This window comes from Telmatherina bonti (genome assembly GCF_933228915.1).
Source record: "Telmatherina bonti genome assembly, chromosome: 14".
Classification (NCBI taxonomy): Eukaryota; Metazoa; Chordata; class Actinopteri; order Atheriniformes; family Telmatherinidae; genus Telmatherina; species Telmatherina bonti.
Genome location: NC_136612.1, coordinates 18,233,218 through 18,305,306, shown reverse-complemented (window position 1 = coordinate 18,305,306; position 72,089 = coordinate 18,233,218). Strand labels below are relative to the sequence as shown.

General features: G+C 37.4%; 2 protein-coding genes across 3 annotated transcripts in view; both read right to left on the bottom strand.

Moving 5' to 3' along the window:
• Positions 1-19,616: 19,616 nt before the first annotated feature.
• On the bottom strand, positions 19,617-30,435 carry sec14l1 (SEC14-like lipid binding 1). Of its 2 annotated transcripts, XM_079253636.1 has the most exons (16): positions 30,280-30,435; positions 29,886-29,967; positions 27,453-27,602; positions 27,020-27,151; positions 26,398-26,526; positions 26,031-26,250; positions 25,638-25,747; positions 24,739-24,928; positions 23,792-23,880; positions 23,635-23,705; positions 23,125-23,296; positions 22,370-22,504; positions 21,199-21,333; positions 20,733-20,984; positions 20,399-20,577; positions 19,618-20,239 (listed from the first exon to the last, which is right to left on the bottom strand). In XM_079253636.1, exons 2-16 carry the CDS (start codon positions 29,946-29,948, stop codon positions 20,134-20,136), a joined length of 2,133 nt encoding a protein of 710 aa, XP_079109762.1. In that variant the 5' UTR covers positions 29,949-29,967; positions 30,280-30,435; the 3' UTR covers positions 19,618-20,133. The 2 variants fall into 2 exon arrangements, with proteins under 2 accessions (XP_079109763.1, XP_079109762.1); XM_079253637.1 differs by lacking the exon at positions 27,020-27,151 and having other exon boundaries at positions 19,617-20,239.
• A 31,032-nt stretch (positions 30,436-61,467) lies between these two features.
• mgat5b (alpha-1,6-mannosylglycoprotein 6-beta-N-acetylglucosaminyltransferase B) overlaps positions 61,468-72,089 on the bottom strand; it is a gene marked incomplete at both ends in the record, with an annotated part of 69,998 nt that continues 59,376 nt past the window's right edge. The window contains 3 exons of the mRNA XM_079252612.1: positions 61,468-61,666; positions 62,371-62,633; positions 70,259-70,333. Coding sequence (XP_079108738.1) covers positions 61,468-61,666; positions 62,371-62,633; positions 70,259-70,333 — 537 coding nt within the window. The remainder of the gene's footprint in view (positions 61,667-62,370; positions 62,634-70,258; positions 70,334-72,089) is intronic.

The window sequence follows — 72,089 nt, the reverse complement described above, 5'->3', positions numbered from 1 at the left end:
ATAAAGCTGAATTGAACTGAATTTTGTTTTTGTGTTGTTGGGGATCAGTGGAGAATGCGCTGCCCTTGCCGAGCTGGTTTTGGCCAGACACACACACACTCTGTCGTTGGGCAGCCATTACCTTCACATCTTGGTAATTATGATTCTTTAAGATTTTGGTTTGCATCTTTTACAACATGGCACACACTGTCACACAACCTTTTCACATTTCCCGACTGACATTTAATATGTCCACACCCCTTTAGGTAACTTCTTTTAATAAAGTGAATTGGTCATACATCTTTTCTAGTGTGTGACTCCTCTTTTGTTAGCTCTGTGAGCCATGTTGGTGACACCCAAAAAAAAAAAAAAAAAAAAAAAAAAAGAGTGGAGTAAAAACAAACAGGTCATACATGGTAAGAACACTGTATGGAAATAACTTCTACTGCTGTGCAACTTGTTCAGCTTGTTATACCATATCTAAAGTCCAACCTGGGAATGTAATTATCTTCCCTCAGTGAGTAGGCTATTCAATCACAAACCGATCAAGGAGACATGTTGTGCAAATCTTGCTTCTCTTTGTGATCTCTGTCTTCTCTTTTCTCAAATAGAAACCCATTTCGACCATAGCTTGCTGTTAACGAGAGCATGCAGTTGGTTTAAGCTCAGCTTTGATGTCTGTCATGAAAACAAAATGCAAACACAACTGAACCTTTGCTTCCTCTTAGCTTATTCACAACTGAATTGTTTTGTAGCTGATTCTTTTTTTTTATTTTTGTGGACAAGGACATTACTGACATGTCTGTGTTGTCCTTCTCCATAGGTATGTCATGTTCATTTATATCTAGTTGCAATGACATCAATGAAGAGGACTGTGAGGGACCAAGCTGGCGAAGGAAGAGGAACACAGGTGGCTTCAAAAGAAAAGGGTTTTATTTGCCCAAACAATATAAATGAATTAGGCCTTTAAAAGAGGTCAACTAAGCAAAACCTAAATCAAAGTCTGAAAATAACTAAACTAACAGATTAGGGAACATAATCGACATAACACAAAAACATACTGACCTGACAAACAACAAACAAAGGAGAACTTAAATACTGGCTGATCAGACCGGTTACAAAACATATGGGGTAACACATTAAACATACCAACAAACTAGACAAAGAAACAGAACCTAACTGTTAGCTTAATTATTCTTAACAAAACTACTAACAAAAGGTAAACCCAAACTACTCAAAAATGGGAAAGAAAATGAACAAACATTTGAAGAAACTAAACTAAACTTTTAATCTCCCCCTCTGAAGATGAGGTCTTCCCAAAGGCCAGTGGCACTTCCTGCTCACTGGCTTCCCACCTGTGCACACTGCTGCCCCCCAATGCCCAAGCTAATCCCTTCAGCACCAGTAAAAAGAAACAAGATTAACCAAAATGCAAACAATTGAAAATACAGTGGCTCCTTAATGTGCACGCTAACAAAAAGAAACCAAAGCATTTAAACTAAGTTTAAATATAAAGAAAACTAACAATGTGGTGCTTTTACCGCCTTTATATGTGTGGCCATTGGTCTGGCCATCACAAGGACCTAGAGGTTAGTGGTAAGAAAGGAACCCCCCACATATTGGGATTTTTTCTAATAAACTTTACTTATTGATGACAATATTTTACATTTTACAGGTATAATGAGCTGTTCTAAGTTTTAAGATGTTGAATATAAATGATGACACAATGACAGTCATTTGGGAAAGAGGGAAGGATGATCAATGGAGTGCGGCTCATTGGAATGAACAAATCAGTTGGTAAGGTAGTGTAAAGATCATGCAACCTTCTAACTGGTGGACAGCCACTTCACCTTCTGAGTCACAGCTACCAGCTTCCTTGGCATGTGTTGGAGGCTGGTTTCATACCTAAAGCTGCATTTGTATGTGTGGATTTGTCAAAAACAATTCACCTAGTGTAGCTTGAAGTTTAGGAAGCTGTACTCCTGTGTATAGACATGTTCAGGCAAAAATAAAGCCAGGTGACATAAGTACTAAGACTTCACTGAAATAATAGAATTAACTCTTCAATTTAAAATATGCAGCAAGACTAATACAGAAAACAAAACCCTGAATACACACTAAAGAAATAATAAAACTCTTCGGTTATTGATCCATCAACTAAAAGATTTTCCTTTTGCCTCTGTTTTTAGTTTAATAAAAAATATAAAGATTCCTTCTTTGCTGTTGCTTTGTCTGTTCAGCTTGACATGCAAACAATGTTTTTATGTGCAACTTTAACGGGTGTGTGGGTGTGTATTCATGGTTAAAGATGGGAGTGAAAATGAGATGTCTGCATGGCTTCCTGTATCTAGTGAAAAGAATTTCACACTCTACTTATGCACATACACACAGTTGTAATCGATAAACTACACAAAGTTTAGTGCATTTGTGGCAAAGTGTCTTCTGGTATGAGTGCACTTTTTTTTTTTTTTTTTAAATTTACCCTGCATGTTATAAAAATATACTAAAAAATATCCAGTGCATACCAGTATAATGCAGAAGTTATCGCTGATCTAAGTGCTTGTGTACATGTCCATGAGCATCTCCTCTATAAAAATTTGCACTTTCCTTTTTTTTTTTTTTTTTATTTCAATGCAGTCATTTTTTCCCTCCAAAAAATAGTTTCAGCTAGATTTAAAACCATATAAATATGCCAACAAGCTCTAGAGATCCCGTCTCTAACCACACAACCAAAAACAATAAAACCATTTTTTGTAATATGAGCCTCACAATAGTCAACACAAGAAGGCCAAACTCTTCACATTTAGATAAATGGTGCTACAATGCCAGACAACATACAGATAAAACTGTGTTGATAAACACTTCATTGGGCTCTTCATCAATTCCAGCCATCTAATATTGTTTAACTTTAAACTGCACTCTCTCTCTCTCTCTCTGGATAACAAATAGCTGCTGAGTTTTCCCAAATTAATCTAACCGGCAGATGAAAGGGAGTTGCTACATAATGAATCACGCTGCCACCCACAAAGCAGACTCACACAAACATGTACACGTGGCCAGAAAAGTTTGGACACGCACACACACACTTAAGCACACATAAAAAGAGCAATGGGGTGGCCTTGGGGAGATGGCCAGTATGGCTGTTGTGGCTCTTGTTCAATAGATGACTCAGTCCTTGTGAAAGTGTGGACACGTGTATTTTAGCTTCCCCAACAACCAAATTGATTGTGCTATTCTACCTTTGAATGAGAATGTTTATCACTGTTATACAAACGCCTCGAGTGAAGCAGTATGGAGCATTGTCATACGGTCTCATGTGGGTCCCGTTGAATAGCCATCCTCTTGTCTTATTGTCAGCTGTCGCTTTAACAAATAATAGTCCTCATCAGGTGTTGCTTACAAAAATTAAATGCAGGGCGTAATTTGAGAGGCGCAATTTAAATGACTATGAATGGCTCTGTGTTTTTGGGGGAACATTGATGAATAAAAAAGCATTCATACAATAGTAAGTAATCTAAGAATTGTTCCTGTGGTGGAAAAAGTATGGCTCTGTATCACTGCTGTCTACTGTCAGTGTGTTGCTGTTGACCCAAAAGGTTCAATTATTTGACTGACGTATCAGTAAACGCTGATGTACCAAAGTCTGTGGACTTATATTTACAGATGCTTGTGCAGTGTAGATGTTTAAAGTAGTCATATGCATCAGACTAAATGTGCTGCCTTCAGGTGTTTTTTAATAATAATTTAGTGTTTCATAACAAGGATTGTAGATATAAAGATTTACAGTAGTCTCGTCAGGGGAAGTCAGCTCATGCTAATACAAACCTAGTGACTAACTTATATGACAAAAGAGATTGTGGAAAATTTACATTTACATTCACCTCTTGGGCAGGGAAAGAGCCCAAGCTGGTGTGCAAGGCTGAGTGGCCTGGTTAGATATCGTTGGACTTCCCTTGTCCTCATGCTTGGGCTAGTTCTGACCTTGACATTAAAACCTTTTATTTATAATACTGACATTACACACGTAAAGCTAGCATAATTAATTGTTTGATTTGTATGATTTATTTAAATAAATAAGGTATATAATCATAGTTCATCTACTCAGCTGTGCTGATGATTCCTTATAAAAGCAGCAGCTGATGTCACAGACGCCATTCACCGTACTCTCGCCGCTACACTGAGTACTTGCACTGGTATCTGGGACCACAAGGACTCATTCAGGTTGTAGGAGATGCTGTCGTGCTGTGCATATGGGTGTGACAACAAGAAAAGAGACCCAGATCTTTCTTTTTATCGATTACCAAAGGAAGAAAGTCATCAGTGATGGCTTTCAATGATCAAGAGGGCTAATTGGACGCCAACTGCTAGTAGCTGTCTGTTCAGTTTATATCTCAAATCAGGTGAATTTCAGTGCAATTTAGGAGAGCAAGCTTTTTTTTTTTAGCTATGTCTGACAGGGTTTTATGTCTTGTGCAAATTTATCAGAAAATTAAGTGATTAGAGTGAAACATGTGTAACAAATGTGTTTGACTAGCAAGTGATATGAAGATCATGCTACATAGATAGCAGTTGTTAGCTTAGCTCATTGAAATCGGTCTACCGCAACAAAAGTTTCTTGTTCTTGAAATGCCATATGTTCGGGTCAATGACCCACCCAGCCATGAAAAGGTGATAAGCACTGGTGCTTTTAAAAGTTTTAAGAGTTGCTCCTGTGTATGAAGATGGGCTATGTCTCAGGTACATGTAAATATTGCAGAAGAAAAATTCAGGTAGCTTGTCATGTTTGCTACATGATGTTAGCTGGTGGAAGTCTTCTGCTATCTTCTAACGCTTTGTGAATCACACCCAAAACCAGCTTTTCTTTCTTTTTTTTTTTTTTTTTTTGTTCCATCTTTTAAGTTCTTGGGGATTTAAACGAGAACGATCCATGAGCCTTACATTACATCAGCCTTACATTAGCACGTGTTCCAGTCAGAGGCTCAGTGTTCGGTGCGCACAATGGTTGCAGGAAAGTAGAATGCACAGAATGCGTCATGACGTTGTGCTTCTAAAGCACATAAAATATTCTACATTCATTCTAAGATGAACATTTAAGGTTTTCCAAAAACTTTTTTCCTTTTACTTCATGGTTGTGCTGTTTTACAGGTAGAAATGAACACTGAAATTCACCTGAAATTCCAGCTGTCACTTCATCTAGAGTCCATTGAGACTGAGAAACATTGTTCTTTTATCACAAAAGGCTCTGATGCAATTTTCCTCTCAAGGCTCCCTGAATGCAAGGTTGTGCTTGATAGTTTTTATCTGTAAATCACAGAGCCTCAGTTCTTTTTACATACAAGACAGTTAGAAATAAGTGCTTTGCTTTCTGGTTTATGGTGGGAGACATCAGAAATGCACAAATGGGGGGGGGGGGGGGGGGGGAATCAAACTGACAACATTGCATCTTATTCTCTCTTTTGATCAAGAACAAACATCAGCTTCCTTTCAGTCCTTTACAAATAGTGGAGCAGAACTTGTGAAGAACGTAACAAACATGCGCAACACACATGGACGCCCATTCAGCAGATTACTTATGCATAGATCCATCACAGCTACAGACTCAGGATCTTATGAGCATAATGTAATATCATGTCCTCCACAGAAGAAAGTAAAAAATGTTCTCCAAGGCTAGTCAAAAAAAAAACCTCGACCAAAATAAATACTCATGCATTATAGTTTATGTTGTGGCATTTTATCATCCTGACCTGTTGCCAAGCCCCGCCTCCTTGGCTTGACCTGCACTTCCTGGTGTTGCACACCTTTCCCCCCTCTCTACTGGACAGTAGCACACCTATCCCTTATCACTGATACAAATAAAAGCACAATCCCTCTACCACACCAGTCATCAAATGTGGAAGTCTTTGGCTTCCAGAATCTTGCCTTTAACCAGGCTTCTTTATAAAATAAATACATTTATTAGGAACAAATTAATCTTTGAGCTTTTCCAACTGGAGTCTCACGTGGACATGATGGAGGTGTGGACCCAAATGCAGGACTAGAGGCAGGAATGCTAAATCCAAACGTATATTTAAAAAACCTGACACAGGAAGCAAACAAAAATACAAGCATGAGCCATGAGAACAGAAACCAAGGAGTATAAATACAGGGGAACCAAACAAGACACACGTGTAGTAAATGAACTAAAGGAGACCATGGTAAACTTAAGAAACAAGACACAAAAATGAATTAAACAGAGAATGCTACAAAATAAGACAGGAAACCAAAACTGAGAAAAAACACATGACACGTCACATCATGACATGGAGTTCTTACTTAAAATAGAGCACCCATCTTTAATCTGAAAACAGTAAAAATGCTTGCTTATAGACTAATGCAATAATATCTATAAGGCTTCTTGATAAATTCCCAAGAGATTCTGTTGTTGCACAGGTTTTAATGAGGTGTCTGATATTTTAGCTTCTTTATGTGTAACTGGCTGTTGGACTAGAAAAACCATGATCATTATAATGCCATACCTTGAAAAGATAGATGACTGTCTAACCAGCTTATTACTTAACATTTCAATAAGACTAAGCTGGAAGAATATATTTGAATCTATTTCATACTTTTCTTGTCATCTACACAAACCTCAGCATTGCTAACCCTACCATTGGGACTAAACAACCTGCCTCAGTGCCATTACCATATGTGAGATCAAGGCGGCAAGTCAGAAGCTACAGGAGAGCAGGATCTGTGGGGTTCGACAGAAACCCTCCCCTCTCCCTTATCTTGGCTTTAAATCTTTATCCATTCCTCAAAATCTGTCATTCTCTACCGCATGCCTGCACTGCAGCTTCTTTTAATAACCATGCTCTTTATCTCTGTCTCGTATTTCTCCCTACTGTCCCTGTGCTGCAAACATGACTCACCTCTAATGATACCTGCAGTGTAAAAAAAAAAAAAAAAGGAAAATACATGTCACTGTATTGTAGCTGGACCAATTACTTGAGTCAGTAGGCAGATGCAAACAGGGTTCTCCTATTATGAAGTTGGCTAAAGCTATTTTCTTCTCTTGCTTAGAGGCATTATTGATTAGTAAAACAGCACGCTGGTAGAGAGGCGCAGTATATCTTGCGAAAAAACAAGGCGCGTTAGTCAATAAAAACCACATCAAGAACCTTTCCTGTGTTTACCTCACTCTATTTGCAAAACATTTTAGCCATGGATTAAGTGGGTAATTGGGCGAAATTAACTAGACATATACCTAAACTTAAATAACTCTCAAACCAAACATATAATGGTGAAAAGGAAACAAGCTTCAGTTCATGGCAACCTGATAAAAACATGAAAACAAAGAAGAAAAAGGACATGACAGGTCTGACTGACAGTTGTGTCATGGAAAATCCTATTTCCAGTACAGCTGGCGAAAGCTGAAGTCTGCACGGCCAATCAGTGTTACACCAACAGCCTCAACCTTTGTTTCCTCTGTAGCAACTCTGATGTTCAGCAACAACCCAGTGGCTCAGAAGGCAGTGCTGCCCTCCGCCGTCTGTCCCATCCCTGCCCTGCTGACCCTCATTATAACAGTACCCGGGACCCCCACTGTGCGTAATTGAACCTGGTCTTGCTAATTTGTGCAGAAGGAGTGAAAACCCATTAATCACCTTTACTCTGTTTCTGTCTCCAAAAGTTCAGCCCACAGTCTCACAGGCACAGCTCAGTCTTCAAACCGCAGAGAAAGTTTGACAAGAAAGGAAAAAAAGGGCAGTGGTGTCATCCTGTTGTGTAGTGCAAATAAAACACTTTCACTTTCCTTCTGCAAGTTAGATGTACTTGAAACTTAAATGTGCAGTAGAAGAAAGCATGGCAGTGGGAAAATGGGGATTTTCAAAGAAACACGTTAAAAAATTCATTGTATCTCTTGACTTTATCAAGCCCAAAAAAAAAGAATCATTTTTAAAATACTTTCTATTGTATTTACACACAACAGGCTACAAATATAGCTAATAATTACCAGTAATCATCTGTGTTGTCAGTGAAATATCAGTTTACAGTCTTACAATGAGGAGAGGATTCTGATCCAAAGAAATTGGAAAAAAAAAAGCATCCAGGTCCAGGCACTCAAAGTGGTTAGAAATAAACGTCCATTTAAAAAAATGGACAACAATCATTAAAATAAATAGTCTTACAAGTGTTACATCAAAATCTGTATTTCTTTTGCCTCTTTAAAATTATTGATTAAACATAATTCTAGAAATACAAGTGAATTTTCTTGCTAACAAGTCAACATATTGACCACCAGAGAGAGCTTTATTCCAAGAACACAAATGCAGGTTGAATTATAAATTAAAGTCAAATGAAATGAGAGACATTTATTTCACTGCTGTGTAATAAAGGGAATTAATTGTTTAAAGATGTAATCCCTCATACTAAAAATGATCGCATTCATACTTTTTTTTTTTTTAGCAATATGTTTATGTCTTTGTGTCCCTTTGAAGCAAGTGAGTGGCACTATATACATGTGCTAACATTAAACAGGAGTAGCCATATGTATAGCAGAAGCTTCTGCTCCATGTAACAGCAAACAGTTGAAATGTTTTTTTTCTTTTTATGCCTCAGCATTATATGTGACTTCTGGTTGCTGAACGAGGAAGCAAAACCCTGTGATACAAACGAAAACCAAACCAAGTAATAATAAAGGATCACTGCCTGAGTCGTGTTACTGTACAGTCAAACAGCAAAACCACACAGGCTCCTGAAAAGCCATTCAAAAGGTAATGATGTTTTTTGTGGTTAAGTCCCAGAGCGCGTGAGAATGAAAGTCTGCTCATATCCACAACTCACCACGGCTGAAACATACTAATGAATTTCTACTGCTGCACAAGCAACAAGTGTTGAATTGAGAGAAGATCCAAGCAGTGAAAGACCTGACTAATAATTTCCAAATGTGTCATTGAAGTGGGAGAGGTGAAAAAGAGGTAGTGCAGCTTAAATGATCAGAGGATGTAAAGACCGTGGCAGCAGGCTTGAAGACATCACTTTTTGGTGCAGTTGGGTAGAACTGTCAAATGATGTTACTTTGCAATAAAAAGGCAAAAAAAAACAAAAACAAAAAAAAAACCTGTTAAATGTCTGGATTTTTTTTTTTTTTTTTTAAAGAAATTGCAATTCACCACTATGAAGTTCTTCTCTGTGACTTTAATCAGATTGAAATGGAAATCCTTGTCTTGGCTCGGGGTTCAAGGCGTCCGTCAGATTCTTTTCACCTTCCCCCTGCTGCATAATCCCGGCTCAGCCTGAAACCTTTGATCTGCAGGCAGAAAGGTAATCCAAATTCAGATGTAAGAAAATGTTTGATCAGGACACGCTGGCTTCTGATTGTGGCTGACACAACGATCTATCTGATCACATGCAAGCAAAGGATGGAACAAAGGCGTATCAGAGCATGACACTGGATGATAGCAGTCGCTTTACAAGCTATCATTGAAGCTGTGGGCTACTCAGGAGTTCTATAGTACCTGAGCTCTTTATTAAACACAAGCTTTGTTTCACCAACATGTCATCAAAGTTTACAATTAGGTCCATAAAGTGAACAGGAAGTTTATCTCTACAGCAAAATTTCTACTCCCTAGATTATTCTTTGCTTGCTTACATTACAAAATGAAGCATTATTTAAATTAACTACTTAAATTTGGCTACACGTTCAGTTTACGCTGTTTTTTTTTAAATTCTTTTTTAAAGCTTTTATTAAGCTGCTCAGAACTGTTTTGTAGTGGATAAAAAAAACAGGTCACAGTTCAAATCAAATTACTATAAAATATACCAAAAAATCTTCATCGTTGAAGATTCATAAGATGACAGCTACTGAAAGTTTTAGCGCATATTTTCAGGAAAAAAATATTAGGTGACAGTTTTTCCCAATAAATTTCTCCAGATTGATAATAATGCTACAATAAGATGCATACTAAATTCACAGATCTTTTTTTGTTGTTGTTTTGCATGCTGCTTAGGGTTAGAAATATGTGATATGCAGAATTTAAAGTACTTAACCTCTCTTCATAGACTTCTGATCATCAGCAACATTTACATAAACACATTTGCATCCTAAAAGTCATAACACACTTCCTCTTATGCATAAAAAATGATACGAGGCCTAGAACTTATGCCATTTCCATTTCATATTAACTTCCAAGTACAGCTCATACTGTGCATACTCAATGAGACAAAAGCAACAACAGATGCAAAACTCTGCAGGATTCCTCGTTTAATCATATGACATATGTCCACAACAGTGCCTCCTTCGCATATGGTTACCTACACCCCAGCACAGATTCACACACATCATCACACACATCTTATATACATATATATATATATATATATATATATATATATATATATATATATATATATATATATATATATATATATATATATATACATACATACGTGTGTGGGTGTGTGTGTGTGTTTTCAGCAGGACCTGTACAGTATACTCTCACTGCACTTAAACCATTTTATTCATGTTCTCATTGCTTGTTCATGCCTGCATTGTCATGGCAACTGCACAAGTGGCAGCTTAAAGATACTTTTTTTTTTTAAAAACAACTTCCAAGTCTATCAAGTGGATGAGGCCATGAGGCATGCTAAATCTCAGAGCTACCATGATTGGTTGTTGAAAACAATGAGGATATGAGGTTTTTTTTTTTTTGGGTGTGAGACCAAGTTCTGAGTTTAGAGAAAAGTATATTTGTGTGGAAATAAGAAATATTCTTTTCAAATCAAAGAAAGAGAGCATACTTACAAGAGAGAGGATATGGGGAGGGTGGGGGTGTAGTTTTATAGCAAGAAACCATTAAGTTTCTAGCTATAAAACTAATGCCCACAATTACTGGCGAAAAAAGGATATATGAATTACAATGGCTTGGTGAAAGGCCTGCAATTTGAGTGATTCTAGTTCATCTGGATGAAGGGAATTTCTAAAATATTTGTCTAAATGCATCTAAAGAAGTCAGACATGAACAAAAAGGAAAACAACAAATAAAAAAAAAGCAGTTTAATTTTAAGATTAAATAAGGCTTGAGATGAAAGTCAACGTGCAACCTATAAGTCAGCCAACCCCCATAGCTTTTTATCTTTTCACTACCGATACATTAAGACTATTACCACTAACTAGTACTTATTTAACTGATGCTGAATCTATTCTGTTGTCTGATTGTCTATTTTGTTTTGAAGTGTTAATAATCTGCGGAGCAAAAGACTCAGCTAAATTTCAGCACAGTCTGTGTGTGTGTGATGCCAGAGCAAGTGCCACAAATTGGCTCTCACATACAGGCTTTCATCTACACACAATCGTGTGTCTTCACTCAACAAGTATGTAATAGGCTTAGCAGATCACAGCTGAAAGATCCTTGGTCTGCAGTGTAAGCCAGTCTTGAATGCAATTACTACCACAATGCCTTCACAGAAAAACAAAAAGAAAAAAAAAAGACGGACAGACAGCGGGCAAAGAGGGTAGTGATCACAAAGACTGTCCCTGCCAAAACAGTGTGACACTGAACACTTTGTAACTGCACTGTAGGGAAATTGCTCATTTCCATATCTACATCAAAACTTGTAAGAAAAAATAATAATTATAAAAATAAAACATGATACAAAGTCATAAAGCCATAACAGATGATGAGTTGTATGCACTGTACATGTTTTACAGGAATATATATGTTCTTTTGGTCAGTGGTTTGGCTAAAGGTTGATGATAAGTTCATTTAGAGTAGAAAGCAGCAGGATTGACAGTTTAGCAGGATTCAGATCCCCTGAATGACTTTTAGGACAAACTAACTGCTTTGTAGTCAGCAGTTTTACTCTGCGAGGACAAGACATAGTCTGTATGAGCTCCAGTGAGTGTGAAATAGGTAGTGTAGTTTATACAGCTGCATGGATACTAAGCAGAGAAAGTCAAGCTGTATCACAAGCACAACAGTTGACAGATCACAATAACTTTAAAACAATACTTAGGGCATCATTTTACTTCATTTGAATTTTCATTGTTTTGTACATGCAGCTAAAATCACAACCATGAATTTAAATGAATTGGACAGCAGGTTATAAAATCAGGACTAAAAGAACAAAGTAGAGGTCGAAACTTTATGCTAATGTGCTAGCATGTGCTCAATGACAACATCATTGAACAACATTTGGGAATTGTTTTTAGCAGACTTGATAAACATTAAGAAACATTTTCAGTGGTGACAGAAACACTGTAAATTAACACTTTGCTAGCTTAGCATTAAAATCAAAAAGAAGTAACTGACTGATTTCACAAGATTTAAAGAGCAATTCAGTAATTAGAAAATATAAAGTAGTTTTTTTTTTTTGTTTAAATTGAACATTTACAATATGAGTTGAATTCTGAACTTTAAAGGTGCTGGTTAGCTAATTTTGTTGGTGTTAAGCTAGCTGCTTGCTACAGCTACACGTTTGAAAGAAAAGTCAGAGTAAATTAAGAAAAAAAGAAACTCATGCAAAGATAGTAAATGTTGTTTTAAATATAATCAATATTTTTGGTTGGACATTCAAGAGCTTTGCAGAATGGCATATATACACTTGGAAGACATCTTTCATGTGTCGTGCAACAGAGCTGATATTTTAATAATGTGAGCTAGAAGAAGTTTTACACACATAATGTGTGTCAGTTTTATCCAAAAGATCGCCAGTCACAGTCTTGATGAAAATGAGGTTTCTCCTGAGAACAGACATGTACCATTATTGTGAGATTACTTTAACAACACATAATGCAGGCAATTTAAAAAAGCTTTGCTACACACACTGAGTGTTGCAGTGCCATTAAAGCATCGAGGGATTACTTACGAACATTGTTCACATATCTACCTAATGATGTTTGAGACAGAAAGCACTGTGCTAGTTTGGTTTTGTTTAATCTGCTTTTGTTCTCCATTTGCTGCTTCTGTCAGGATTGCTGGGAAACTATAGGAGCAAAATGCCTTTCTAGACACGCTTAGGGGAGACATTTTAAATAGATGGCATCTAATTTCAAACAGGTCCTGTAGTTTAAAAAACCACCACACACACACACACACACACACACATATATATATATATATAGATAGATAGATAGATAGATAGATAGATAGATAGATAGATAGATAGATAGATAGATAGATAGATAGATAGATAGATAGATAGATAGATAGATAGATAGATAGATAGGTAGATAGATAGATAGACAGATATTTTGCAAACTATGTATCTTTCCAAACACATACATGTCTAAAGTACAGACAGCACTGCCTTTTTAACTTAAAAATTATGTGACAACCTACTTTCATCTTGAAAAACAAATCAATCATGCATCACCTAATTAAGATAGAGAAATAAACCAGTGCAATTTAAGTGAACATCAGTGTAAATTTTGACCAACAAATATGTAAAGAAGATGTAAATTCTCACGTTAAATTCAGCACTAACGTTATACATTATTTACATCAACAAAAAGTCATCTTACAGCATGTAGCAGTGGGTAACAAACTGAGCATCTCTATTTGAGCTTACATTGCTATTGACTATTAAAGGGAAAACATTTCTTTTTAAAGTAAATTATTTCCATAAATCTCCATGTAGATTTGCTGCATTCTTTTCCCCCATGAGCTAGGTAGTTATTTGAAGAAAAATACAGTTCATCTTTTCACCTTTATACCCAGAATTTATGCTTTCAGTCATCAAGACAACCGTTTGAAGCCTAATTATCAGATAAAAATATCATTAAACTCTTTCTGGAACTTCTTTGATGCAGCCAAAAACCAAGATAGTTGAAATATAATTTTATAAAATGAGGATACAAGCACTGGATTAAAAATACAAACATCAAAATACAAGAAAAGAGTAAAGAAATTACCACGGTGAAAATGTGTTTGTACAAGTTGTGCAAGTCAACCAAACAGCCTGATCTCACTTGAGCACGGTGACTCTGCTACAAAGGTTGACTGGATGAAAAGGGACTGGGAGACAAGATGGCCGCCAGTCCCATGAGATGCACAAGAAGCTCAAGGAAAATCTACATCCTATTCTCCTTAATCCTCCCTTCGTGCTTTACCTTTACTCCTCCAACTATTTTTTTTATATTCCTGCTTTTACTCTCACGGTTGGTCTTTTCTTTATTCAGTGCCTGCTCATATCACTGTAGCATACAGGGGATTCCTGTCAGTCCCTCAGCTCACAACAAGGCAAACCTGCATTCACAGAGAAAGGCTCTGCACATCAAAGGAGTGAAGATACCTCATATGCTACTCTTCACTTGGCAGACTTGTCAAGTTAAAGTATTGACTTCTTCCCATATACTAGCCATGAGGGACTGGATTCTTAGGGTCAAGGACAAACTGACATGGGAAACACTTGATTCCTGTCACTTCTGCAATAAGATACTTGTTAAAAATAAAGTATGTTTTCAGCTGCTCATCCATAAGTTACAATACCTGGAATTTTTCACAACACAGGAATCAATGGGGAAAATTAAAGTATAATACTATTAATAATTGCGCACTTCCATATGTTCCTGATGGTGGATTCATAAACTGGCAAGGCCCTGAAAATGTGAAGCCAAGTTAAGAGCGTGATATTATCATGTTTACTTATGCACAAGTGTTGCTATGAAAATAGAGATGGAAGAAAATTTCAACTAGTAGCAACAAAATAATACAGAAAACTACATATACAAGCTAGGATAATCAGTAATGACTAACATGTTAGTTGTTCTGCTAACACAAACTAAGTATGTTATTGCAGACTCTAACAGCTTGGGTGAAAACTTATTTCTTGCATACCAAAATATGTCTTCAGCTTTGTTTGCTCAGCATTCTGAATAAATTTCCATTTAGTGCAACAAAAGTAATCAGAATTTTGTTCATTGTATCTTCAATGGAAGCTATAAGTATTTTGCAAGATGTGCATTTTTCAAGTTTCTGATTTATCCCTAAAATAATGTTCATTTGAGGTTATTTTCAAATGACATTTCTGCAGGAGGATATAACCTAATACCTTCCCAAATACAGGGATTAGTAAATCATTTATGGGTCAATTTACTAAAGAGCAATGCTGTAGCAGGTACATGCAGACTGTGGCTATGCATTTAGTTGCTGAAATGTGCTGTTTCTTTTGTACGGTGTATTGGATACAATGATTAGTTACTCTGTTCCTCAATCCAGAAGATGCATCATCAGATATTAATCTGATTATGAATGGGATTTTTATATTCTAAACCTAATTATATATGATATAAAAAATCTATGATAGTTTTCTGAAAAGTTCCATTGTTTTTGCTTATAATGATCTCTGAATCATTGTGTGGAGTTTGGCAACAAGCTTTTGGATCCTTTTTATTTTAATCAGTCGGGATGGAGCAGGGACGTATTCAGAGTCTGCACGCCACTGGCCTTAATGCAGACAGGAAAGGGATGGCACATGCACACATACACATAAATATTATTTGCAAGGATGACCTAGCCAGGAAGCAATAGCAATAGCTAGTTTACTATTTAAGAAATTATAAATTGTTTATTTGAACCGAAATGTTCATGTATAACAGCAAATACTCAACATATTCCTTTCTATGTTTTTAATCACTATTACACACTTTTTTTTTAGCATTGTTTGTCATGGGGCTTGTTATATCTTTTTACCAAAATCTAAACAGTTTACACAGCCCTGCAGTGGATCGGTGACATGTCCAGGGTGTACCCCACCTCTCGCCCAAAGAATTCTAGGGTGGGCTCCAGCTTCCCCGCGACCTTTAATCTTACTAAGCGATATGGTTAATGAACGCATGAATAAATAGTTTAGACTGAAGTGATATAAGTTTATAAGCTGACGCTACATTTTATTCAAAAGCAAGGTGTTGATGTAGGACAGAATGCAAAAGTACCTCACACACTGCACTAAGTTGTGCTTGGACATCAGAGATTTCCCCTGGTAAAGGTCAGTTTATATAAAACATTCGCAAGAATTTGATTGTTCTATTAAAGTGTCACCCCAGGGTGCCACTCAGATGTAGAAGTAGCCCATGCTTCCCTTCAGGCACTATTTTTGCTTGTTGGTGCCTCTTGATTAGAGTTGTTGACCCAGAACAGGCGCATCTATCATGAAATCATGTAACCTTTAGATTGCACATAGGTAGACCATATGTAAGATAATTGTGGTGGTGGTTAGGGTTAGGTGGTTAGGGGGGGTATAAACCAGCTTCCAATATATATTTCATCAGATAAATTTGGACCATTTTTGTATTTGTTTTTCAAGAGCAACTGAACAGGTTAATCCCCCCCCCCCCTTGTTTTCATGTTTCCATAAATAAAAGGAATCTGAAGATAAAGTGGTTCCCCAGGAAACAAATCAATATGATGTTTTGTGCCAGTTTTAAGAACTTTAGTGAGACTGTGCTGAATATATAGAAATAAATCCAATTGGTTTGTGCAGCCCGCCTTCAAAACGGCTTTTCCAACAGCGATATGTTTCTGCGTGACTGCTGGCTTTCATCTTGTATTGATGTACACAGAGCTTATCTCAAGATTGACTGATTTAACTTTTTTCAAGCAATCAATTTTGTGATATTACCAAACAGAATGCAATTTGGCAAAGCTTGGTGTTCTGCCAAAACAAACAAGTGAATTAATGAGTGTGTTCCTGCTGTAGCATTTAAGCAGGGCAGGCCCGTAGTGACCTGCACAGTTCAGTGCCCATTTAGAGTGTGAGAGCAATGGAAATGTCAACTAAGGAAGTCAGTGAGCCAAGAAAATACCAGAGAAATAAAACCGGGTCTGACGTTCGGAAACCGATGAAAACACCACATGACTTAAGCAGAAATATTGAACACGAGGACAAAACACAGAAATTATCTTAAATTGAAGGCTGATTGATGGTGTCTCCTGTTGGAGGGAAGCAACCTAAAATAAATAAATAAAAAGAAAGAAAATCAATGTTGGAAGATACAAGAAATACTATGAAGCATCATAGATAAATAGATGTGACTGCATCCATTTGCTTGTGGACATATTAATCAGGCCCTGTAGTACATCAGGTTAGAAAATGAATCCCAGCCAGGCTGATATGGAATTAACTACACAGGCAGGACCTCAAATCATAGGAAGAGGGAAAAAAAGAAAAAAGAAAACATCAACAACAAAACAGCCATTCTGAATGCACACTTTAATAATTATGTCAGATCCAGATAGTCTCCCCCCTCCTAGTGTTACAAACCCTCAAAAATTTATTTAGCTCACTAATCCAGCGCTCTCCTTTTCAATTAGCATGAAGGTCAAGATCGTCAGAAAGAAGAAAATGAAACACAGCTTAAGTTTTAATGAGGTTGCACATGATGCGGAGAAGCTCTACAACCTCGTGTCCGAGAGGATTTTCTTCTCCATTATCAAATTCAGTTGGAAAAATCCAGTTTGCGCTGCAACATTTGATGGGTGGAGAGAAAGATAAGTAGTTTACAAGTGATTTTGAGCTTGAACTTAGTGTAGACCCTTTGTGCTTTACAATCTAAAGCACAAAGGGTCGGGAGCTTATAACACTTTAACACCCACTTTAACTCCCATTAAAGTATTAGCTCCTTCAGCTTTTGCAGATAGATTTAAAGAAGCATGGTGTATAATTGAGTCGGCCTCTCTACCATGAAATTTATTTATTATTTCTCTCCTTATGAGATGCAAATACTGTAATACATGTTGCCTGAACCCATGCTGGAGTCTGTTATTCCTGAGTAAAGATAATTTACTATCACAATCATAATCCCACAAAAAGGCAGTTGTGTTTCTATCTGAGCCTCTTCTGGCAGCATCGGTGAAGCTGTCTCCCTCCTTGCTGCTTTAACCGACGACTTCAGAGATTCAGCCTTCTGGGCTGCAGCTGTTATTCCATACTGATGTTAATTTGCTCCCCATCACACTCACTCAGCTATTGTGGTGGGAAGTTAGTTCAGTTCACAGCGTACGAGGAATGTTTAAGTAAGACGCTGCAGGTTGGATGTCCAGGTTGCTGCCTTCACAGACAAATTCCAGATAATCTCGTTTTTATCGTATCTGATGCAGCGGCGTGCAACAGCGATGGGATGTTGAAATGCAGGAACTCTTCTGAGGAATTTCCACATGAGCGACTGCTCTTGACTGCAATGCAAGCTGAGAGTGAAGACGCGTTGTTTTCTCTTGCACTGGAAGAGGCTGACTGCATTCTTGAACGGGCTGCAGCCAAATAAAAGTTTTCTTTAATTATTGGATTAAAGATTGAACACATCTTTAGCAAAATATGCCCCTGATGGGTTGTTTAACAGCTACAGAAAAAAAAGAAGTGTATGCCAAACAACTATTTGATTAGAGGAAAATCCATGACAAACATTTATTTGACCAATTATTTGTGGGAATGCTGTTTAGTTATCACAGTTCCTCTTTCATTGGACTTTTCACATAGTACCTCCAGGATTAAAACCTTCGTTTTGATTGATTAGTATCAAAAAGACTGACCTGATCCTCTTGTGGATGGCATTTAATAACTTCTCTACTTGCCTCATGCCCATCTTCAGGTCAAAGTTTCAGTTTAATTCTATGTTTTCTGCAGAAAAATGGCAATTCTTTGCTGAGTCTCCTCTGTGTTTAGTGGCAAGTGTTTCACCAAATGACCATGATGATCCTCTTACAATACAGCATCCTCATGGTATCACTGCAGTCACGGAGTGTGTTAGGATGCAGAGATTAGTATCTCACTTAAGGTATCAGTGTGCTAATGTGCAGCTTCACAGAGCTGCTGGAGTGCCTCTCATAAAAGTACAGTCAGAATATATTGATTATTTAACAGAGTGCTCGAGGGTAATTACTGTAGACCGAGCTTGTATCTTTTCACGTTTGTGTCAGTTAAACTAAAGGTAGCTTGAAGAGAAGATATATCATTTGTAAACCGAATTCTAAATTGCAGACACTTAAGTTTAAGCTTTGAATAAGGTAAGTTTAGTCAACAAATTATCCATATGTGAAGAAGGGTGCAATTATTTATATGAGCTACAAAGGTTTCAGTTCATTAGCTACTGGCAAATCGATGCACTTCCTCTCACTAACAACCGTGGCACGTCGGCAACAAGTCAGGATCCTCTTCAATCAGCCCCCCAGAAAACTCAATCCACCTGATCTTAAAAAGCACTCGGAAGCAGCAACATGACACAGGCTTGCAAACAAAGAAAGAAAAGAGGGGGAAACAAAACACAGGAATATTCAATTAAGCTTTAGCTGGAAGCATCTGATAAGTTTATGGAAATTAAAGTTTTATGTAAATCAGTTGTCTGCCTGGTCCTGCGCTAGATCACAAGGGACTGCGCTATGTTGCATTCAAATTAGTTGCCTCGGAAAACTCAGCAGCTTTATTCAACAAGCAGAAGTACTTCATTATTACATCAAATCTGGAGTGTGTTGTAAATCTGAAAGAGACTTTATTCCTCACCCTTCACCTATTTTTAAACAAATTTAAAATAAACCTAACTCCATGATTATGTCCCTTCCCAGCTGAAATAGAGCAGATATCACAGTCACTGCTCCAAACATCTAGTACAAAGTTGCACGCAAGAGGCATGAATTATTAACACTGCAATAAATTCTTTATTTCAACAATTCTCTCTCTGATTTCCTTAAAGACCAAATGAGGGTGTGTGTGTGTGTGTGTGTGTGCTAAACCAGGAGCTGAGCACACTGCAGAGCAAAACAGCTGTAGTCGCATAGTACACTGACATCTAGTGGACAGTTATGGTAGCGCAGGTCCAATCTGCATTATGTAAATGCTTTTCTTCTCTTAATTTTGAACTATTAATTTCATTTAAACCTGCTGTTTGTGACGCGTTCTCAGTTTCTGTGCCGTCATATTTCACGGACAAGAGTCTAACAATAAAATAAATTAGTAATCACAGTCTTCTACTACCCTTTCATGGAAACATCATTCTCCAAAAACTCACTTGAGTGATACCAACACCTCTCTCGCTTTCAGATGACATGTTTAATTCTGCTTCTTTTTTCTTGCTGTTACATTAATGAGTTCCAGATCAATGTCTTTGTGGGTAATAAGGCACAAGCACAGCTACATGTCAAGAGTCTTGATTGCTGCTGCCTTTGGACACCTGCTGGGCTGATGCTACCTTGAAACAGTAGAGCTGGCATGTGATTGGTTAGAGAGAGTTGTACTAGCACTGAGCTGCGAGAAGCCACTCTGACAAGATTCAAGACTGGTCATGGATCCCCTGGAAACAGAAGGAAATGCAGAAAAATGTTTTGTTTTTTTTTTCGTTTTTTTTACACATAAAGAACAGAAGTAAAAACATTCACATTGTACATTTTATAGGCAAAACTACAACAGTGGTGGAAGTTTGATATAAACTTAGCGGAATGAACAAACTAACCTGAAGTCATGCGACGCCAGCACCTCAGTGTAGTACATTATCTTGCACTTGTGGGAGGAGACCTGCAGGGAGGCCAACACATCATCCACACGAGGCAGGCTGGAGGCAGTGTAGGCTGCAGAGCTGTGGAAACGCCACTGGAGGATGTAGAAGCCAGGCCAGCGTGTTATGTGGGAGCCCTGTTTGTTTATTTAAAAACAGGTTAAAAAAAAAAAAAAAAAAAAAAAAAAAAGAAAAGAAACGAAATCTGCAGAATGAAGCACTCTGCCACAACAAAACACACTGTGGATAGATCTAAAGTGCTCTTTCATGCCTCTACTACCTGTGCTCTTACCTGTACACTCTCTCCTTCCCTGCAAGGGAGAGCTTTCTCCACCATGCTGTAATCCTGACCCAGAACCCAGCTCCTATCTATCAACTGGGCATTAACAGCCCCCAGGGAAGCGATGCCATGCGCAGCTAGAGTGTCTTTCTTTGGAGGCTGAGGAGCCCTCTTGGAATGGTAAATGTTAAAGATCACATCTCCTTTCGACACATCAAAGTCCCAGGTGATGACGGAGGAGGCTTCTGTGATCTCAATCAACATCTGCAATAAGAAGTGAGGAGATTAGAAAACAAGAACAACACACCACATTTGTAATGCTCTGTCACTGTAAGCGTGCAATGTGGGTAAATTTCCAGTTGGTGGCATCCTTACATAGACCATAAAATCTACTGAATGAAGAGAAACACCAGATTTCGAACGTTTGAATGAACAATAATAAAGGTAACGTAAAACGTGGTCACGGTTGTGACTGTACCTCGTACGGAGCCCCTTTAAAGATGCTGCCACTCTTATATATTGAGTCGTTCAACAGGCAGTTTTCCTCGCTTTCCAGTTCCTCTGCGGTTCTGTACAGTGATTTGGGGACTAATCCCCCCTCAGGAATGTCACACTAAAAAAAAAAAAAAAAAAGAAAAAAACCAACAAAAACAAAACAAGTTATTTAACGTGACAGTGTATGTGGATGTGATGGCTTCCTGTGCAGCTGCTGCAGGTAAAGATGTTCAGTGTTTGATTCAGATTGATCCAGGAAGTTTAGTTGTTCAAGGCTGCATAGACTATCTTTTCATAAATGGTTGATTTAATGAAAAATACTTTAGTTGAAATTTCTGGAAGTTTCAGCCTGATAATTACATTGCACATTGTGACAATAACTCGTGTTACTAACAGATGCAGTTTTTAGGGGCCTGAAAATTCAGTAGCAGTACAGTTTTGTTTTGTTTTTTTCAAACCTTTATTTAAATTTTAATTAGGTTAAATTGCTGATGCATGTTAAAGACACGGTCTAAGAAAAACAAGCTGATTTACTGTTTGTCTAAAAAGAACCAGGTATTTTACAGTGTCTGATTCGACTGAAGCTAGCCATCTGCTGTCTGACCAGTGCACATTTTCTGTTCCTATCCAACAAAAATAGATGCAGGCTTCCTGTCCATCAATCATTCACCACAAAACAACACGAAATGACCAACTCAGCAAGTCCGCATTAGTGGTTTTTAAATGACTGAGTAAATTTGTGCAGTCTGTTGGCTGTTCCTAAAAAGGCTGCATCACTCTTTGAAAACAAAATGAGGTTCAAATGATTTCATACCCAAATGAAACCAGTGTAAAAACAGGATATCATGAGGTGAAACTGGGGAATGGCTTCAGAGGAACATGGTACAGTTGAATAATGTAAGAAAAAAAAAGAAAAAGAAATGACAAACGACAATAAAACACCTCTAATAGGAAAGTTTAAACATCCTGGAAGTATTAATATTCAAGATCATACAATCATCTCATTTTGTACATAACTATGAACACCGTAGTAATTCCTTAACTCATATTTAAAAGAAAAAGGCCATTCGAAACATAACTACTTGCTAAATGCACGATACTTATACATCACTGTCTGCACTGTGAAGATTATTGACAAGCAGAGAAAACCTCACCATGCAGTCCCCTCTGAGGAAGTCTGGGATGATCTCTCTGTCAATGTAGTCCACCAAGCCTCCTGGACCCTGGTAGTCATTCCCAGCATAAACAAAGAACTTCTTTCGAGTATTCTCATCAATCAGGGGGCTGACCTGGAAACGAGACACCGAAATGCTCATCAGAGGACATGCAAGAAGCAGCAGGGTCACTTATTATTAACTGTAAAAATCAATCCACAACCAATGAATTATGCATGACTAAAGGATAAATAGGTTGGCTGGTTGATGGTGTTATGAAGCATGCAGATCTGTCATTACAACCAACTGTAATTTTATTATCTTTTAAATCGATAATCAGATGTATCCTCCACATCTCCAGGAAGAATCTGTGTTCTGCACTCAGTCTTATTGTTATGCTTTATTATAAATCACATAAATTACCTCTCATCTGTATTTCATTATTCAATGGTATTACTGTTGTCCTCTGTTGCATGCTGTTTGGGTACTAATCAAATGTCTCACAAAGAGAAGCATCTCTACAATCACTCAGTCATAGTCATCTTTCTTTTCTGTTTCATTTGTCGGCTTTTCCTCTTCTTTTCTTCTAGCTCATATCTGCAGTGCGGTCAGACTCTAGCAAACTACTCAGAATACCTATTAATGAAATCTATATTTGTCCTTTCCAGCTTTATGCATCCCCCTGCAGTCAGGTGAATAATTAAATTCACATTAATGGAAAGACATCAAAAGCAAATGTTGACATTAGGACTCACCAAGGTCCAGAGGACTGGGAAAACCCTGGGTGCGCGCACTATGAGCAGGCGGCCCAAAGTCTCAGGGTAGTTGGCCTCAACCACCTCGATGATTCTCAGCAGAGCCTTGACTCCTGGTCTCCACAGGTGACGCATGTTTAGACCTTCCAGATCGAGCAGGCATGTCCAACAGCTGCACCACACATTAACCCACATGTATTATATTTGATATGTACAGTTTGAAAGACCTTTTGCATTACTTTATGGTAATAAACTTTGCTTAAGTTCTATTGTACAGAATTTCATACTTGTTTTCTGCTCTACAATATATATAACATATTACACAGTTTAAAAAAAAAAAAAAGGGTAAATATATAGAAAAATTACTTTTGTTACATTTTTTTTCACATTTTCTTAAAAGGGCCAAATGAATTTTTTCTTGTGTTGTGCTTTTCAGGGTTAAAGTGCACATCCCATGATTTTTATAGCATGCATTCCCATAAAGATCATCATATATTCATATTCAGGGACCTTATGGGTCGACCAAACACTCTGGTGTTCTCCTCACATCGCCTCAGTCCCTCCTCGTTGATGGACAGAACCTATGTGACAGTCAAGAGGTTGTCACGTTGTTATCCACACATGTAAACTGGATCTTTAACAAATCTTGTGTATGTGCTCGCATCACCTGTCTGAGCACCATCTCCTCGCCCAAAGCCCGGACCAAACCTTTGGTGTCCATTTGACCCAGACGCAAGACATACAGAGGACGGCCATCTAAATAACACATCACACACAAAGAAGGATGGAAAACAAAGATGTTTATACTTTGTAGAAGATAGCATTATGTGATGTGTATGTGTTTATATCTGTTGCAGAAGAGCACACAGCTGACCAATCAGAATCTAATAATTAGCGTAGTCATTTCTGAGGCTTCTTATAGCTTAAAATAGATCCAGTATTCTACGAAGGCTCCATGTTGCGGCCAATTGTCACTTTATGTAGCGCATCACATGCTAGCAATTAGATATCAACAAACTGCCCGCTTTGAAAGCATACTATGTCAAAATCCTGAAGGAAAGACAAGAGGGCAGTATTGGAGGAAAAGATGAAAAAAGTCAACAGGCTGAATTTAACTCATTTGAGAGAGCTGAAAAGTAAAGGTAGGATGCAAGAAAGGCACTGAATTAGCTATTGTTACGGTGCGCTACAGTACATTACAAATATGAAACTGGTGTGTCACAACACACTCATTCGTTTTATTGTGTTTTCATCACGTGGAGCAGCCTTCTATATTATCTCCATGCCAGTCCTGTAAGTGTTTCTGCTGGCAGCCAATACCCAGGGTAAACACTGAATACTGAAAATGAAACAAGCTTACATCATGAGTATGATCTTTGCTCAGTACAAATATTTAAAGGTGAAAATTTTGAATGCAGACAATTAAAGCTGTAACAATGATCTTTCATTTTCAGTCATGGGAGTTGTCTCGCATGGTGCTCAGACTTCAGTTAATAATGAACTAATCATTTCAGGACTATAGGAATACACAAGATTAAAACCTTTTCCAGTCGTCTTATATTTATTAGTACCTCTTTATATTTAGTGTACTGTGAAGTTAGTGTTTCTCATTACCTCTGTCATGGTGGTGCCATCCCCCGGTGAAATAGTCATGAAGCAGCTGTGGGCACTCCCACGAGTCTAACAGGAAATCCACCTGGTGCTGCTTCCTCCAGGTCAGTGACTGGCACAAAAACTCCCTGGCTTTGTCAATGTTGAAATCTCTAGCTCTGAGGAAACGCAGTACATGCTGATCTTTTGGAATCTGTACACACACACACACACACACACACACACACACACACACACAAAAAAGAACATGTGACACATTTGTGCAGATTAATACAAAGAAAATCTTTATTAACTCATACCCATGCTAAATCACGATTATAAGTAAACAGACCATGGATTTTTTGCTGGAAATGGTATAAATAACTTTCTTTTCCCTTTATATTTGACAAAAACAGCCATGTTAATGTCTTCAATGGGATTTTAAACCACTGTCATTCTGATTATCTTTTACTGGTCCAGGCTGGAAGGCTTTTTAGTCATCACTCTAGTATTTAGTTTCCTCTGAGGCATGATCAATAGAAAACAACAGAAGTGCAGCGGCCCAGTTGGAGTTCAGACCCAAACCTCACTGAGGGTATGTGGACAGAACTACAGATGGGAGTGATAGCAAGGAAGCTTAGCATTAGAAAAAAAAACCCACAGAAAATAATAAAGTTTGTTAAAGCCTTTTATATTTACAAATATAATTCTTCTTCTCATTGCCAACCAGATTAAACTGCCAAATAAATGAATTAAATAACTATTATCAACATAATTTTGAGCCAATATGCTGTCTGTGAGTGGTCCAACTGATTTCACTTTTTATTAAGCAGAAAAGCAGAAAGGTTTGTGTGAGGGTGTTGGAAATAAGCAGAAGCTGAACATAGCTGCACAAAATGCATTTTTTTTTGTGTTTCTGTGACCTTGCCCTTGTGGGTTTCCTGTAGCCACTGTCGCAGTCGAATAAGACAGCTCTCCTGCAGAGGCGTTAAATCACCTAGGTAACGTCTGATGTAGTCAGCATCCAACTTGTCTACAGGCCAAAACAAATTTAGAGTGTTGAGTTAGCACATGCTGCACACATCAAATAGAGAAACAGTGAAAAATGTTTTTTAAAAAAAAAAGCACTGAAATGATTAACATAAAATAAATCACTTAGTTTGAATTTCAAGTTTTACAACTTGAAATGTCTTTGGTTACAGACAATGCAGCTACAAGATCTGCTGTATCAATCCCATATTTATTTCACCATTTCATTCTAGTATCTAAAAGGGTTCAAATGCTTTTGTATGTTGCTAGTTCTAGTGCTCACTGACCATCAGGTGATCCAACCACTGGCTCTGTGGGTCCAGCATGGTCTTTACTAAGCAGCCCATCCCTGGCACCGTTCACTGGGATAGCTCTGGCTGTAGAACAGGGTGGCAGCTGGAGTCTTGCAGTAACCCTGCCAGATTCAGCTGGGGGGCTCCAACGAGGTATGTAAGTCACTCCTTCTTCCTCCAGCTCTCTGAGGTAGTACTCAATGATTTCTTTACCCTATAAGCCATTGAAAGACAAGAGCTTTAGTAAAAATATGATGAATCAGGTATGGCTTTAGGAAGAACACATGATTCTTGTAAAAGAAAAACGGTTTTACATTATTGAAAGATTTCTATCTCAGACAGTCAGATTTTAGATATAAACCTTTTTAATGCTGCTGGCATACTGTTTCATTGCTATCTTCTCTGCTGTGCTCTCAAATCCAAAAAAAGACTTGATATCCATACTAGCGGTTTGTTCAAAGCATGTCCAGTCTTCATTCTCCGGATGAACCTGTTAAGATGACAAAAACACACAAAACGATTGGTTCAAAAGCTCATCTATAATCCTAAAGAATAATAACGGATATTAGCTTTTACTTTTCTTAGAACAATCTGTGTTTAGCTTATCAAAGTATTAACAAAAGAACAGGTTTATGATTTTTTTGTCTAATACATTTTAAGAGAGTAAAAGCTGACATCAGAGGTGTCTGTGTGTGTGTGTGTGTGTTTGTGTGTATGTGAGGGGGTTGTGCCAAGGAATTGTTATAAAGGATGGCAATATTAGACTAAATGACTGACATAGCACTGACTTTCCAACAGCAGTTGACATTTGTTCCCTAGCGCCTTGAGCATGCTTTTGGAGAAGCTTAAAATAAAAAAACAAGTATGCATCACGTTTTTAAATGTCTTTTATGAGGGGGTTTGTGCTACCGACTCAGTACAATAACAAACAAACTTCTGCTGACTTCCTGAGCACCTTGTTGTTACCCTGCAATTACCCTCACCGTGTAATTGCAGCATTCACGGACAATGACTCTGTTGGAAAATGTCTCATTGTGGACCTCAATCTGGAGTGTCCTGTCCCTGTGGTTCAGGGTGTTCTTTTGGATGAAATACAGGTAATCTACACCAGCAATCTACAGCAGAGAATTAAAAAAGAAGAAACATTTAAATTTAGCTGGGTTGTTTAAAAGTAGAAAAGTTCCCAGCATAAAAACGACCGTGTGCCAAACTGGAGTCTCACGTTTTATTCACACAGATGTTCACACAGTGGCTAAAAATTCCTGAAATTAAATGCAACTTTGTCACAAAATAGCACCTGATTAACAACTCTCTGGCACAGTTTTATAACGCATCCTGACTTGTTTGTCAGAACAAACAATCTGATTAGATCACCTGTTGTGATTATTTCATGCTTTATATTTTAATGAGAAATACCCGTTTGAGAAGTCGAGGGGCCTCAATGTCGATCGTGCAGCGCCTCTCCGTTACAACCACAGAGCCATCTTCATTTTGGATCTGGCTGAGGATCTCACTGTCCACAAACACTGGGATCAACGGGCACTTTGGGAACCTCCTTACATAGGCCTGTAGAGAAGAAATGTAAATGAAAAAGTGGATTTCTTGTTCTTCACTACTTCCTTATTCATACTTCTCTACCACAATGCAGCATGTTATTTTCTTGCATTGTGGATTTAGTATTATTGAAACCCAAACAGTCACTTGTGTTTGTTAGTAAGTTTGCTGACTGAGCAGAGAGGTAACATGTGATTTCCTTGTCAGGTGAGGATGGATTTTAAGGTTAGCAGCTTTAATAGTTCATTTTACGGTCTGTGCACAGCGCCAACTTCCAGATGTTCTAGCTATTACAAGCAGTAATCACTGTGTTTTACTGCTCAAGCCACATGACCATCTGTCCAATGCCAGTTTAACCAGGGCTCACTTGTCAATATTGACTGAGTAACTGTGCAATAACAACTGTGTGTCTTCTGCACTTGCAGCTGTGTCTTTTCTGATGACAAGCCAGTAAAAGTTAGTCAAGGACAGGGAAGAAACAAAACCTTTATCAACTGGAAAGCTGTCTGTGTAAGTTTCCTAACAATGTCAAACATTCATTTCACTGTGAGACAGAAAAATAATAGCAAATATTCAGTGCAAGAGGCGTAGGTCTCAGCTAAGATTTTGAAGTCTGAAAAGCACAACTTTCTTTTTCAGAGGCAGCGACTTTCTGTTAAAATTCTCAAGGTGTTTTCAGAAATACACACAGACCTACACACACCCTAGGCAAAGTTAAAGTGCTAGATGTATAAACATATCGATATGTATACATATATTATATACTGAGAAAATGAAAATGGCATCTTGCCCCTCTTAATAAACAGCGTGTGTTGATGCTGCGTTACAGACAAGATGTAAATGTTTCAAGTTCAGCAGACCCAGAACACTTAAAGTCAAACTCTATTATCTTTCACATCATTGGGTCAATAATCTGGTGAATGTGGCCGTGGAGCATAAACAGTGTTTAATTTCCTTGGGTGCTGTTGATTAAATGCGATCCTACAGGCATAAAGCATTAGCATGTACCCTTGTGAACCCATAAAAACATCCCTCTTGTGGAGCCCTTTTTTTTCTGGTTCTTATTTCTTAAGGCTTAAGAGAGTCATAAAAGGGGTGTCATGAAAAGGACAGCCATGATGTCAGTGGGTGCACATTCAGTGGTATTCAAGACACTGATTAGGACTGTTAGCTGGACTAATAACTGTCAGTGTCAGGATTAGCCAGGAGCTAATGAGAAAGCTTGAAGATAAATGGAAGGAGTTGAGGTGGTAGACTGCACACTGGATTCTCTGACTTAATGCTGACCTGAATCTTTCTGACAGCATCTGTTATTATTTTCACAAAAGGCTTATTTTGGGATCTTATTCCATAACCTACAGTAAGATGGTTTGAACTGATCGCTCATGGAAAGGTAACAAAAATACCTTCATGTAAATGTAAACCATACAGACTATTTAATCAACTTAGACTGAGTGGTGAAGTCAAAGCTGCAGAGTGTCACAGTCTTGGCTCCACACCGAGGAGATTGCATAAGCCTTTGGCTTAATGTATAACTTAAAAGAACAAAAAGCAACACAGAGAGCAGACTTTAAGAGGGGGTGAAATCAAGACACCTCTGTTGAAGAATCAAATTTATGCTTCATCTGTCCTACTCAGGGTTACTAATCTTTTGTGACTTTAAAGCACTGAGCTGAAGGTTGCAGGTGAACAGAGCAATACATGAGAGCAGTTACTAAAATATTTCTTCTCAAAAGAAAAGCCAGCTTAAATTTGGTGACTAGATGTTAAGAAAGGGGATCTTTGTGGCTTTTTCTCAGCTTTTCCAGTTTTAAAGCTGCTCAGTCCTCCTGCAGTAAAATGAAAATCTATCATGAGTTACATAAATACAGCTTCACTTCTGGGGATGAACTCTCTTATGACCCTGTCTTATCTTAGCCTTACATCATCTACAGACAGTCAACTGTCCATGGCTGTAAAAGCAATAGTCACCTCAGCATTTAAGTCATATTCTGTGACCAAAAGATAATTATAGCCATACAAAATAACTCATTTTTAGTAATCTTGGCCCCACAAACAATGTAAAAAAAAATAAAATAAAATAAAAAACAAGGCAAGCTGAATTGCTACAGATACTGTAAATGTGCTAAACATTAGAGATTTTACATTTAAATAAATTTCAACGATTACTGTCCAACAGAAATGCCAAAAGAGAGGATCTGATGATCTATGACAGACTTTACCCTGGTTTTGCTGGTCACACACATCCAGATCTGTGTGAGCTAAGATGGCTGTGAACATAACTGCCCCACTCACCGCCATTATCAGCTCAAATGGGTGCTTGTAGACCCGAACAGGAGACTGGTACTGCTGCACCATTGTTCAAGCTCGGCAAACTCTGTAGAATGGCACAAAAACACACAATTAATCAAAACGTGACAGCCGTCCGAGTGTTTTAAGGATCAGCGTTGAAAAGAAAAGTTAACACTAAAAGAGCTGAGTGGTTCAGTGAAAAGCATAGAAAGCTGTGACAGCCACATGACAACTATTTGGATTGAATTAAAGTCTGCGGTGTAAACAAGAACGTGAAGAAAAGTTTGTGGATATAATTTAAAAGCAATAAGGCTTAAATCCTGTCGCTAGTTTACTGAGAGTTACTTCCACTGCCACGCGCAGAAACCGTGTCCAGAGAAAATGAAAATAAACACACCTGACTTATGGAAAACTTCGGTTTCAGACGCAAAGTTGACGCCTCAACGAAGCTATCCAGTTTTTTCTTTGTCCATGATGCAAGCTAAGCGGAGAAAACGTAACCAGTCCACTTCATTGTGGAGTTACCATGAAAACATTGCGTCATCCGTTGGAGGCCAGCCCGTTAGCCACGCCCTCTTTTTTGTCAAACCGGAAGTGAAAACTTCTGAAAAACTTTATCAACTCAACAAACTTAGGTTTCCAAATGTTACTTTTTTTTTGGGAGGGGAAAATGACAAAATGTCGATTAACTTGACAAAGATCAAATAACTTAGTAGTCAAATTTAATTTCAAGATTATATCATTCTAAACAATATTATATTTCATCCTTATCTAATTTAATTCATGTTATCAAACATGCATTAAAAAAGTTCAAGAGTAATTTTGACTGTCTTTGTGACTTCAGAACCATAGAAAGATAAAAAAAATCTTTTTTGTTTTAATGTGTTTTTTTTAAGTAAAGTAATGTAATGTAAGTAATGTATTTGCAAAAAACTGACACTGACTCAATGTCCACATTTTAAAATACACTTTGCGAATTCCATATCCTCAAATGAAAATTGTTAAAATCTAAAAACATGTTATACTGCCCTGTTTATTGGAACTGAAGTAATATACTGATGCATGTTTCTCCATCTTGTTTTATATACCTGATTTAAATGAAACCCAATGTCCCACTTGTGACAGCGATATATAAAAATACTACAGTAAAATAAAACCAGATAAACAACAAATAGCAAGAATATACAGAGCATATTTTACAGCATGCACCCTCCTGAAAACCAGTTTTTTTTAAAAAATCCAATGATGATTCGAGGTATTCTAACGTAAGTATTATTCTATCATCTCCCTTAAACTGAAATTGTGTGTCTGTATGTATCATTTTAAAGATTCTCAGTTTATATTTTTCTGAATATGTACTGGATTCAGTTAATTTAGTAATATATGAGTTTATGTAAAAGCCCTATTTTTTTTTTTTTACTTGTTTACCACCACTTTTTTATTCATTTAAAGATCTGCAGTTATCCAATTTATTAAGGGCTTAAAAAAACAAAAAAAAGTCAAAGCAATATGTTGAGCCAATGTTGCTTCATAATGGAATAACAGTATAGAGCAGAACAGTCAGGAGTGATGTGAGCGACTGAATGAAAAAAATCGATGCTGTTAAAAGAAAATTACAAAGCTTTTAATATGATAATGACATAAATCACATTCTGTTTCTCCTTTAATTCAGCCACCAGTAAGCCGTGAAGGCAAATTGGCAAAGACATATTGTGAATAATGAATTTAAAGTTGGCAAATTAACTCTGGGAATAATTTTGACAGCATTAAATATTAATCAATGCTGTTAGAATCAAGTTGGGGACTTGTTTAATTCTTTGCTTGTCATTGTCTCTCTAATATTGTTATCTTATATAGGAACAGGGACATCACTATTGTGATTTTATAAAAACATAAATATCAGCACATACTGATTGCGTCCAAATTAAGAGGCAAACATCGGTTCATACTTAAAATTCTTCATTTCAAATAGAAATGTAACTTTTCTGGTCTGCTAATTGCTAATATACCTTATTTACACACGCAAAAAAAAAATGCTGTGGCTGACACCTGTCGAAGCAAGCTTTCTTCTTGGAGCAACCTTGCTGTGTTATATTTGTTCTAATATGCAATGAACAACTATTAAGAGATTTCTAGTTCCACCACATTTATTATGTAAGTAGCACAGTACTGCATGTCACCTGAACAGATGTTCTGGTATTCGCTGTGCTTCATTTCTTTTTGAAGAGGATTAACTGAAGATAAAATCTTGACATTTTCAGATATGTTGACAATAAAATCATTGACTTGTTATGACAACCTTCTTTGCTGTCTGACTTTGGTGTTTCACTTTGGGAAAATTGAAAATATCTTTTGCTTTTGTGCTTGTTGTTGTTGAAGGTTTTCAAAATTTCTTGTGGCCTGATATTAAATTAGACAAGGAATTGGAGACTTGCTGGATTAATTTTGTCCATTTAAAAGTGGAGCCTTTTCTGGCTTTATTTGAGGATGTTCTTAGATTGAACTTTTTAAATACAGTCTGTACAATGAGGGTTAAATGTGAAAAGAAATAAATAGCAGCAATTTAAAATGCTGGTGAACAAATCAACGATCACAGGGGGGAGAAATAAAGTCCTTTCACTAAGTACAGAAAGGAAGTAGAGCAATAAAATACCACAGTGAATAATAAATCTTTAATCCAATCCACTTAATTTATAAGCACATTTAAAAAATGTTGAAAGTTTAACCATGAATTGAAAAAAGAAAACAATGCAGTGTTAGTTACCGACTGTAAACTTTGTACAAAAAGGTTAGATTTCCTGCCATCCCTTCCTCTATGCTGAAACACACTTTTACATCTTTTATCTACCAATCAGAGGCTCGTTCACATAAATCAGTTTGCAGCCTTTGTTCATTTTTCATGGATATGATAGCACCAGCAGGATGTCACTTACTAAGTGGCGGTGTGATAGTGGGAGACGTGGATTCATAACAAGGTTAAAGTGTCAGAAGCCAGACTGTTATTTTAAGCATGGAGAGACTTTCTCAGCATCAAATAAAGCCACGGCGAGGGCTTTTAGTACAGATTGTTCCAAAAAATAAATTGGATCAAAAGTGGAAGAAAAATGAAAGTAAATCATAAAACATGAAAATTTTGGTCAAAGAAAGAAAACTATTTCATAATGGAGTTTGCTTAATAAATAAATACAAAAACACCAAAGAGCAAGCGATATAAAAAGAAATAAAGAACATTTACTACCGCCGCTGTCTGGACATGACCCAAATGACTTATTTTACCATGTAGGAATGTAAAGGGATCTTTTGGACCACAGTATACACAAATGTAATGCAGAAGATTCCCCAGATTTATCTTATCATACTGCAAAACTTGCTGCATGAGAAGCGTTCCATAAAATTACTATACAAATGTGTTTAGTTCATCTGCAGATACTGCACCTCCCTGTAGTGTCTCCCGTACAGATGGAGCCGGTCTCTCACTGAGACTACCTGAACCACAAGGGAAATCCTCTGGATATGGTTGCTTCCAAAAGGTGCTTAAGTCCAGCAGTGGATATCCTGAAGGTAGGCAGTGTAGTTAGAGACCAGTGTTTTCTTTCCTATTTGGCTTCAGGCACAAAGTTTATTGATACCATAGAGCATGCTGTTATGTCTAGCTTTACAACATCTTGGACAAATTTGTACAACCAATGTGCTGCACAGTTTAAAATGAGACCAGAGAAGACAGTTCATTTTGAAACAAATATTTTGACTCTCAATAGTGTGAATTAGTAGGAAGAAGTAAAAGGGTTTCTGAAATGATGATATATGTATGTATGTATATATATATATATATATATATATATATATATATATATATATATATATATATATATATATACACATATGTGGACAGCACACTTAGAAAGATCCCTCAGTGCATGTCTCCCTCAACGCCTTCCTTCCTGATTTTCCTTTTTTTATTCCCTGAGTGGGTGTTTTGGCTATTTTCACAAAAGGAATAAAAGTTGGTGTGTCTTTTCCATTTGATACTCCGGTTGTGATCAAGGGCCATAAACAGCCTCTTTGACTCTATTATGACAAAGATGATTACTCTGAAATTCATATCCTGCCATATCCCACAGGCTTGCTGAGGAATATCACAATAACACAATGACTCATCTGTCTGCTCACACTAAAATAATCACCTACATTCTTGGATGTCTGAGGTACAGTATCTGCAGTCTGGCAGAGGGAACATGTGGGCATTGAAGTTTACTGATTGTCTTCTTTGAGCTCATTATTTTTAGTATTTTCTTAACTCCTCGGTCTAATTGAATATAATAATGAATAAAGCACAGTTGATGGACAGTATTCATCTACTGAATATGTCACCAGGCTTCCAACGGCACTCAACTAAAACCTTTAGCAAAAAATGAACCATATGGTGTTTTATCCATGCACTCGTAATCTTGGGCATGAATAACACTTTTGCAAGCAGCAATTCAACAACAGTAATAAAATTTCAGTTTGCATGGACATGTTGGTTAGAGGAAGTGATCATTTTGAAGTAGATAACCCCAAAAAACATTTAAAAAATCCTCATGTGGTTTTTCTTTTTAAAGCAACATAAATGTGTTTCGCATAAAGTGAATAAAAAGTTGCACCTGTCCTGTAATAAAAACTGCCCTGTATGGTTTGGCAGAAGAAATTTAACTTCCATCCATCCATTTCCTTTTCTTAACAGTTCAGTGAAAGGTTGTAGGGAAGCTGGAGCCTTTCCCAACAATTATTGAGCAAGAGACAGAGTACACCCTGGACAAGTCGCTAGGAAATTGAACTTAACTTAGTTTTCCCTTTGTTTTTCTTCTGAGAAGCCGCTTGACAGTGAGAGATCCATGAATGAAGACAGGTACTGTAAACAGATTATTTGAGATGTAAGTGCTTTAAGGCCTTTTTTCACATGAACAGGTATATTAGGATACCTGGAAAAAAGCTGAGTTGAGTTGCTTCATCTTGTAACAAGTGTCTGAACCAAGTTTACCAAGTTTATGAAGTTGATCCAACTTGATGCTCTCACCTACTCAAATCATTTAATATTTGTGCAAGGACCAAATGACTAATTGAATCTAAGTTTTTTTTTAAATGAAGACGAAAAGATTTCATAAGTCATTCTTGTTGTGTTTATGATAAAAACAAGGTTATATGTTGTTTCAACTGTTTATATTTTATATCCACAGAATATATATGTAAAGGAATTATTGTAAAGTTGTTGCGCTGCTGCAGCAGAGAATAGAAAATTTCCCACAGTACCTTCAGTGTGTAGTTTAAAAACAACACATTGAAAAACAAAGAATTTAATCTGACGGATTTCTTTCCTTTTTTCCCCTTTTTTTCTTCAAATCAAAATATGATGAAAGAAATAGGTTTTTACCACGTCTCTAAATGAGGGAAAAACAACACCACATGACAGATTATATCATGTAAATTTTTAATTTTTAAAAATAAAACAAAATACAACAATCATAATAAACAGCTGAACAATTTCTTATTAAATGCACTTGATAAATGACCTATCATCTACTGCTAGCAGCTCTGTAAGAGCTTTCATTTCTGGCTGTTTTGCTGAAGGTGTTTCCAGAAGCAATGTTTCTTCCCTTTTGCTTCATTTTTTTTAAGTGAACAATGACACAGTTAAGTGTTCAGAACAGCTTTAGTTAATCAAGCTTAAACCTGAACATGAAGTGACCACTTCAGACTCTTCTATACCACAAAAAAAGGAAACTCAGTTAAATGTCAAGACTCAAAATAAGGTTGTGTAAGCTGCCTTGTAAAACTGTATCACTCACCATGTGTCTAATACACAGTGAGCCAACCATGTCACTGCATAAATTTGTGGTCCATCCACAACCTGCCCCCTGCTAACAACACTCTAACCCCCTCGCCGTGTTCATTGATTCTCTTATATTCTCCAAATTCAGCAGCTCTTTTAGTTGTGAGCTCTTTAATGTTCTTTCTAGTGGAATTACCTGGAAACAAGCTTAGCATACAAGCAAGTATGCCAACTGTTACTCTCTTAATGGAGCCTGTTCTGTATGCAAAGGACATTATGAAGCATGTAGCGGCTGTATTGGCGACCTGCTGTACCCCCTAACAGGTCGCCCAATAACCAGAAGCTTGGTGGTCAATGCCTGCTCCATCTGAATCAATCTGTCATGTCCTTGGGTCACTTTCCCCTCCTAAACTCCGGTGTCAGCATTGCTGGTATATAAATGCATATGAATGTTTGGTGGTGGATGAAAAAGTTGCTGGCGAACATTGGGAACCACTTTTCCACCAGTCTGTCTGAGGGCAGCTGTGACCACACATGTAACTTACCATCACATGATGAGAATGGATAATGGATTTACCATAAAGTGCTTTAAAAAGTGCTATAAAAGATTAAATTCATCATCATTAAAGGTGGAGTACGTAAGATTTTCAATATTTTCCAAAAAATTAACTAAAAAATAACTACAATCATAATTAGATAATTTTTTTAAACATGTAGGTTCCAGTCTGTCCATATTTGATGTGTTATTAAATTACAAGTTTAATGACAAAGACCCTTCTTAAATGTTTGCCTACCAGTAAAAAAAAGTGCTTTTTGTCATTTGTCATTAAACTTGTAATTTAATAACACATCAAATATGGACAGACTGGAACCTAGATGTTCAAAAAACTTTCTAATTATGATTGTAGTTATTTTTATTAGTTAATATATTTTGAAAATATTGAAAATCTTACGTACTCCACCTTTAAACCTTGGCCTAAGTCCTCTGTCTGCTCATCACACTGTCCAGTCTTTTAGAGCACATATTTTCATACGTTGCATTTATTACATCATGCAAAGGCACTTTATTTTGTTTTAAAATGACATGTTTGTGCCACTGCTTTAACTGTTCAATAAATACGATTTTGATCAACTTGCTTCATTACAATTTCATCAGAGCAAATTTCGAGCGTCTCCAGAATGTTTTTAAATTTCTTCACATGGAAGGAAATGATTTCTTTTTACATGCTGGGATTAGATAAAGTATGTCTTCTACATCGCCACCTTTTCAAGGACTGTTTTGTCACTGCCAGTTCCAATTAGGGTTCAGAACACCACAAATCTGCATCAAGCATCATTATAGGAACATAAAAATACATTTTTTTTCTTTAAACTTTGGGAATTTATGTTATTATTGTCTTTTAAAGTTGGAAGAAATTGGGTAAGTATCTAATTAAACCAACGCAAAGTGTGAAAAATGGCCAACTTGTTTTTCTTACAGTGAAACATTTCCTTTCCCCGGTTTCTTCCACCCACACACACACTAGCCTGTGTATCGGCAGTGTGCTTTTTGCTCAGAACACTTATAAAGCTGCTGGAACTGAAAACACAGTCAGGAGAGAGAGATTCAGGGCCTGGCTGATATGAACAGAGTTTTATTTTCTCCTAATTAAGACTGGAAACTCACGGTTCACACAAAGTCTGCGCAGTTGCAAGAATTTACTTTCAAGGTGGAAAGAAGGAAAAGCAAGAATAAACCCATCTTTATTTTGCTAAAAGACTTTTCTATGTGAGCAATATATACAGATAAATGTTTCCATTTTACCTTGACACACTTCTAAAGTATAATAGCAAGTACCAAAAGGAATTAAATAAAGTGGGAATGATTCACAGCAGCAATAGTACCGCTCCTTCTGGTCAAGCTTTCTTTCAAGCAGTGTCAAACATCCATTTCTACACATATCTGCGTGGCCACACTTCCCTATAACCACGGTATTATAGAATACAGAGGGAAATGTAATACATCCATTCCCAATAAAGCCCCACTTCAAACTGCTCCAGTCTGTAGTACACCCCCTCAAGTACAGGATCGAGACAGAAAAAAGAAATGAGGGGTGATTTATGAGATCCGTGCCTCACATCCAGGAACCTGGAAAGAATCTCAGTGCACACTCGTTCAAAGAAAGATCAAGTAGAGAGAGGAAACTTGAAATTCTCGGTCTAAAATTGCTCCAAGACAGAAAATGTTGTTATGTCTTGGCAGTGGTCTAAAATAATTACATCAGAAAGGAACACATTCCAACAATGGATTCAAGGAGAATAGAAAAAAAGACCCACAAGACATTGAAGCAAGATGAGAGAGCAGGGGTACAGTTGCATAGTCTCAAAAAATGTAGCTCTTTATTGTTTCTTAAGATTTATTCCTTGACATTATTGGAAAATATCACTGACTCAAGGAGAGGTGGTGGGAGATATAGTTACGGACTGCAGCGAGAATCCAAATATAGTTTAACTGAGCTTTGATGTCCGCAGCACTGAAACTACAAATGTTCAACAAATGGTCCCCATTAGGTGCTTTGTCCAATGCAATCTTTTCACTTTGCCACACAGAGCCTATATCATATGTTTTGTATTGTTATAGTGACTTATTATATAGATGTATTGTTGTTAAAAAGAAAGAAACAGAAAAGTACAAAAGTGAGTCAGATTGTGAGTAAAAAATTTTGCCAGGCTGCTCCAGTCATCATATTTATCCAAATAAATCCCAGTTAGCATGACAGGATGAATATAAACTAGCACGAACTAAAAAGTTGCCTTTGAAAGATATTATGGGATGGAGGTGTCTTCTTCCTTGTATGATGGGGGCCCAGTGTTTCTTGTGAAAATACCAAAAGAAGCATTGACATTAATGTGCCGCGTTTTAGAGAATTCAAAGAACTGCTTATACACAAAGCAAACAAAGTTACTTCATGTGTTGTATTTATAATTCCTCTTAGAAAATACCCCAATAACCACTGTATAATAAGCCTGGAATTAATTCAGAATTGGTTCCAATAACAAGCTTAAACTATAAACACAGAATCTGAAATATTGTCGGACTTCAGAATAAACAATTGTATTAACCCAGAAAGACCCAACCCATGAAAAAAATATTAAATAAGTATTTTTTTTTTTTAATATAAGGTCTTTGTCCCATTAACAAATGTGAATCAAAAAGGTACCTACATTTTTTAGGGATAATTACCATTTCACTAAGTTTTTTCCACAAGTGATGCCAAAAGGCTCAGAAACTGTATGTATCATGTATGTTATGCAGGGCTCTTATGGGTTAAAGTTTCATCTGCTGTAATTAAACCAGAGAACAAAGGTTTCACTGCGTAACAAATGGCTGATTTTTCCCAGTTTGTTGTCACACCGCACTTGTCTGAAGGAATCAGTTTGGCTGTTATCAAGAAAAGGAGTAATTCCACAGGTAATGAGCTTTTTCATCATTTTGTATAGTTTCTTTTTTCCTGATTAAACTGTTGAAATGTTAATAGAATGCAAAACACAATGATATACTACGTGAAGGTTTGTGCATGAGACGTCTTCAGAGCAATCTGGAGTTTTCAGCATCTGCCATATGCTGCCCACTCAACCAAGCAGACCTTAACTGATGAAGGGAAAGGAGGCAACTTGTTCTCATGGCAGTGCGTATAAATAGCACAGCCTTTCTGGCAGAGTTTTTATGTTATTTTCGTACATTAATCTGTATGTGTATTGTTCTGCATGGTTAAAATGACATGCCAAGTGGTTGGAGTAGGGGTGAAAGTACAAAGCAGTAAATACAAAATGATGTGACATGACCTGATGTAGCTTCTTATTAATGACATTTATCATGAAATGAGGCTAAATGAGAACATAACCAAGGAATGGAAAGCACAAAAATAAAACAATTATTGTAAAAACTACTTTTTTTTAAATTACCAACAAGTAACAAAGTTTGCATAATGAGGCTGGATGTGTTGTAGAGGATTAAACAACTGACATTACTTACTTATGGTCGGGAAATTATTAATATACTTTGGATTTTCAAAATGCTCGTCACAGCTGATGCAAGTTGCCCGCTTGATAGATTTTTTTTTTTTTTTGCACCAGCCAGTGACAAAATGGCAAAATATAAGGCTTCTCTCTGGGATAAGGTTTTATGGATAGAATTTATATGTAATTAAATAAAACCCATAAGGTAAAAAATAAAACCTTGTGGAGATTAAGTTCCATCTCTCGCACTGAATGCATCGAGGGAGTAATAAAAATTCAAGATTATCGAAAGTCATTTTTGGAGAGAAATGTGCTTCTTAGTGACAGAAAACTAAATTTCATCTGAAGGCAACAGTGACCCGAAGCACACAAATGTAAAGTTGCAAAACAAAAAGGCTGTTTTAACTCATACATCTGACCCCCTGCTCTTCCTCCAGGAAGCTGCTCCTAAAACACGGTTTAAGCCCAGAGGTGACAGAGCTTTCACTATGAAGCTGACAGAGCTGGAAAATAAGTTGCCAAAGGAGATCGGGTCAACAAATTCAGTGATCTCTTCTTAATGACGCTTTGATTTCTGGATAGTCTTGTCGGTTCTACTTAGTTTTTTTCCTTTTTCTTTCCCTTGATTCAATTGTAGAGTATTTTCATTTTTATTATTTTATTATTTTGTTTGAAGCATTTGATGCTGTTTGTATGCAGAACTACTGTAAAGGCTAATCACCTTGATTATTCATTTTTGAGGGATTTCATTGTTGTGTGAAACATTTTTTTTAACAAAACTTTTAAAGAAGTGAACATACATCAGTTTTTATTAGTTATCATCAAACAGGCAAGAGATGAGCCCCAAATTTGAAGTTTTAAACATACAGTGGTTTATAAAAGTATTTATTCTCCTTGGTTTGGTTTAGTTTTGTGTTTTATTATTGTGTCATTCAAATAGAATTGTCTGTTTTGATTTGTGTGAAATAAAATAAAATAAATTCATTCAATAATTTTATTAACAGCTTAGTACAGTTCAGGTTCGTGAGAAGCTGAAGCCTATCCCAGCAATCATTGGACAAAAAGCAGGGTACATCCTGGACAAGTTGCCAATCCATCACAGAGCAAAATAAAATAAAATTAAATTAAATTAAATAAAATTTATTTTATTTAATTTAAAATGAAATAAAATAAAATAAATTAATTAAAATAAAATGAGCGTTGGGCTCATAGACCGTATATTAAAGATGGACGGAGCCTCCGGCGGTAAAAAGTGAAGTCTATGCGGAAGTGCATAAAACTGCAGTTCCCCCTTCATTTGCTGCAAAACAGAACAAATCCCCATAGACTCCATGTTAAAAAGGCCAACTTCACAGAAGTAATAAACATGTTTACAGTCTGGTTCAAAAATCCATTTTTAGTTTATATGTAAGGTTTAACTTCATGACAACTGTGGGGGGGAAGGATTTTTTTTTCTATCTCGCCCGTTTAAAAGTAATTTAAGTTCGGCATATTTAGGGACGTGACCTTTAGATTGACAGGTACCGGATCTCCTGCTTCAAGTAGAAGAATGTAAAACAACCGCGGTTTTTAGCTGGTTAACAACGTGACTTAGCTTTAGCCCGCTTACCTCCATGAGCTGGTTAGCTCCTGTGATCTCCGGGTTAGCTCGGTTAGCTCTTAGTTACACAAAGCTTCATCTACCATGATGCTCAAAGCCCCCCTCTCAGCTCTACCTCTTTGCCCATATTTGTATTTTCCGGGAGAGACGACACGCATGTCTCTGCCAAGATGGCAATTGTAGGAACCGGTGTAGGTCCTCGATGTACCCCGCCTTTTGCTCAAAGACTTCTGGGATAGGCTCAAGCTTCGCGACCCTTCATCAGACTAAGCAGTTAGGATATAGAATGAATGAATGAAAAACTAGTGTTGTGAAATTTGTACACCGGCTTGGCACCTCATCCTCATGCTGGTGACCAGCTTGTGAAATGGTTCCATTCTTAATTTAGCATTTGTTTCTATTAGTTTCTAATTCGATTGTGTTAGTTATATGAACAACGTCTCCAGTCTCCAACGAGAGTTTGGTCCTGTCTTTGTTACTGGTACTGAGGTTTCTGTTTGTTAAATCAATAAGTTGTTGTATTACCAACAAGTTTTACTGTTCAGACTTCAATCATCAGTGACTTCAAACAAGAGTCAATTGCACAGTAAACAGTTTGACACTGACATAGAAGATTCATAGAATTCTTAAAGGCACAAAACATACTCAGCACTGCTGATCATCCCTTAAATGCTTTATTCTTGAAAATATGGCAATATTTAATATGAATAAAAACAGGTTTTCTAATAGTGTGAGGTTTATTATCAAAAACCATGCCAGCTGCAAATAAAAGCCTGATTTTTACTCTTTGTGCCAAGTTCAGATGTAAAAATATATATTTTCATATCAAAGATTATGTTTGTAGTTTTATATTTATCTAATTCTTTCAAATGATAGAAAAACAAATTAATTAATGATTCAAATGTCTTTGGAGAGTTCATGCTCATATTTAAATCAACCTGATTTATATTTGACACATTTTAGTTTTTCATTTTGTCTTGATAATTCCTCATCTTCCAGGATAGCAACAGAACCATATATTACCTGCCACTGTTTGCTTTCAGAATAAACCGTATATATGAACATTACATATACACTACTCACAAAAAGTTAGGTATATTTGGCTTTCAGGTGAAATTTATGGAAAATGCAATATGTTCATGCTACAGTGATATAATATCATAAAAGTAAGACATTTAAGTAGAAGGATGCACTACTGATTTCCTCATCTCAAAAAATTCATTCAACACAAAAGGTAACAACAATGGTAGTTACACCACAACAAAAAATTTGAACGTCTCAATATCTCGTCATGTGCCCTTGAGCATCAATTACAGCTTGACAACGACGTCTCATGCTGTTCACAAGGCAACTTATTGCCTGCTGAGGCATGGCATCCCACTCTTCTTGAAGGGCAGCCCTCAGGTCATTGAGGTTCTGGGGTGCAGGGTTTCGAGCCTCTACACGACGGCTCAGCTGATCCCACAGGTTTTCAATGGGATTCAGGTCTGGAGAGAGTGCAGGCCATTCCATTTGAGGTACACCAGTCTCCAACAGCCGTTCCCTGATGATGCGGCCTCGATGAGCAGGAGCATTGTCGTCCATGAAGATGAAATTAGGCCTGTGCTGTTCATGTAGGGGCACAATCACTGGATTAATGATGTTATTCAGGTAGTATGGGCTTGTCACTGTACCATTCACAAAGTGTAGGGCAGTTCTGTACCAAGTGGACACCCCTGCCCACACTGTAACACCGCCACCACCAAAAGCTCGCCTGGTGACAACAGTGGCTGATGCATAGCGCTCTCCCTGACGTCTCCAACATCGTTGCCGGCCATCATTTCTGCTCAGTGTGAATCAACTTTCATCAGAGAACAGCACTGAGGCCCACTGGTTCCTCGTCCAGCGTAAATGCTCCCTGGCCCATGCAAGACGATGATGCCTGTGCCTGGTGGTGCGGTCAGGTACCCGTGCAGGTCGTCTAGCACGCAGACCACGCTGATGGAAACCGTTTGGAATGGTCTGACGTGACACTTGGGTGCCTCTCACCTCTCTTAAACGTGCCTGGAGTTGAGTGGCATTCATCATCCGGTTTCTCAGGGCAGTGTTCACAATGTAGCGGTCATCAGCACGGGATGTGGCCAAAGGACGTCCACTTCTAGGCCTTTCTGTGACTCTTCCAGTCTCTCCATATCTCTGTTGCAACCTGCTGATGACACTCTGTGACACTCCAAGCTCAGTGGCCACTTCTGTCTGAGAACGTCCTGTTTGAAGCATCGCAATGGCAAGGGACTGTTGTTCCATTGTTAGGTGTCATCTTGGTCTCATGATGTCAAAATGTGAACAGCATGATGAGGACAACTGTTTAAACACCAGCTCTAATTGAACCAGGACATTTATTGGTCAATTCAAGGATCACACACCTGCCGTGATTTTTGCCGTTAAGCTCCTTGTTAGAGAACAGCAACTTGTGCAAAATTTATTGAAACATTTAACAGTTGGACATGTGCATTTAAAAGCTTAGAGAAGATCACATTAAGTTCACCTGTACAGGTTTGAATGCATTTTAGGCTTGTTGTGAAATTTCACGCAAAAGCTGAATATCCCTAACTTTTTGTGAGTAGTGTATATATACAGCAGTCACATAAACAGAGGCTATATGGTATCCCCTCAGTATTCACCAGCATGCAGACAGTTAAGCCTTATGTACTATGATAATGTAAGAATGACTAATCAGTAAATCTATAATGCGCTGGTCTTCTGATATAAAGACAGATTGCCAGGGTCTTGGCTGTGAGACACATTGTGACAAATGATCTTTCCTACTATCTGTTCAGAATCAGTCATGATGTATGCCTCCACTGCCCTTTCATATTCAAATGAGGGAGCTGTGGAGTCTGGACAGCTGTGGAAAGAAGAGCCCTTTCAGGGGATTTCAGAAAGGACCATCATCTCAGATCAGACATCTTGTCTTCTCTCTGCAGCTACTGTACATTGAAATGCAAGGGTGGCAATGTTCAGCATCCATCAGCTATTTATTATAATTTTCGACTAATAGGGCCAGGCAATTTCACTATTAAAAGCTTGTAAAGTTAAGATGTGCTTGTGAATGCTGGTGATTGGTTAAATGAGGCAAAGATTAGCATATTAGATTTGAATAATTACAAGCATAGAGGAAAAAAACTACCCTCATTAACCAACATGATGCTCAAGAAAGTGTATTTCTTTGTGAGAAAGATATCATTTTTATTTTTGACCACTGATTTGCCAAAAATAGCACACCAAAGTCACGCCCATGAGCCATGTGAAACATTGTGAGTGGATCATTAATCCAGCTATGCACAACAACCGGCGGTGTGGCTGAATGCCAGATTTCTCACACAACTGAGCCATAAATTATACATTTCTAAAGCATCAAAACAATGTTGAAGTCAAAATTAACTTGCATCTATAATTAAAGATGTGTTTTGCACTGTCTGTTTTCATTTCTTCATATTTAGCTTTCTCACGAACACCTATGGGCACAATGGATTACCAGGCGCATCCACTATTCATGCAGTCAGATCCAAACAGCATATTACATAAGACATTTATATGCACACTGTATGTATAAACTTCTGCACCAACACCAGTAGTAAAGTGTGCTGGACTCAGAGCTGTGCTCTACTCTCTGCTACAGGCATCTTCATTCTCTTAGAGGTACAAGAAAGAAATATTTCTTTGTCTTTGTGTGCTGCGTGATCACACCATGTTGCTGAAGGTTTTTCTGTCATTATATAGTGACATGTAATTAAACTCTGACAATGCAGGTACACAGGGAGGCTTTAAGCACTTCAAATGAGATCCATTTAGATCGACATCCCTGATTTAGATGTTCAACCCAACGTCATCGCGAGCGTTCATAGCAGTGACTATCACACACTACGATCCACTTTTGCCACTCTTTTCCAAGAAGACCAGTGATTACTGAGCTTTTCTGAAGGTTTAGCAGATCAGGAAACAATTGCATGTAATCATATTGTCATCCAGGGACAAAATAACAGTAAAATATAGGCAACAGAAATGTCACTAGTATTTTTTTTTTTTTTTTTTTTTATTTGCTTTAATTGTATGTGAATCAATAAAGTAATAACATAAAAGAAAGGTGAAAAACATTAGGGTTTTTCTTGGATTTCATATCCTATGATATGTTAAAATTCAATTTATAAAAAAGAAAAAAAAACAATTTGCTACTTTTATGTTAAAAGTCAGACTCAGAAAAAGAAGAAAAAAACTATTGTATTTCTCTTGAAAATAATATATTTCTGCAGTGTGGTTTGTGATTTATTGGTTGCTATGGTTACATATAAGAAATATGTTATAATGAAACATTGATTGAAATCAAAATGAGCTTGTTGGAGTTAATAATAATAATTTAGCAGTTTTTAATCCTCTTGGCCCACACATCATGATTGAGACTGATCATTACAAGAGGACCATCAACCCAAGTTGCATATTATTCTCTGACAATAGGGCATATCTGCCATTTCAGACCTACTCAACACAGAATAACAATTTTTCTAATAATTTAAGTCATATTTCATAACATGTTTTCCTCGAACATAGCAAAGCATTTTAAATTAACCTTACTATACAAAGACAGCAACTCTCATCAATCCAGCAGTCATGGAGGCTTGCTGAGGGGACACAAAGGAGGAGGGTGCTGACTTGCGAATGAACACCGCTCCTCCATATAAATCCAATGTGAGAACCAGGACTGGATCCAGAAAGGACTGTATACAACTTCAGTTCATTGCTCTCAACTTGTTTAAAAATGCAGATCTTTCTGGTCAAAATGAATAGTTCACTTGTACACCATTTCATTTTGACCTTGTTCAAACTTCAGTTCATTTTAATTGTTTAATATTTAGAAGTGAGAATGAATCATGTTGACAGGGGATCGTGCCTTTCACAATGGCTTTTTTTGCAATGACATGAGCTTGTAGAAATTCTTTCAAACTGGATGGATGCTTTATGTTTCTTTAAACTGGAAGTTGACAAGTTTGACATCGACTTGCTTTTGAAGTGCAGGCAGAAACAGCTTGCATAGAAATGTCAGATATTTACTGTCAGAATCTTCTGCAGACAGTAGGTAATATTCCTGTAAGTAATCATGAGCACACAAAACACGATGTACATGCTGTGTCTGCAACATTTCTCCCACCACCTCCACTTTCCATTTCAGAGCAGGACTGCAGCCACATTGTTGAGGAGCCTCATCAGATGGTAATACTAGAATTCACAAACATAGTGGGTTATGTGCCCTGCGATGGACTGACGAGCTGTCCAGGGTGTACCCTGCCTTTCACCCAAAGACCGCTGGGATAGGCTCCAGCTTTCGCGCGACCCTTAATTGGACTAAGCGGTTAGGATAACGAATGAATGAATAGTGGGTAATTTAGTTGTGTAGCGCTGGTTAGTATATAGGCAGTGGCTGTTTCTGTACGTCACATCCCAACAATTTCTGGTTAAGGATTTTTATATAGAAATGTGTTGCGTTCAGTTCAACATTCACAGAAAAAAATACGCAGTCAGTGAATGTTCATTTCACGTGTTCCTGCTCTACATTAAGAAAAAACATTGCAGCGTATATCATAACATGATGTCTCTGTTTGGTAAAAGCAAGTTGCTCATTACTCACAACATATATGAAGTAACATGAACCAATGCAAAGCTAATTTTCTGATTAAGTCCATGTTTTTGAGTAACTTTGAAAGAAACAAAATATATTTTAGTTTCCCAGTGAATGAAGGTATCACCAAAAAGCATTCGCCTTAGTGGACTTGTGAATCAGTGTACACGTGATTTGAATTAAAATTTGTGCAAAAAGTCTGTGCCGACACAGACTTCTTAAACGGTTTCACTTTTGGCCTCAAGGATCAGACTCATATTTTTCTTTTAGCATTGGAACAATATTCAGTTTTAGCCTCAGTCCCCAAAAACTCAGCTTCACACCGGGCCTTGCTTATAAAACAGTTGTCCCTGCTGTGTTCCAAACAAACAAATGAAAACTGCAACAAAACCCCACAAAACAAGCCGATGTTTCTGGCCTGGGAAAACAAACAGCATCACAAGTCCAAGATTCCTGGGTTTAAAGGGAAGCAGAAACAGGGCAGTTTTCCCTTACAGCAGCACTTTTCTGGCATTGCTGGTGACGTCTCTGAAGAAAAAAAAAAAAAAAGTTCTACTTCAAGACGTAGTCGATAATCTTTTTCTGTGACAGAAAGAAAAAAAAACTTCTCAATTGGTTAAAGAGGATGTTTTGTATACTTTCACTGTCATAGTTGCACACTACCTGGAGAATTTAACCACAGAAAAAAATCCATACACTATGACATGATAATAGTGAGGTTGCTGAAAAAATTCTTGCAAGTGAGAGTTTCAATCAAGTTTCTTTTGGTTAACAATACATAAACACACATCTACCAGATTTTTAATGTGATGATACATTGTTTTAATACTGCAGGTGAGCCATAAAACATGGCTCTTTAATAATACTGCATGTTACTAATTAGATTAAGTAACTCTTGCTGACCCATTTGTAAAACCTGTAAATACTCCTTTAGTAGATTTCTTTAAGAAGTAATTATGACCAACATACATTTTTCTGCCTTCTTGAGAAACCACGTGGAAGACCTAATACTGATTACTTTGTTACTGCTTTTGTTGCATTTGTAAAGATCATAAACATTGCACAGAGATCAGTTCCTAAGTCCCTCAAGTACAATTGGCAACAAATGCAACACTTTCTGAGATACAACCAACAAGTCATGGATTAATCCACAACAACAGCCTGTAACTCAGGGGAATTGATTAGCAGAGAGCTGAATCATTCATCAGACATCGTCTTATGCTTGCTATCAGTGCACTTAGGTCAATGTGCAGCTTCTCGCGCAGAAAGAATAACTTTAATCATGGGTAAACAACTTAATGATTTATCACATAAGATGTGAATTTTGGCACGAGGCCATTTGCTGCTTAAAAGAATCATCTGTGACAGGGCTTGTAATGAAGGAACCGTAGAGAGAAGTTTCCAATTACGTAGTGGAAATGGTGTCCAGAATGTGGAGAAAAATTACATTCGCTAATGGTTTATCCTTCTAATCCTTTTTCTGGTGTCCCCTCCAGTCAGGTCCAGCAATGTTATGTAAATTCAGTAATAGGCAGTTATTATAAATAAATAAATGAGGCTACATATCTGAAACCATGGAAGATTCAACATCTCAAATTACACTATGATCTTGTGTTTTTTTTATAAAATGCAAAACTTTTTCTGCTCTTTTTTAACATCACCTTTTAATATTAAATTTAATAGTTTCATTGGTAAATATTAGCAATATGGTTGTTTTCATGTCTGTGTTTTATAGCCTTACAAGATACTGTCATGAAAATACCTGTGAAATCCAATAAAAGTCAATGCAAACAATTATAACATAGGATTGTTATTAATTTATTAACATATATGAAAAATGTAAACTTAAAAAAAAAAGTGTAAGAGACTGTAGTTTACCACCATTTTATAGAATGATCTCAATGATAACTTATCTTTTACTGGGCTGTCCTAAATATGCCCTGAAAAGCCTTCAGCTGATCCAGAATTCTGCAGCCAGAGTCCTGATCAGAACCAGCATGAGAGATCATATTTCTCCAGTTTTAGCCTCTCTTCATTGGCTGCCTGTTGAATCTAGAATATAATTTAAAATCCTTCTCCTTACATATAAAGCCCTCCACAACCAGGCACCACTATATATCAAAGACCTCATTATTCCTTATATACCAAGCAGAGTACTTCGTTCGCAGACTGCAGACTTACTTGTGGTTCCTAGAGTCTCAAAGAGCCGAGCAGGAGGCAGAGCCTTTGGTTATCAGGCCCCTCTCTTATGGAATAAGCTCCCAGTTAGTGTTAGGGAAGCAGACACCCTCCCCACCTTTAAGACTAGGCTGAAGACTTATCTTTTTGATAAGTCCTATAGCTAGGGATGGTTAGCATCCCTTAATTATGCTGCTACAGGTTTAGACTGCTGAGGGACATTTCCTGATACACTGAGCTTCTTTCTCTTTATCTCTCTCTTTTATCCCCCCCCCCCAATAACAGTGTTGCATCATTAACATGTATGTCTCCTGTCTCAGCAGGTCTCCCTGGCCGGGAGTATGTAATCCCTGCCACACAGCAGAGGCAGATGGCTGCCTGTCCTTGAGCCGGGTTCTGCCGGAGGTTTCCTTCCTGTTAAAAGGGAGTTTTTTCCTTCCCACTGTCGCCAGTGTGCTTGCTCAGGATGGGAGATTGAGTTGGACTCAACTCAATCTGTTGGTTTCCTTATATAGGCTATTATGAATTGGCTTTCATTATGTTTTTTTTCTCTGTATGTAAAGCATCTTGAGATGGCATTGCCGTGATTTGACGCTATATAAATTAAGTTGAATTGAATTATCATGAAAATAATCGTCATAAAAAACAGAAAATGTGGAAGCTTTCTGACAGTTGAGTGCTGGTGGACTGGTTTTTACATGGTGAAAAGGACTGGCTCAGCTGGCTCAGACTAGCCAGGCACATCATGCCCTCCACTTCTGCTTCTGCTCCAAGAGGAGCTTCCCCTTTCTCTCTGACTACTAAAATAGACTCATGTACAAGGAGTCCAGCCACTATGGTTGTGAACATTTGTTGGCTTGCCAAAATTCCCCATCAGATCACTGTAAGTCACAACATTGCTTATTATGTGCTATAAGCTAACCTTTATATCCCTCTTTGGGCTGCTCCCTACAACTGAGTCTCAACCAGAGTGAACTCCGCCAAGTTAAGCATCTCAAACTTCCATTTTATGTAATCCCTGATCCAAATGGATGATCTTGGAACTATTCAGCTGGACTCGTCTTAGCCCATCTGTTCTCAGCTAGGTTTTTTATTACCCAAGTTTTCAGTTCATGGCGCGGCCATGATAATCACCGCCCTGTAATAACGACACTTTTGTTATAGAAATCAAGACCCATTCATTCCCATGAGAGAATAAATAATCTTGCCCTTTCATTATCAGGTGACATAAGCAACCCAAACAATTTATCAGTTTATTTTCAATAAAACCTGAATATCCAGCAGCGATCAGAATCACAGTAGTCCAACATTTTTTCTAAGCAGGAACAGACTTTTCCTAAACGTATGCACACTCAGTATGGATGCTCCTCTCCTCACCAGACCTCTTACTTTCCGCATAAATCCATAGTTCACTAAATAACTCATGAGAACATGCAGAAACTGGCTGTAGAACTGTACGGTACCTTTGATCTCCCAGAAAGCTTTTATATCAAGGTCCTAAAAACACTGATCAAAGAAAACATGTCTTTTTGTTTCCCGTTGAGAATACTGGTCTTTTTTCTCAACATAGCAGTTGTGGATTACTTTGAGGCTACCCACAAATCTCCTAATAAATATACACAAACTCCATTTTCCCTTCCTGTCAACTCTCTACTCCTTTTCCGTCTTTCTAGACTCCTATAACTAAACCCCATGCTGCCTCTAATCCAACAACCTTCATATGTATGACTAGTTTTCTGTAATTTGTCTTTTCATCCATATTTTCATTCCCTGTTATTTATTTTCTCGGCACAACGGCCAGTCTTTTCCTCTTTCCTTCCATATGCCTAATTCTTCGCTCACCTCCTCAATCACTTCTATTGCAGCTTGACAGTCCAATCATACAATAGGGTCACCAGGGTTGGATTGTCTATAAGCAATGCGGATGTCTTTCTCATTCCCTTTACTTTTCAGCCAACCTTATTTGTCAGACCCTCAGATCTGCTAAAAACCTGTGCTGCAGACAAACAGACCTGCTATCCAGTCAAAAATTGTCCCTTCTTTTCTCCTGGATGTTAGTGAAGATTGGTGAAGATTTGTCAAGTGAACCCCAGACACAGTTCTGAGTCATGGTATTGTATGGAGACTGCAACATAGAAGTTTGTAGGTGCCAAAGGGGAGGAGAGGCAAAACAATGACTCACAAGCTGAGAATGAGCCTGTTGACTTTCCAATGTGCTTTAAACTGCCACTCCAGGCATGCATTACTGTACCATTACCTAGAGATTAGCATATGTAAAATCTGTCAACTTACTGCAATAGGATGGAATATCTTAAAGGAAGGGGACGCTATAGATTTAGAAATCATGAACAAAAACGTTCTGCTGATTTCAGTAAGAATGTTGAATGTTACCAATTAAAGAAGCAAATTTTTGAATCTTCAATCATTTGAGGCCTCAGAAGTATGTTTTATTATATATAAACATAGTTGTTTGCAGGCAACACCTTTTATCAATAAAAAATAGTAACTTAGTTACAATGTTAGTTAAGAGGACGGTGGAGCAGAGGGTCTCTACTTGACAGTGAATACTGTACACTTAAAAACAGTTGGGGTGGCCAGGTACAGTATATTTTCTTCCTACAAAAAAAAATAGGCACCATTAAGTGTACCGCAATTATTGTTTTTAAACGTATTTGCTCAGAATTCAGATGAACCATCCTTAATATCGGGCATGATATTGTTAAATAAAAATTTTAAAGAGCTTGGTGTTTTGGAGAGCAACTTCAACGTAGCCTTGAGCTCTTGAAATAAATCCAATCAAGCCAAGACCTCTAACCTGAAATCTGCAAAGTTTCTTTATGAACTGAGTGCAGACTGTGGTCTAATGGAAGTCTGGCAGGATTTTAACCCCTGGAGTAATAATACTTTCTTTTCAAATGGCTCTAACTCATATTCTCGACTAGATTACTTTTTTGTCCCCTCTAATTATATATACATAGTGAATTAATTATTAATTAAATGTAATAGTAAAGTGTGGATTAAGTCACGTGTCCTCTCAGAATCCATCTGACAATCCAACTAATGAAGCATGTGAGTGAAAACATTTACAACGTTAAAAGTACTGTAAGACATCAAATTTAGATTTTTTTTAATCAAAGCATGGCTATATTTAAAAGTAATTTAAATTGCATTTTAACTTTGGATCTGTTCAGTTTTGGCCAGGAATATTCTCTATTGAGCTTACTCAGTAGTTTCTGCAGCTCTTCAATAGTAAACTATGTCTGCTTTTAACTTTTAACTCACCAAAAGTCTCCAATATCACCAGAAAAATGTTGCTAGACTGTTGATTTACGTTTTTTCTTGCAAAAGAGTCGTAAGAGGGATCTGAAAAAATGCTAAATCCTGCGTCAAAGTTGTTGCGACGTGTGCATCAGTGTTGTGTAATGAAATGTGCTCATTTTTTTAATGAGTTCATTTCACTGTAATTAATTAATCCTAATTAGTGCATTTCAGTCCCGCCCCAACTCCTGATTGACAGAAAGAAGCACAAGGTACGTGTGCCAACATATTAAGTAAGCACCTCCATGAATACAGCAGATAGTAGAGACAGTCTTTAACCTCTCGCACATCCTATTGTGACAAAGTTTATATTTTAACACCTCATTAAAGCCATGAACATTAGTGAATGCACAAAGTAGTGGAAAATCTTCACACAGTAAATGCACAAAAAGAGCAGTGATGTGACAATTTTTTGTTAATAACATCTTACTGATTTGGATGTGAAGTCAAAATTTACTGATAAACTGCTTCAATAATGTTATTATTACTGAAGAAAAAAAAAGAAAAAAACTTTTTTTAAGTTGCATCAAATGAAGCGTATGGAGGAGATACCTAATCTCGAGGAGAAAGATATCAGTATACAGTATGTACACAGTCATTACGTGTCATGCATTTATCTTTATGGGAGGCAGCCACGGTGCAGCCTGACCAGACGACAGCTAATCTCCACTTGTCACCCAGCACCAGTACTGGTATTAACCCAAAGCAACGCTAGCACACCAAAGAAAGATATGTTTTGAACATATCAAAAATGCAGCATGTAAATGATGGATTACAGTTCATAAAGAAGAAAAATAAACGTCATTCCATTCACTTTTTTTCCTTTTTGAGAAAACAGTGAATGAGGTTTGAGCGGATAAAATAGCTGATGTAAATAAAAATCCACAAAATATGACAAATGAGGACAGTTGAAGGGAAAAAGAAGTGAAAGGAGGAGCTTGTTCAGAGTGTCAGTTTGACACAGGAGCAATGAAAGAATGTCTGCCTGATATGTAAAGATAAGGCTTTTTTAAACATGTTTTTGCTAGATTGCATGACCTCTTTCTCAGCACAAATGGCCTTCCACACAATGAATTGAATGTAAGACCATTTTGTCTTGGTCAGTATGTTTAACCATATGGTTATTCACTATACTGAAGAAACAATCAACAGATGGTTTAATGTCAGGGACCGGCCTTTAGTTCATGCTCAGAAGAATCCCCCATCCATCCCAGCACTTTAAGGACTGCCATTTTAAATCCACTGTTTTCATGCAAAGAGAAAAAATATATTCTGATTCTGAAGGTTGAAGATGTGGAATCAGGTATAGGTCATAAAAGTCTCCATTGTGGAGGCAGCTTCATGCCTTTTAGGCACTTTTTTTTTTTTTGCTTGTTGTGACATCAAACTGAGAAAAGTCACGATTTGGTGTTAGAAAAGCTTTGAGCTGAAATGCCAAAGGTTTTGGACTAGTTGGCCGACTCGTCTCCACACTGCTGCAGTAGGAGGGGTTAGGGATATTTCAAATCAGAGAACTGGTTTTCATTTCTCAAAAAGGAGACAAGAGACTGTGCTCCAACTATTAGGGATATCACATTCCTCAGTCTCAAGGGGAAAGCTTATCCAAGGGTGCTGGAAAAGAGGCTTTAACTGATCGTTGAAGCTCACATCTAGAATTTGTCCTTGTTATGGAACAGTGGATAAACCCCTGAAACTCTTGCGAGGTTACTGGAGGGCTTGTGGGAGTTTGCTTATATCTACTATATATGTGCTCGTGGAGGTAATGAAAGCTCTGTTCCTGGAGTACAGCTTGTTCTCAAAAACTGGCATTTGTTAGAACCTCAGAAAACCACGATGCCTTGGCTTTACAAATGAAGAAAGAGGCTTTGAGGTTTGGTTTTTAAATTTTCAGAAAACCAAGTAGCATCTGTGCCTAAACCTAATCAAGGAATTGTGTTGATTTAACGTAATGAATGCTTTTAATTTCTAAACCACACTAAAAAGTAAGAAATTAATATGAAAAAATATAGATATAGTTGTACATTCATACTGGGGTGAATGTTGTGGATGACATTTTGAGTTATCTTCATGGACAGGATCTCTGTAGTTGTAGAGCACAGACAGAACGGTTTATTTGACTTTATCAGGCTGTGACCTTCAGCTCATGATAAGGTAGTTTTGTAAGCGACAGAGTTGTTTACAACCACAGTTTTCTACTGGGAAACAATGGATTACTTTCTCAGACTTGGGTGTGGGTTGCTATCCCAAGTGAAAGAGTTTAATTATCTCAGGGTCTTGCTCATGAATAAGGGGTAAAAAACAGAGCATCATATTGTGATGCTCTTATTGTCCTCTATTGCTTTGGAGGAACAGGGGGCTTAGTGTAAAGCTGTTCATTTAACTGTAGGTTAAGGTTCAAATATGGCTTTTCTTTGGATGGCTAAAATACTAAAATTATTCAAACAAGTATTCAGAATGACTTTCTGAGCCTGTGTGCAGGCAAACCTTGAGAGACAGTGTAACTTGCATATCAAGAGGGAGCTCAGTGTTTGGCTGCCATTTCTTTGTGTCAGTGGTTCAGGAATCCAATTATGTTGCTTCCTGGCCACCATCTAGCATATATATCTAAGTAATTCCTCTCCGACTTCCTCTTTTCACACTTCCTGAAATGTTTTGAATCATATGATCAGATTATGGTTATGGTGTGAATGTTACATCATAGACCTCTGTGACTTAAAGGCAGAGTATGTAAGATTTCAAGGCAATTCGTTCCACCACCAGGTGGCAAACACCAGGTCGTGAGCAAAACCACAAAACTGCTACCTCCACAAACGACCACAGGTTGGCAGTACTGAGAAAAACTCACCCCTCACCCTTGCCAGCTCCAATGAGGGCAGGAATCGCTTGTGAGCTGTAGCTCAGAGCCGCTCTGCAATAAATGGGCTTATACTCACCCTACTGGTGGAAAAAAAGTACTTTTTTTTTTTTACTGGTCAGAAAACATTCAAGAAGGGTCCTTTGTCATTGATTAAACCTGTAATTTAATAACGCATCAAATATGGACAGACTGGAACCTACATGTTTAAAAAAACTATCTAATTATGATTGTAGTTATTTCTTTAGTTAATTTATTTTGAAAATATTGAAAATCTTAAACACTATACCTTTAAATGATTCATTGAAACAACTCGTAAGCTAGAATTCGGTAAATATCTCTCAGTTAAAGTTTCATATAGTAGCTAGGCTGCAAAGTGATTCAGTGTCTGATAAACATAAAAGCCAGAGTTGATGCTATTTGTGCCTGACGACAGATTGAAAAATGCAGAGCAACATGTTTCTGATTCACTCACAGACATTGAAAGTGGAGTTGAAGAAGATGCTGCACTGGCAACTAATTCTAATGTACCAAATATTAAAATGTATTGAAAACCACTAAGTACTCTTTAAAAAGAGCTTTTACATTCTTGTGTTTTGCTGCAGAGCTCTACAACAGCTGGCTGCTGAAAAGAAAGTTCATAAAGCAGATGATACAGTGTGACAGAAACAGTCTGATGACACCTCAGAGGGTTGAGTCGTTACATGTTGATGAGAACAAATGAAAAATAAAACAATGGGGAGGTAAATCTGATCTAGAAATACAGATTGATACACAGCTAACAGACAGAATTGAAATGAATTGCTGGACTTTTGTCAGTTTAATTAATCAATTAGCCTTGTTTCTTTAGACCAATATGTGCATTAGTGGTGCATCAGATTTTCAATACTTCTCCAAAAGGTCCTTAGCACACTTCATCAAATGAAATCTTATTACATTATTGCAATGATCTATATTTTTTCAGCATAAAATATTTAATCACATTTTGGGACTGAAAACTGCAATAAAAAGGCACAAATTGAAACGTGTGTGCTGCTCATGTTCATCTTGTTCATTTTACACAAATCTCAGTTAATAAAAATTGATTAACATAATTAAGCATCACTTTGAAAATTGCAGCTGCAAGAAAATGAAAGTTGGAACTATCTATTTATTCATACAGGATGCTCAAGTGTTTCCTGTGCGAAAGGAGTTAGCCAAGCTGCTTTCTTTAGTATTTAGAGAATTTTGCTATATGTAGCTCACACATCTTAAATTATGGTTGTTACTTATAGTCCTGAGTGATTTTCCCCCCAACACCTTTCCTTGGAAAGATTATTTGATCAGACACTTGTTTTAGAAACAACATTAAGATAGTTGCTTTGTGTGAACCTGTATTTCAGTACAAACTAAATGCTAACACATACCTGGCATTAGCATGCAGTTTTAATGAGGTTTACCATGCTTTGCACTTTATGTAAGAATTTAAAGACAAATATACAAAACTTAATGGCCACATACTATAAACTATATACTATAAAGTTGGGATGATGAAATATAATTGTGTTGGTATTTTGGCTAATTTGAAAAAATGAAATGTTGTTAGCCTACACTGTGATACATGAAAGCTATATTGGCTAACTGTACTGCAAGTTGTTGACTTGTCAACTCAGGGGTGACAAATTGTTGATATTTCCCATCGTTTCACAAGGCTACAAATTCATTTCCCAGACACATAGATATATCTAAAGAATATGTGATAATATTTTTGTGGCTACAATTAGATAGCTCAATGTGTTAATGCATTGTCTTGCTCTTTTAGTAAAGTGAATGATGTGTACACTCAGACTGCCATAATTATTTATCATTAGCATTTGGACAGATTTTCCCTGAACTGTTAACATAAAAAATGGTATTCCAAGTTTATTTTGTTACAGAGATAGATAGAGCTGTTACATGTTTACGGTTAAGTATGTTTACACAAGGCCTGGACTTATCCACCACCATGCAAGCAATCTCCTGACGTAGCCACCTTAATAATGATTAGGGGAAAAAAAAAATCTTGAATAAATACATATTTAAATGTTGGAAGTAAAAATATTGAATTTTTAAAAAAAAAATTTTTTTTAATATAGAATCACTTTCTAACTCTGGCCATTATTTCTTTAACTCTAATTACATTTTTAATGTTGCAAAGCATAGGTTATGATCTCTATTCAGGGAAGAAATCTCTTAAATATGGGTTTAAAAAAATACCATGGGTTTAAAAAAATGTCTGTATCTTTTATAACTTTTTAACATAAGAGGTTTTTCTTCAACACCTGGATTCTCATCCATAAAGCTTTTAAATATTTAAAGCCTCCCTCCCTGATGCTGCCACACACTTGAATGTATCTTCTTTTGGTTTCTGAGGATGAAGAGAAAGTTCAATATTAGCTTGGAGATTATAAACTTGGAGAGGAAAAATGGGCATATTGTGAAATGGTCCATTACCATCAGTCAAAGAGACACTAACATGTCATTAAAGGAAAAACTGGCAAATTCCAGCTCTGTCTTCTGAGGATGTCTCATTAAAATCCTCTTATCTGGGTGAATGGTTTTGGCTTCGGTGGAGCAGCCGCTCACATGATAATGACTTTAGTGACATTGCAGCCATTCTCTTCATATTATAATGTCAATTTGAATGGTGATTTAAAAAGCTTTAACTATTCAGTTTCACAAAATCATAAAATCCACACAAACATGGCTAAAAAAATGGATTTGATTAAAAACATCTAGAAAGTTTATCATTGGTCATAAAATATCTGTGAAAGCTTAATTGCAAGAAGATCTTGCCCTCTGAGGTCAAAGCACACATTTTTAATGTAAGTTTTTCTAGAGAGAAAGCTGTGAGAATGGTGCCTGAAGATTCAAGGTTGATCAGGATGACTGTTAAATTAATAGTCTATTAATTACTTTAATGCAGATCAATACATATTTTCAAACAATGAAAACCATTCCAGAGGCATTATATTGGCTTTTCAGACTGCTAGGCTGAAAGGCTCAATATATCAACACACCGGTAGCATTGCTTCAACACAATAATCATACAGCTAATGCACATTTAGTGTACATTGATACATTTTTACTGTATCTCCGTTGTTTCTACATGCCTGAAAACATTTACTGCTGTTATAGTGTCACAGCATATAGGTATTCACATCAAAGTGATTACAATGTTTGTTGAGTTTAAGCAAGTCAGCATTCAACGCAGTTTATCCATCTGATTGCTGAACTCAATGACCTTGATCACAGCCCTTTAACCAGCAGGTCATAGTCACTTTGGTTTCATAGACAAACCTGCACCATCTCAACTCATACTGCTGGAGTCCTTCAGAGCTGGGTTGTCAGCTTCATCCATTACATGAAACAGAATCAAGCTTGCAGACATTTCTGTGGTGATTGGCTGAATATCTGGCAGCAGAAAGGCTGCCAACAGTAAGTAGGACAATTGCCTTGAGAAAATCAAAATCTGTATCCTATATTTTCTGCTCTCAGGTAGTGTGTATCCATTTTCAATTTCCTGGGATTCCAGATCTCAGAAGATTTTTCTTGGTCCATTTATTGATGTACTTTTCATGAAACCGTGGTGAGACTGTACTTTGCAGGAATAATGATAATCACAAAGATCTCATTTTTCACCAGGGTATTTGTTGAACTTGGTGCTCCATTGAAAGTATAATGGGCATGACCATATTGTACTGTGATAAACTGTAGAATGGAAACTGCTCGGGTTCTACATGAAACCCCAACACCAGGTGGTGACAACTGTTCAAAACACTCCTGCTCTGCATCAGGACCAATGTTTGTAGAGTGCACTGACAATAATAAAGAACACATCACAAAAAAAACAGTACTACATAAATTAGTCTCATCATCATGCTTAGAACAGCTGTTTTCCAGTGAACATCGTAAAATATTGTGCCAACTCAATTATGCCCTCATTTACATTGCACATCACATTCAACTTGAACTGTATTTATTCAAAATGTGTATGTATATCCACATGTCCCACCACATGATTCCCTTCTATTTTATTCCACTAATATGATAAACCACTTGTCTCCCAGTGCATTTAAATTATTCATATGCACAATATGTCACCAAATGAATTCTTACATTACATTCTCACAGTGTTATGCTGCAGTTTGCAAATCTGGTGTTTGTGTCATATGATTTAAAATGTGTCAGAAGCAGTCATAGGAAGACTACAGGGGAAAACAAGCCCTGTTGCTCTTTAAGATTACATATCATTTTTTAACATTATGCCATAGTATGTCACTTCCTTGTAAAAATGTAAAGCTCTAAAGAGGAAATGTGTCAGAAAGATAATCATTTGATATGACAATCATGTTGGGAGCTTTAAAATACAAACAGCCTTACTTTGAGCACAAAACATTCAACTACAACACAACAATGCGTGCTCCACTGTGCCTCAAACCCATGTTATTTTTTCTTTTTTGAAGAGCAGGCTAAGCTGTTAAAAAAGTGAAGAAGACATGAAATACCGACACAGAGAGTGGCTGCACTGTTGCATGGACTGACACCAGCATAAGATTATAAAATGAGTTTTCTTAGACCAAAACACAATGTTGGTGAATCACTCCTGAACACGTTGCCATATCGCTGCTGACATTAATAATTCACATTTTGATATATAATTTGTCTTACACTTTGAATAATATCAGTCATACTGTCATCACCATGCTTGCCTCCCACATCACTCAGTAATACATGCCCAGCAATGCAGCTTTTTTACACTAATCATTCATCCTGATCATTCTGGTCATTATGAGATTTCTTCATTTCTATTGTAGGAGACGGGGTGCCAGTTCTGTACTAATACTTTCTAAAAAGGTCAGAGGAAGCTAATGAGAGGCAAGACCAGTGAGAAGCAGACAACCTACATATAAATAGTCAAGCAGGTGTCCTGGAAAGGCTCCTGCAAAGTTAGGCATCAGAATATTGTTAACGGAGACGGATGTTTGTACCGAAAAGTCTGCATCTTCTTCCTCTACATAGAGTACACACAGCCTAGACTCATGGGGTCTTAGATTAGCTGTGGCTGAGCTGTAAATTTAATTTAGTTCACATGAGAAAGGGATCCTGTCAGAACCAGCATCCCGAGGGGTTTTAATCACAGTAACTGAAAACTAAAAATACAGTGTGCTCGCATTTTTATAACCTGGAAAAAAAAAGAAAAAAAAAACCTGCTAGCGATATGAAACCTCAACCAACAGTGATATACCAACATTATATTTTAGAAAGTTACTGTGGCTTTTCAGCTTCTCTCTGTACAGAATGATGTTTGCTTATTATTTTCACAACCGATTTATTCTACATAAAATAGTATACAGAACCGAAATCTTGTGAAATTAGGGGCGTTTATTTTTCTTAAATAAGGGCTTTTTTTTTTTTTATTAAACAAATGACTTTGTGCCAACACTGTCTTAATATAACGGATTCAGAACTTATTAGGATATTTACCCTCTTTTGGCTTTTAGAAAATGACTATATTCTCTTGCTATATTTCAGTTTTAATGGAATGTAACGCAGTTCATTAAAAAATATCCACATATAAAACAAACAGCACAAAGTTATTTCACTGTCTTTTATTAAATAACAGTTATGTACAAATATATTGCTCACAGGACATGTAAAATAGTGCATTTCAACATGGTGGAAATGGCTTTGGGTGCATCTGGTGCAAATACCCAAACTACTGTGATATTTTAAGTATTTACACAACACTGAGTAAACACACGAGTGAAATTCAAACACTTGCAACTTTTTACCTTTTTTTTTTCAAATCAAAACTCATTTTGATTGTTTGCATTTTATGTACTTCGTAAATTTACATATTTCATAGCGATTTTAGAATAACTGTGATCCTGCTGCCACCATGTCAAGCTGTGAAATTTGAGGCTTCAAACTCATCAGATTCAAAGTACAATCATGCAGTTCCCTGAGAGGTTTTTAAACACGTCACTTTCTTTAGCAGCCACACTTGGATAAGAGGTAAGAAAGCACAGTCACTGTTTATGTATTACACTTTCGCTTTGCCACATAGTCTCCTCGTCTAATGGAGTCCAGTGGATAGTTTGGGATTTGTGCAAAGTGTGATGTAAAACAGTATCCCTCCACCAGACCCACCTGTGGTCATAGGCAGTCCCTGCACAGTGCCACCTGTCCGTTCCGATAGTCCCTGCAGGGGCAAAGGCGCTGGTATTTCATGCTGGAGCCAGCACAGCTGAAAAGTAGTGGATCCTGCTGCAGGCCGCATTCAGCGTGCTGCGCTGAGAAGGCAGGGAAGAGGTGGTTCATCTCCGACTCCACTCCTTCACACTCCAACTTCAGCCTGGGCACAAACGAGCATGAACTTAACAGTATAAATAGATGTGTATGAAAACACAAGTATATTTAATATTAATGTTGGCACACAATGCCTCAGAGTTATCGTTGCTTATTTGACACATATATTCATAATTAATGCAACAGTGCTGCTTTTCCAACCCCTCAGAGTAAAAGGGAAATTCTAACCCTGGAAGGGGAGCCAGTAGCTTCTTTACCCTTGTACTGCTGGAACATCTTGAAAATAGAAGTGCAAATGAAGCGTGAAAGTGTTTGGAGGGAGTGTTTTAGTGGAATGTATCGTTTGCAAGACGGGCTGCATGAAATGCAGTTGTAGAATGGTCTCAATCAGATGTTACATTAGTGACAGGGGAGGTAATGCATTGAGTACACAGTATGAGGTTTGTTTTTTTTTTACGATGAATCAACATTAATTCTACATATATTAATATTTCGCTGGGTAGTATTGGGTAGCCAAAGAACCAGAATCCTTTTTTCATCTTTTTTCCAGTGAAGATATGTTTTTTTTTTTTTTTTTTTTAAATTCACTTTTGTGTGTTTTTACATCCTGTTCACTGGTTTGATCAACTGTGATTATTTTACATTAGCAAATGCAGGATTATTATTCTCTACCCATCTGCAGTTAATCACATTACATAGATAATCTACATTAAAGAGATTTAAAAAAAAAAAAAAAAAAAAACTCCTTACGCGCTAAAGGCCTCCTTAATGTTGATGAAACGATACAAAGCAGGCTCGCAGATTAGTCCTTCGCTCTGGCACGCCTCCACACACGACTGGCCTTGCAGCGATGTCAAAAGCCGCAGTGCAGAGAGAGGAGGCCAAGAAGAGATGGAGCTGCTGTTGGAGAACCAGGTTAGGATTCTGGAGTTTGGCAGGAGGATGAAAGGGCTTCCAGGCAAAGCCCGAGATGAGTTGGCTGGAGGAAACGGATCTTCGGGGGAACAAAAGTCCTGCCGGTGCAAAGGTACAACAGCCAGGATCAGTTGTGTTTTTCAGTGTTAGAGCTGTCAGGGAAAAATATACACAATACTCCACAACAGAGCATCACATGCAACCTCTCCACCTGAAATTATGATTCACAAAAGAACTGTTAAAATACTTTTTATGCCCCACAACAACAATAAAAAGAAAGATCTGAATGATTTGTTAGGAACTAAATTGTTTTTGTTTATTTCACTGGGAATTGTATTACACAATAGTACTTCATAGATATAATAACTTCTCTGTATTTCAGGGAATGATATGGACACAGAAATGTTGTCCAATAAATTAGATGTAGAGGTAGAATTGTGCTGTGGTGAGGGTCCTGATTAGACCCCCCCTTTCAAGCTGGGTCTATTCATAAAACCCAGGTAATAACATTTCACTGACATGTCCCTCTGGCCTCTAGACCAGTTTATTAAACAGGCTCCTCGTGCCTGCAGGCAATAACCAGGCTTCCAATCTTCTCAACCCTGCAGCACCTCCTCTCCTGAACACAGATATCCTTGATCTCACACACGTCTGAGGAAACATATACAGTCGCTGAGAATAGTTTATTTCTACTTGTTGAAGAGACAAAGCTTTGAATTCTTATTTTCATCCTTTCCTTTTTATAATGGTCATTGTTGATAGAGGGAGCTTTTGTGCTCTAGACCCCATTATACAGTTAAAGCTGTTCAAAGATGAGCCTTGTGAAAGCTGCTATTATGAGTCATCACAGCTGGAAACCTTCATTTTCTACACAGGAGACCAGTGAAAATCTGAATATTTTCACATTTTTTTATTGCTTTTTTTTGTATTTGTCATCACAAAATGAAATAGCCAAAATGTGAGAGAAGAGGAAGATTAGGTAGTTTAGGATGAGGGTCACTAAAATAACTGGCAGTATACAGCGTGATTTGGACATGTTCAGTCAGAAAGCAGAAAGATTAGGTTTAAAGTTATGTGCGAAAAGAGAAGTCAGACATAAGATTAAAGTGTAAAGATGAGAAAGAAAGTTAAAAACAAAAATAAAAGATGGGAGGACAGCCTGGTTGTGAGTCTGCCCTTGCACACTCCACACACCAAGTAACGATCTCGGTTAGTCACTGCACATCGAGTGTGAGTGTCTGAGCTATTTTTGACATGGTGCAAAAGCAGGTTGGAAGCTAGCATATTTCTTTAACATGCAAATACCAAAAAAAAGAAAAAAAAAAACCAAAAAACAAAATACCAACCATCCTAGCATGATAGTAGACAGAGGATGTAAGCTTATGTAAATATGTACAGCATATCAATGAGCAGTGGGGTTTCTTTTTGTATTTATCTGGATAGGATAGTGGCGCACCTGAAATTAATTGCTGATTTATTTTGATTTTATAAAAACTTTTCTAAATTTGTCTGTGTATGATTTGAAGTCTATATATGAGTAATACTTTACTCATAGACTTCAAGTTAAACATAAGTTCATACATATTTAAGAGGATTATCAGAACTGCTCAACACAAAGGGTTCAATAACACATATTAGATCTTGATGAATGAAACTTTCCAGTTAAATGTTTATTCTTTACATAGTGGAGTGTTTTGAGAATAACATAAGAATCATCGATGGAAGTCAAAATCATTAAATAATGCAGATCTGGAATCAGAATCATACTCAAAGTGGAACAATCAGGTTACAGGCTGACTCAATTGAAATTAATTTAAAAGGCAGTTCAGCGGTGTGTGTGTGTGTGTGTGTGTGTGTGTGTGTGTGTGTGTGTGTGTGTGTGTGTGTGTGTGTGTGGTGTCCCCAGAGGCCTGTATGCGCTCCTTACAATGTCTGGTCATGCTCTGGGTGAGATGACGGGTGTTCTCCCTAGAGATCACTTCCAGATCTGGATCAGGGCATCAGTCAAGCCCCGGAAAGTGTGTGGTGTGATGTGGTGGTGAATGGAACAAGACGATGCCCCAGTAGGGCCTGACTGGATTCAGGTCTGGTGAACAGGCAGACCAGTCCATAGTATCAATTCCTTCATCATGCAGGAACTGCTGACTCACTCCAGCCTCACAAGGCGGAGCATTGCATGTACCAGAAGTGCAGATGCCACTGCAGCAGCATTTGGTCTGACAATGGGCCTGAGGATCTTGTCCCAGTACCTAAATTCAGAGTACCTCTGCCTAACACATGGAGGTCCATTTGGTCCTCCAAACACATGCATCCCCATCAAAAACATCTCTACTTGTTTAGTTCAATTAAACAACATCAAGTGAAATGAATTCACAGTCAGTGTTACTTCCGAACTGGGAAGATTTATATCCCAGACGTGTCACCTTATTTGATTTGCATGGCAAAGGAAATGTGTTTTTTTTTCAGCTCTGTGCATCGTTAAGCTCATAGCTGCCACAGGCAAAAAGGAATTAAAAGCAGACGCAGGTAGCAGGAGAGGAATGAATATTGTGGTTAAGCATCTAAGTAATGGCAGAAGAAGAAATCATTTGGGATTTATAATGCATCAACTCAGTGGCTGTATGGATGTTTGGAGGAAAGTGTGTGCAGTTAGAAAGTCCACTTCATGTTACTAAGTCAGTGCGGACTTTTGATTATTCAAGTAAGCGTCATCCCTAATTGCTTGAATTTAAGGCAAGTGGATTCTTTTTATTAGCACTTGAACACGTTCGACATCTAATTCTAACGAAGTTAAAATGCTGTTGAGGTCAGACATCTTTGGCGCCGGAAGATGCCTCTGATTTGAAAATGTAGATCTAAACTCATAACACGATGCCATCACTTGGAGGTAGTGTCAGAATGATGCGGACGGATCTAAACGATGATCTGCTGTTGATTTTGTTGTTGATTCTTCAGCTCTGCTGTAATGAGGAAAATAAAGTTACATTGGGAAGTGTTCAAATAATAAGTAATAACTCGAGCAGTTGCTACCTGTGTGTTTTCTTTTAGAGCTTCTTTGCCTTTTCTTTTTTTTTTGTTCTTGGTTTGTTTTCTACTTCCCTGAAGCTAACGTACAGCCAATTCAGTCAATGTGTAGCCTGCTGTCATTGGAAAATACCTGTCTAGAAGGACTGAAGGACATAAAACAATATGTCTGTACTCGAATGAAGTAGCTTTTACTGTATATGTTCATTCACACAGAATGTTTGGTGTATGTGCTTTTTAAAAATACGCTATTTGCTCATTTCTAATTAATTGCATTTTTTAACTTTCCCTTAAAATGTACATTTTCCCATTCCCTTATATAAACTGTACACACCAAACATGTTCTTCAGATGCTGATGATGCAAGGCAACCCAACAGAGGCTTTGTCGTTGGTTCTGGTTTGTGAAATTGGCTTGGTACATAAGATATGTTGCTCACATGAAATGAGGTGTGAATGACTGTAAAACCACCCGGAGAGGAGAGTCAAAGTGTTAGATAGGTGATACTTTAGGCCTTTTTCTGAGGAATCTTTCGAGGACAGCAGTGTGAACAATCTGAACAACGAATACAGGTGATCTGAATGAGGTTTGAAGGTGTAACAATGAAGAGAAGAAAAACAAAACATTATTAAACTCGGTCTCAGCCGACACCTATATAACACAAAGTGCAGTCGTCCACAAGCAGCTTCACAACCATTCACTCCCTCATTCATCTAACATACAGTCAGTGTACTCCTCATCACACAATTAGCCAGAGAACAAAAAGAGCAAGAGTTCTGCTGGTGTGAGCAAATTGGTGCTGAAAGTGTGGACTGGTACAAAAAAGCTGTGGATAAATACATCTGTTCAAAATATATTCCATGAATAATAAAAGACGGAAAATGTTTCGAAAGAACTGAAAAATAAAATAATAAAGAACAAAAACGTGAGGTGGATTGGCTCAGGAACAAAGATCCAATATGCATCAGCGAGCTCTTCCAAAACAGCTCAGCACTGCGGCAAAGCCAATTAAGTTCTGTCTTCTGTCAACAAAAGAGCTGAGACAACTTACACTACAGATTTACCTCAAACGCAAAAGTGCATATGCTCTTCTTTTGTGCTCTCTAGCTTGTATTTAAATGTAATGCATAACCTAAGCTAATATCGTATTCATCTCAGTAAAAAGATGCAGGAATGTGGGTTCAGTACCGTAGCTGTAAAACATGATGATTGGCAAGAAAGAGGCAGAACCGCTGCAAGCATTCTATAACCTTAACCCCAAGACTGAAGGCAGTTTATGTATTGCTTACAATCAGAGAAAAACACAAAAATGAAGAGAGTCCTGCGGTATAATCCACTCAGCTACTCTACTCTGCACATACCAGCCATGAATATTTCCCCGTAGTGAGCCAGAATACAAACACGGTATATTAAATGGAAAACTTTAGCCTTAGTTTTCTGTAGAGCTGCTTCAGAAAGAAAGCTTTTCCAGGGCTATAAGGGAGGCAGAGCTTTTAGTTATCACACTCCTCTCTTCTGGAAGCAGCTCCCAGTTTGGGTGCAGATGGCTGACATCCCCTCTGCTTTTCACATCAAGCCTAAAACTTTTCTCTTTCATGGAATTCATAACTATGGTGCCTTAAATCTTCAAGACATTTTCCCTGTATGGAATGACTGATTACTAACTCTGTATTTTAAATTTTTGTGTGCATTATTAGTTTGAAAAGTTGAATTGTTGTAATAAACTAAAGGCTTCTTGGCATTTCTTGCCTTTGTTTCATCTATATGTTTTATATCTATAACTATATACACATATATACACACACATATATAATATATATACACATACATATATATATATTTATAATATATATACACATACATATATATATATATATAATATATACACATACATACATATATATATATATATATATATATATATATATATATAATATATACACATACATACATTATATATATATATATATATATATATATATATATATATATATATATATATATATATATATACTAGTCACAAAAAGTTAGGGATATTCAGCTTTTGTGTGAAATTTCACAACAAGCCTGAAATGCATTCAAACCTGTACAGGTGAACTTAATGTGATCTTCTCTAAGCTTTTAAATGCACATGTCCAACTGTTAAATGTTTCAATAAATTTTGCACAAGTTGCTGTTCTCTAACAAGGAGCTTAACGGCAAAAATCACGGCAGGTGTGTGATCCTTGAATTGACCAATAAATGTCCTGGTTCAATTAGAGCTGGTGTTTAAACAGTTGTCCTCATCATGCTGTTCACATTTTGACATCATGAGACCAAGACGACACCTAACAATGGAACAACAGTCCCTTGCCATTGCGATGCTTCAAACAGGACGTTCTCAGACAGAAGTGGCCACTGAGCTTGGAGTGTCACAGAGTGTCATCAGCAGGTTGCAACAGAGATATGGAGAGACTGGAAGAGTCACAGAAAGGCCTAGAAGTGGACGTCCTTTGGCCACATCCCGTGCTGATGACCGCTACATTGTGAACACTGCCCTGAGAAACCGGATGATGAATGCCACTCAACTCCAGGCACGTTTAAGAGAGGTGAGAGGCACCCAAGTGTCACGTCAGACCATTCCAAACCGTTTCCATCAGCGTGGTCTGCGTGCTAGACGACCTGCACGGGTACCTGACCACACCACCAGGCACAGGCATCATCGTCTTGCATGGGCCAGGGAGCATTTACGCTGGACGAGGAACCAGTGGGCCTCAGTGCTGTTCTCTGATGAAAGTCGATTCACACTGAGCAGAAATGATGGCCGGCAACAATGTTGGAGACGTCAGGGAGAGCGCTATGCATCAGCCACTGTTGTCACCAGGCCAGCTTTTGGTGGTGGCGGTGTTACAGTGTGGGCAGGGGTGTCCACTTGGTACAGAACTGCCCTACACTTTGTGAATGGTACAGTGACAAGCCCATACTACCTGAATAACATCATTAATCCAGTGATTGTGCCCCTACATGAACAGCACAGGCCTAATTTCATCTTCATGGACGACAATGCTCCTGCTGATCGAGGCCGCATCATCAGGGAACGGCTGTTGGAGACTGGTGTACCTCAAATGGAATGGCCTGCACTCTCTCCAGACCTGAATCCCATTGAAAACCTGTGGGATCAGCTGAGCCGTCGTGTAGCGGCTCGAAACCCTGCACCCCAGAACCTCAATGACCTGAGGGCTGCCCTTCAAGAAGAGTGGGATGCCATGCCTCAGCAGGCAATAAGTTGCCTTGTGAACAGCATGAGACGTCGTTGTCAAGCTGTAATTGATGCTCACGGGCACATGACGAGATATTGAGACGTTCACATTTTTTGTTGTGGTGTAACTACCATTGTTGTTACCTTTTGTGTTGAATGAATTTTTTGAGATGAGGAAATCAGTAGTGCATCCTTCTACTTAAATGTCTTACTTTTATGATATTATATCACTGTAGCATGAACATATTGCATTTTCCATATATTTCACCTGAAAGCCAAATATCCCTAACTTTTTGTGAGTAGTGTGTATATATATATATATATATATATATATATATATATATACATATATATATGTGTGTGTGTGTGTACTATATTACAGTATGAATGTTTTGAATAATTCTTGCATTTCTTACTTTTTCTGGCTGTTTCTCCAAGTCGGTCTGAGGTGCCGCAAGACGCGCTAATGGTTCTTATTCTGGTTTTATTGCTATGTTTGAGTTAGTTTTGCATTGGTGCTTTCTGCTGTGGAAAACTCTTTCGGCTGCACTTGTGTCTGAAAAGTGCAATGATAAAAAAAATAAAAAGAGCTGAGTTCAGTTCTTATGAGCTGCATACAAAGATTGATGAAACTCTCAAATATGTCCTGTAAACATGAAGCTACATGTTTGTAGCTGATTCCCATGGTTTTCAGCCTGAAGACATCCAGAAACCAACAAATCTGTATTGACATTTTTTATGTATTATCTGTGCCAAAAAACAATTTTCAAACTAATAAACAAGACAGTCATCTCTCTTTCTTGGCTTGCCACAGTAATTTTATATGAAATGGTCATCTGACATAATCTGCAATGAAATAAAACTTTGACTCTATAGAGAGGTTTCAGAAAGATAAATGATTGGGTCATTACCAGTTGCTAGAATTAAAGATTTACATTTTCTTTCTTTCTTCTTTTGGGATAGTGTTTTTTAAAGCCTTACAAGTTAAAAGAAAACAATACAACTACAACAGAAGTTCATTCATTGTATTTGGTTGCTAAACTAGTAGTTTCTGCAACAAATTATTCATAAGAGATTAGCACTGTGAGAAGGTCACAGAAGCTAAACATACAGAAATCATAATTCAGTTTGTGACAAACTTGCTGGGAGACAATACTCCGCATGCACCAAAAAAAAAAATCCATTTTATTACCGGAAGAGCTCTGGGAGAGCGCGTTATCCACCAATCAGAATGAAAGTAATCTGGATCAGCACTAAGTTTGATGAGACCTTCTTTGGCCTGTGCTTTTCTCTCAAAGTGTCATCAATTTCAACGTGGCAATTCTGTGTAATCTTGCTGTCAAACATGCAAAAACTAAGACAATCAAACAGCATTAAAGGCTGACTAAAAACCTTCAGCTGGCTCGTCCCTTAATGGAGCAATCATGACCCTCACAAGCACGATTTGAGTGTTGATACACACCTGATTCTGAATGTAAGCATGAACTCTTTCCAGCATTCCCTCGCAGGTGTACTCGTAGGGCAGGAACGGCTCCACCTGTGAACACAGATGTGCACGCAGATGAGGAAACTCTGAATGTCGGCGTGCAAGTTTGTGTGTGTCTACAGCACTGAGCCTTTGTAATTGCAGGAACTGAGCATCTGATAGTTAATCTAAACTGACATATTCATTAGCGTAATTGTGGAAGGCTTATATCATGCTGCAAGCTTCACATTAAAATCAATGACCTCATACATCACAGGTGACAGTTTTGAAAATTAATTTCATTTTTTTTTTTTTTTTTTTTTTTTTTTTTAGTTGATGACTGCATCAATATGTCAAAGAATGGACTCGACTGACAACAGAACCATGTGGCGTCGTGCACCGAGGGGGCATTTAGCAACACTGTGGGTCCTTTCGGTGCAGCAGTCTGCGTTGCTGTCGAGGCTTATCTCTCATCTGTTTGTTCATGGCGGAAAAGGCTTTAAAACTTATTAAGACAAGAAAAATCACCAGCATTTTCTCTTCTTTGTAGTATTTAACTCAAGCAGGCTCACAGAGCATGTGCAAGTGACAGAAAAGTATCAGGTGAAGAAAAATATGTCAGTTTTTAGATATCGTACACAATCATACCTAATTTTTAAACCCATTGTGCTCCAATGACATCAGTGATTGTGAAATATAACAAGAAAGACTTCTTTCTGCGGGGATCCCGACCTCCTTCTAAAAAGCCTCCCGTGGTTGCTAAACTGAGATTTCATTATTTACTATCAGGCAACTAAAGCACTGAAGCTTTTAAATTGATAAATGGTTCCTTTTAGAACTCTCATTACTTTATTTCATCTGAGTTTAATGAAATGTATCTGGCACTTCATCAGCTATTCTGTAGTGCAATTTGCCTTTTGGGCATCTTTATATTACAGAATATGAGAGAGAAAAGGGGAAAAAAAAACTAATAGAAGGTGATTTCAATTCAGCAGCAGACATTCTTTAAATGATGCTTCAATTTATACACTGAACTGACTAGATTGCTTGGACACATGAATAACTGAGCTAAATTCATCATTTCATGTCATTGCTGATAACATGAAAGAACATTTCGGGTGGAAATGAAGTTACCAGCAATGTCTGAAAACAAGCAGAGAATTCCACCTGGTGGACATAATCAAGCAGGAGTCAGAACTTTCAATATTTCTTCATCAGACAGTGCCAAGAATATCTGTGCCACTAGTGTTTTTTGTTTTTTTTTATTTTTATTTTTTTTACTGTCGGCTCAGTGGCAGAATATAAACAAAAACCTTCTAACTTAATGGAAAAAGTGGGTTTATAACATATAATATATAATGAGCTGCCTGAAAACACCAAGAAGTGAACTCACATGATGCTACTGAGACTACATGCACGATTCAACTGGATGCCTTAGGAATAAATACTACACATACATGATTTTATCCCACAATTTATCTCACTGAGCTTACCTATTACATCTACTATACACATGAAAAATATAAAGTTAACGTAGTTTTAATTGAAAGGTTTTAAAGAGAATAATCTGGTCCTCGCAAAGTAATAAAATGAGAAAAATACAACCTAACATGGAAAACAACACGATATTGTCTGAGAAAGGTCATGAAAGACGTTTCCAACCAATCATTTTAAAGTGACACAGCATTTAAGGCATGTCCCAACTATCCCACAAGTGGACTTTTCAGCAAGTTCACCTGAAGGTCGGCCTGTGACACTGCAAAAAAACCCCAAAAACTAAGAGCTCGATCTCACATTATTCAAGCTTCAGTTAGTGTGTTAAATGTTA

Coding starts and splice junctions, on each gene's coding strand:
- sec14l1 (XM_079253636.1), bottom strand. CDS start 29,948: ATGGTGCAGCAGTACCAGTCTCCTGTTCGGGTCTACAAGCACCCATTT. Junction 23,706..23,791: donor AGGAGATGGTGCTCAGACAG/GTGATGCGAGCA, acceptor ACTGTCACATAG/GTTCTGTCCATCAACGAGGA. Junction 20,578..20,732: donor GGGAAGGAGAGAGTGTACAG/GTAAGAGCACAG, acceptor ATAAACAAACAG/GGCTCCCACATAACACGCTG.